The 71,522-nt window shown below is 42.3% G+C and overlaps 6 protein-coding genes across 8 annotated transcripts in view; 3 read left to right on the top strand and 3 right to left on the bottom strand.

Moving 5' to 3' along the window:
* LOC106651179 overlaps window positions 1-3,049 on the bottom strand; it is a 49,388-nt gene extending 46,339 nt beyond the window's left edge. Inside the window, exon 1 of the mRNA XM_023459051.1 lies at window positions 2,516-3,049. The gene's annotated coding sequence lies outside the window, so the exon portion shown is untranslated. The remainder of the gene's footprint in view (window positions 1-2,515) is intronic.
* Window positions 3,050-16,883: 13,834 nt separating this feature from the next.
* LOC106651611 (cyclin-G-associated kinase) lies at window positions 16,884-24,757 on the bottom strand. The gene is made up of 11 exons (XM_014370202.2): window positions 24,184-24,757; window positions 22,498-22,559; window positions 21,839-22,421; window positions 21,380-21,760; window positions 20,856-21,289; window positions 20,494-20,784; window positions 19,967-20,413; window positions 19,391-19,892; window positions 19,110-19,313; window positions 18,625-19,040; window positions 16,884-18,547 (listed from the first exon to the last, which is right to left on the bottom strand). The coding sequence occupies exons 1-11, from the start codon at window positions 24,368-24,370 to the stop codon at window positions 18,440-18,442; spliced, it is 3,615 nt and encodes a 1,204-aa protein (XP_014225688.1). The 5' UTR covers window positions 24,371-24,757; the 3' UTR covers window positions 16,884-18,439.
* A 566-nt stretch (window positions 24,758-25,323) lies between these two features.
* On the top strand, window positions 25,324-28,768 carry LOC106651367 (mediator of RNA polymerase II transcription subunit 16). Of its 2 annotated transcripts, none has more exons than XM_014369824.2 (2): window positions 25,324-25,470; window positions 25,556-28,768. In XM_014369824.2, exon 2 carries the CDS (start codon window positions 25,710-25,712, stop codon window positions 28,221-28,223), a length of 2,514 nt encoding a protein of 837 aa, XP_014225310.1. In that variant the 5' UTR covers window positions 25,324-25,470; window positions 25,556-25,709; the 3' UTR covers window positions 28,224-28,768. The 2 variants fall into 2 exon arrangements, with proteins under 2 accessions (XP_014225310.1, XP_014225319.1); XM_014369833.2 differs by having other exon boundaries at window positions 25,540-28,768.
* A 1,322-nt stretch (window positions 28,769-30,090) lies between these two features.
* Window positions 30,091-33,354, top strand: LOC106651449 (ubiquitin-like modifier-activating enzyme ATG7). Its single transcript, XM_014369949.2, has 8 exons — window positions 30,091-30,618; window positions 30,700-31,159; window positions 31,231-31,541; window positions 31,628-31,928; window positions 32,005-32,364; window positions 32,441-32,556; window positions 32,628-32,922; window positions 33,000-33,354. The coding sequence occupies exons 1-8, from the start codon at window positions 30,419-30,421 to the stop codon at window positions 33,033-33,035; spliced, it is 2,079 nt and encodes a 692-aa protein (XP_014225435.1). The 5' UTR covers window positions 30,091-30,418; the 3' UTR covers window positions 33,036-33,354.
* A 365-nt stretch (window positions 33,355-33,719) lies between these two features.
* LOC106651352 (transcription cofactor vestigial-like protein 4) lies at window positions 33,720-60,964 on the top strand. Of its 2 annotated transcripts, none has more exons than XM_014369813.2 (5): window positions 33,720-33,901; window positions 47,525-48,026; window positions 59,153-59,374; window positions 59,463-59,675; window positions 59,794-60,964. In XM_014369813.2, exons 2-5 carry the CDS (start codon window positions 47,969-47,971, stop codon window positions 59,871-59,873), a joined length of 573 nt encoding a protein of 190 aa, XP_014225299.1. In that variant the 5' UTR covers window positions 33,720-33,901; window positions 47,525-47,968; the 3' UTR covers window positions 59,874-60,964. The 2 variants fall into 2 exon arrangements, with proteins under 2 accessions (XP_014225299.1, XP_014225289.1); XM_014369803.2 differs by lacking the exon at window positions 33,720-33,901 and adding an exon at window positions 34,158-34,817.
* LOC111693674 (zinc finger protein OZF-like) lies at window positions 40,913-42,861 on the bottom strand. Its single transcript, XM_023459048.1, has 3 exons — window positions 42,706-42,861; window positions 42,537-42,648; window positions 40,913-42,453 (listed from the first exon to the last, which is right to left on the bottom strand). Exons 1-3 carry the CDS (start codon window positions 42,729-42,731, stop codon window positions 41,356-41,358), a joined length of 1,236 nt encoding a protein of 411 aa, XP_023314816.1. The 5' UTR covers window positions 42,732-42,861; the 3' UTR covers window positions 40,913-41,355.
* Window positions 60,965-71,522: the final 10,558 nt, after the last annotated feature.

Below are 71,522 nucleotides of genomic sequence, written 5' to 3'. Positions count from 1 at the left end.
TCTCAAAGAGTGCGAGGCGAGATAATGGCGTTATATCGATATACGTATAGGGGGTAAGAAATGATCGATCGAGCTAAAATAAACTTGCGTTCATTTTACACTATCCCTTGTAAAAATACACTCTCTCTCACACTCTGAGTTACGCGGCAACGGCAACGGCCCTTGTATCAACAACAATTCACCCTCTCTCTATCTCTCTCTTCTTAGTTTATCTCCTTTCTCTCTGCCGAGCGCGCGAGCATTTTCTATAAAAACAGCCATTACACCGAGTGAGAGGAGGATTTTCCCTCGCACCGTTGAAAATGTGATGAGAAAAAAGAGGAAGCGGAGCAGGGAGGAGGGGAATGCACACGAGGAGCAGCAGCACGCGGTGTGTGCGGTGCGGCGTTAATGCAAATAAGGAAGGCTTCTACAGCCGACGGCCACTTCAAATTACTCGCGGGAAAGAGATAAAAAACACACACATGCATGCATAAACCCGCACACACGTAGTAGCACAACAAAACGAATGAAGAGGAGTATCAGTCGGTGTCTCTCGCTCTCTTTATCTGACGTTCACTCTCGTCGCGGGGCTTCTCGCTCTCTCTCTTCTCGCGTGTGCTACACCGCTGCGCTGCTCGCCACTTGACCTCTTTTTCAGGGGGGAGTAAGAGAGAGAGAGAGAAAAAAACGTCGAGGAGCAAGCGAGATAGTCACAGCAGCAGCAGTTGTAGTAGTAGTAACAGTGCACGGGGTTGTTTTTGCATGGACAGTCGTTTTTTTTTACGCCGTGGCGCATGTATACACGAAAAGAAGTAGAAGTAACAAAAAAATCTGTCGCTTGTTTTTTTCTCCTTTATTTTTTCTTTACTCAAGACCCGAGATGATTGGAGGGAAGAAGTAGCAGCAGTAGCAGATGGGGGGAGAAGCGAGGTAAACATGCTCAAGATTTTATGGACGAAAAATCAAGTGGAAAGCGAGAGTCTCAACTACTCTCTCTCTCTCTTTGATCAAAGATTGTGTGTCTATGTTCGGAGGGGCACGAGGAGGAAGAAGAGAAGGTATGCTACATACAGGCACGAGATACGAGAGGACGTTTCGAGAGTGAGATTTTTGCTCTCTCTCTTCATCGAGCCGTGAGAGAAAGACCAGTGGCAGTATAGCAGCAGTAGAAGCAGCAGTGCTGGTATATAAGGTCGAACGGAAAAAGGAACGTGGCAGGCTAAGGCAGGCTCTGGCAGAGGCAGCAGCAGCATATAACGACGACGACGAGAGAAGGAAGGAGATCGATCTTCTCTCTTTTTCGAGCTGCAGCGGAGCTTCGAGCTTCGCTGATCATACTGCTTTTTTTCGCGTTTGGCCGCGTACGGATAAAGAGTATTAAGAAAAGGAAAAGAGAAAGGGGGGCGCGGGAGGAGGGGAATATATATATAAGGGAATGGATGGAAAAGTAAGAGAAAAAAAAGGAAAAAAAATAAGCTTGGATATCGACAAGGAGCGAGCGAGAGAGAGATGAAAAAATGTATATATGTATGAGTAAAGAAAGACATCTTGGGCATTGCCGCCGTCGTCGTCGTCATAACTTTCATGTGTCACGGTATTTTTTTTTACTCCATCTCTATATGTGCTTTCTCGTGCGAGCGCGTGCGACAATAGCCCCTACTCTCTCGCTCAATGCACTATGTGCACCCGCAATTGTCGGTCGGAGAGTAGCTGCTTTTTTTTACCCTCTCTTTTTTTTGTTGAAATTGTCCGTGTGTGTGTGTACGTAATATAAAAATAAAAAAATATATAAAAGAAGAAGAAGAAGAGGAGGAGGAAGAGGAGGAAGAAGAAGAATAAGAAAAGAAGCAGGAAATGGGCTACTTTTATATCTCTTTTGATACATGGGAGGGAGGGATAACGTAATGAACCTGACATTCGCTGCTGCAACGCGCGCGCTGGGCACTTAGATATATAATCCGTGTGTGCTATACGCGACGAGGGCACACAGTCGGTATATATAGTGCGCACAGCAGCCCTCTTATTATATACCTATGCATGGGCGCCACGATTCGCCGAGATGACTAACCGCTCCCACGAGACTCATCTCGAGTTCGAGAGCGAGCGACCGACGCATACACACACGTACACACACACACACATGAGTGCTCCGTTAATACACATACCTATGTATATAGGGGTGTAACGCGCGCTAAATATAAAACAAACAGAAACGACGTCGTCGCGAGCGCGTATATGTATGTACGACTATCGACGGTTGGGAGGGTGTGCATGAGGCTGGCTAGCCGTGTGCGCGGCTCTCTATATATAGTGCATCGCAGCAGCTACTATCTCTATATGGTACACGTAATATAACGGCCAATTTCCGCGCTGATCGTGGACGATTGGGTAACGATTGATCGCGGTATTTTTCCGCGGAACTGCAACGATTCACAAATTCGAACATTTGAAAACGTCTCTTTTGAAAAGCGCTCGAGCGCGTTCGATTATCGTCTCGTCGAATCTCGTTATTGTATAACGCAACTCTGCTTACCTGTGCAATGTCAATGCTACGATATCGTCATTAATGTAAAATCGGCCAATCGCAGTGTTGGTATAAAAGGCGCGACCAGCACGAGCTGCTGCTCCGAACCGTTGGAGCTTTATCGAGGGCCTCTTGACACTCGACGACGGCGATCTCACGTAATCAGCTGCGACGAGACACGACGATGATGACGATGACGATGACGAGCAACGGGCACGACGACGATGACGATCGCTGATCAACCTCATGTCAGTGCAGTTGCAGGCACTGGATTATAATTATCGAGCACACATATTAATTACGATTTGATAATAATTACGCACGCACTATTTTTTCAAATTTTATTCGATAAAGAACACGTTATACGGAGTGTTACACTGACACACTTGTACACTACTCACGCACTTGCACTTACACTTTTGAAAATCATCGAATCGTCGATGACAACAACAACAAAATTAATGTCAACCGTCGTTCGGTCGAGTCGAGTATTAAGTAGAGAGCTCGAGCAGCTGCAGTGCTACAATAATCTCGTGCTCATGTACATCGTCGTCGACGTCGACTACTGACTGACGGAGAGGGGTTAAAAAACAAGTAGAGGCGGTCGGTGTGCGCTCGGACTCGACGCTATACTAAAGAGCCGTCTGCTACTACTACTGCTGCTGAGTGCTGCTGCTCTGTGCACTGCTCCTCTCTCTCTCTGCTGCTGCTGCACAGCAGCCATTTTCGGTCCTAACGCAGCCGCTCCCTTTAGCGCAAGCTCTCTCACTCTAACTCGCGCGCATACACATGCATATATATGGCATGTGAAAACGCGGGCCGAGCGCGCGCTTATATGCAGTGCAACCCACCACCGCCACCAGCAATACTACCACTAAGATTTTGCACATACACAGATACTCCCTCCGTTAGTCCGTTCGAACTTGGGAAGCTGAGGCGCGGAGTGTGCAGCAGCCAGCAGTAGCAGCAGCCAGCATATCTGCACGCAGTGCTGCGCGAGAGGGAGGGTGGGAGGGGAGAAGGAGAGAGAGAGAGAGAGAGGGTAGTTTTACACTAGCGCGCGCGCACGTCGTCGCGCGATCTCTCGCATTCGAATATCCAGTTTGAAAAGGCGCGGATGCAAGAGAGAGAGAGAGAGAGAGAGAGAGCTTTCGCGTGCTATATAGCTGTACACTTGGTCGCGCACACTGACACATATCTGTACATGGCTGTATCAGACACGGCATATATCTATAGGCAGCTGAGTGGTAGAGGCTTTTGTCGACGGCGCTTCGCGAGGATTATCGTATTACGGTTTTCGCGCGCTCGTCCGCCAGCTCGTCCGCTTTAAGCCCAACGACAACGATGACGACGACGACGACGACGACTTTGATGTTTTGTTTATGACCCTCGAACGCGATTTTGTGTACACACACTCACACCCACTGCCGCGCCTGCTACATTTCGCGCACACACACGTTGACGTTGTGTTGTTTTTGTTCACACGTTCGCACATGAGTGAATCGAGGGATTGTCGATCCGCGAGCCATCGAATTATGTTACACACACGGTGCAATTTTGAGAATCTCGCATGCATGTGCTCACTGCTCACGCCGCTGCGCAGAGTTGCAGATGGAGCGATTTCGATTGATACGATTAATTAATACTCGGCGCGCTGCAACAGCAGCAGCACATACCGCGGATATTGCAGATGGCTTATGGATTTATTCGTATGCAACGGCTGCATGCACGTGTTTTATACAGAGGTGCGAGTTCAGGCATTATTTCGCTTTTTTTTTCGTTTGCTACCGCGTTGAAACGTTTATGAGCGAAGGCGGAGAGGCGACGTATCTCTATGTGCATTGTTTGCGGCGCGTGACTGGGTATCGGTTTTCTATGCCATTTCGCGCGCTTTTAGCCGCTTTGCAGTTGGCACTCGGGCTCAGACTGATGTACCTTTTTTTTTGTTGTTTCGTTTCTTCGAGTGAAAAAGTTGCTTGCTCTACTCTACTCGAACGCGAGAGATAATTTTTTTTCGAATAAATTCCTTACGCACGTTGAGTACGGGGCGTTAACCTTTGAAAAACGATCGAGCGCGTTAATCGCTGAATTGTGTGGATCGAGTCTTTTCGATGAGCGGCTGCTACGGATGCCAAAACTGCCAAGAGTCCGTTGGCTCGCATCTGGAAAAAAAGTTCCCGCGGTTATACTTCTTGCGCTCACACCTCACAGACTTTTTGTCTGTCTCTCTCTCAATACCATGTCTGTATGTACGTGTTCCTTGCGCGTCGCTGCTGCTCAGTCAAATGAAAATCGACACATACGTACAGCTCGCGCACATGTTTACACGGTTATATAGATCAACGATCGCTGTGTTCAAATCAGTACACGTTACGACGCCCGAGCTTAAACATCAAAGAAGTATCGCATCGACTACAGAAATAAGTGATTCTTCATTCTCGTAAGGTAATAGAGAACAGTGTTATTTTCTAAGTGATTGTGTTGTGTTTGAGTGTGTCGAACAATAGACATGTCGTCCGACAACGAATCTCGCGAGACTGTCAATGGCGGAGGTGCCATACATGACGGAATTGACGAATTTCAACGATACTTAAACGAACTTAACAGAGTTTGCGTTGAAAAATTGAAGAGTATTCGTGATAATTTCAATTGGGAGGAGAACGATCCCGTTAAATTAGTCGGTGAAATTCATCCGTTGATCAGAGAGTGGCACGGCCCGTATCCTAACCTCCGTGAGATATTTCGGCCGAAAGAAGTTGATTTGCTTCTCACGGAGTCCATAGTTTACACGCTGATAGAAATGGATGATAATCCTGGAGAAGCATTCTTGGATTTCTTAGTTGACACCGGCTACAAGGACAATCCCGAGGTGGACGGCGAGGTGGATGACGACGGCAAGCCACTGCTGCGCCGCACAACGCCGATACATCTCGCGGCTTACGAGGAAGACCAGCCCTGGCTGTTACAGCTGTTCAAAATTTACGACAGGTTCGACTTGAACTTCGTCGATCGTTCTGGATACACGCATTTCCACGCGGCCTGCGAGTTCGGCTGTACCGAGTCCGTTCGACGATTTCTCGAGCTCGGACTGAACCCAAACATCGTTGCGCAAGGATGGGTCGATCCGCCACTGCATTTGGCTCTGACCTGGGGTGACAAGGACATAGTGCGATTGCTGTTGGAACACGGGGCAGATCCGAATGTCGTCAACGACGAGGACGGATTTACTCCTCTGCACATTGTTTCCTTTAGAAACGAGTGTAAAATAGATGCCGACGACGACATGGCGGAGCTATTTTTCGCTCTCGATAACAAGAAACATCAGCCGGTGCAAATCGATGCCCGAGACAAATCGGGCAACACACCGCTACACTTGGCACTGGACTACTGCTTGAAGTTCACAGCCGAAATACTGCTGAGAAGAGGCGCGGATGTTAATTTAGTCAATGCCGAGGGATTGACCCCGCTGCATATCATATGCAGAAAAGATTACGATGCAGAATTGGTGAAAATCTTCTTCGAGATCACCGACGATATCCAGCTGAAGCAGCAGCTCAATGCCGTGGACAAGAAAGGTCGGACACCGCTGCAATTGGCTGTAGCGAATCTTTTGCCGGACGTGGTCGAGTTTCTGTTGGATCACGGCGCTGATCTGTCTGGATTCGTTTTTCCCTCCGAGAGCGACTTGAACGAGGAATTCGAATTACAGGATTATAACATTATCAGCGATTCCAAATTGAGATTGGCGTCCGGCATGCTGGCCTGCGTCGAACTTCTCGAGAAAAGAGGCTACCAACTGGACCGAAGCGACGCCTTGGCAATCATGAACCTATTCGCTGAGCAGAAAGTGTTCGAGAAGCCAAGGGAGCTCGACCAATCTTGGTACGACGATGAATCGTTCGCGAGAGAGACGAAAGAGATCGAGGTACGTCCGGGTCTGTCGCTCTACGACTTCGTTCGCTCACCACCTGAAGAGGCGACAAAATTACTCACTTATATGGAATACTTCAGGTTTTCCCGTAGCAAATACTCTAAGTACCATCGCCCGGGGGCTAGAGAAGCTTGTACAGAGACCCTTTGCCAGATTCTGTCGAGAGGATTTTTTAAGCGATGGTCAATGGATCCTGTGATGGAACTGATACGCTACCAATTGCCGATTCTCTGCTGTCACATGATCATCCAGCAGCTATCGAGCAAAGATTTACTCAACATTTGTTTGGCACTGAGGGCCGAAGCTCGTGATGTCGATAAACATATTTGAAGTTGTTTTTAAATGTTTTATGTTATTAAATGTTTCAGTCCTTCCAATTCATAATAATAAATAAATTTGCAAATGAATGAATTCATTGATTTGCTCGAATGTAATTTCTTTCGTTTTTTTCTTTACGCAAGTTGCATGTGAGGCGTTATCCCGTTATAAACCATCGAATGCTATAATCGTACAATTTTACAGTAAGTATTTTTTTGACGCGCTGCTGTGGGTGCAAAGACTGTCAAGAGTCCATTCAGTTTAGTCGCTTCTGCTACGACGAGAAGTTCCCACGGCTATTTCTCAGCGCTCGCTGACCTTTGCACGTGTGTTAACGTCTTTGTAGCTCTTTCTCTCTTCCTCGCGCTCATTTGTCATCCATCGCCTGTCGCTGCAAGCTCGGTCAAAAAACGACAATCGACACATGCATAGCTCGCGCGGATGTGTGCAGTAAACAGTTTACGCCCTCGCTGGTTCAGTACACGTTACGACGCCTCAGCGTGAACATCGAAAAAGTGTCTCATAGACTGCAGCTAGTCACTTTAAATTCTTGAATAAATAAAAATATTTTTTATATTAACAAGTGACTTTGTGTTGTGTGTTTGAGTTCGTCGAACAATAGATATGTCGTCAAGCGACGATTCTCGTGAAATAGTCAATGATGACGAAATGGACGAAATTGAACGGATCTTGAGCGAATGTGCCAGAGTAAACGTTGAAAAATTGAAGAGTATTCGTGAAAATTTACATTGGGAGGAGAATGAGTCCGGTGATTTAGTCGGTCAAATTCAACCCTTACTTATGGACTGGCTTGGCGCGTATCCTAACCTCCGTGAAATATTTCTGCCGAAAGAAATTGATTTGCTTCTCAAGGATTCCATTAAGTGCAGAACAAAAAGAACAGGCGTAGATGACAATGCAGGCGATGTGTTCTTGGAGTTCTTAATTGGCACCGGCTACAAGGACGAGCCCGAAGTCGACGGCGAGGTGGATGACGACGGCAAGCCACTGCTGCGCCGTATGACACCAGTGCATCTCGCAGCTCACAAGGAAGACTACTACGGCCTGCAGGAGCTGTTCAAAATTTACGACAGGTTCGACTTGAACTTCGCCGATCAGTTCGGATACACGCATTTCCACGCGGCCTGCGAGTACGGTTTCGACGACATTGTCAAACGATTCCTCGAGCTCGGCGAGGATCCCGAGCTTCTCGTGCCAAAAACAGGCGATTCGTCGCTACACATGACCGTGACCAATAAAAACTATACGGTGGCACGATTGTTGCTGGAAAGCGGCGCCAACCCAAATCTGGCCAATTTGAACGGATGGACTCCTTTGCACTACATATGCAAAATGAACGAAGATCAATGTAACGAAGATGACGACTATGCGGAATCATTCCTTACAATCAACGATGACATCCAGAAGACGGTGCAAATCGATGCCCAAGACAAGTGGGGCAACACGCCTTTACATATGGCACTGGACTACGGCTTGGTGTACACATCCGAAATACTGCTGAGAAGAGGCGCAGATATTAATTTAGTCAATGCAGAAGGATTAACTCCTCTGCATATGATTTGCAAGAGAGATAACAACATTGAACTGCTGGAGATGTTCTTCAACATCAATGAAGAAAAAAATCAGGTTGCACAGATTGATGCCCGGGACAAGAAGGGCCGGACGCCGCTGCAATATGTCGTGGCGAATTATAGTCCGCGTATGGTCGAATTTCTATTCGATCATGGCTCTGATCTATCAAACTTCGTTTTTCCTTCTGAAAGTGACTTCGACGAGGAATATGATATACGGATTCATAGCTGCAGCAGTCGTATTAAATTGAGATTAGCATCTGGCTCGCTGGCCTGCGTCGAATGTCTCGAGAAAAGAGGCTACAAACTGGATCGAAGCGACGCCCTGACAATCATGAACGTTCTCGTTAAGAAACAAGTTTTCGAGATGCCATTGGATCTCGACCAATCTTGGTACGAAGATGAATCGTTCACGAAAGAGACCAAGGTACGTCCGGGTCTGTCGCTCTACGATTTCATCCGTTCACCGCCCGAAGAGGCGACAAAATTACTTACGTACATGGAATACCTCAATTTTGCCCGATGGTGTTTTACCCCGATCTATCCAATTGAGCCTTTTAATGCTTGTATTGCGCATCTGTGTGAGATGTCATCGAGACGATTTTTCCGACGCTGGGCTCTGGATCCTTTGATGAAACTGACGCACTACCGACTGCCGATTCTCTGCTGTGAAATGGTTATCAAGCAGCTGATGAACGAAGATTTACGGCGTGTATGCTTGGCGGCCACAGGACAAACTTCGTGATGTCGATGAATATTTTTACAGTCTTTAAATTTCTGATGTTATTAATCGTTGCATATTTTCTGCTTTATTGTAATGAATAAATACATTTTCAAATAAATCAATTAATTAATTAGTTTGGATATAATTTTTTGTTGTTTTTACTTCTACATGCATGTTGTGTATGAGGCCCGGGATGAACAATCAAGCGCGATAGTGAAAAGAATATTTTTGATTGGCTGCTATAAGTACCAAAGTGTCTGTCGGCTGAGTTGACTCGCTTCTTTCGCTGCAAAAAGTTCCCGCGGCTACTTCTTAGCGCTCGCTGACTTTTGCATGTACCACAACGTCCGTTTGATTATGTGTAACGTCTTGGTGACTCTTCCTCTCTTTCTCGCGCTCATTCGTTTTCCTCGGGCTGTGCGTGTTTATTGAGTGTCGCAGCGCTCGCTCTGTCACAAAACGACAATCGACATGTTGTGATTTGTGGGCTATATCGCGTCAACTGTCCTTCCCTCTTTTTGTTTTGATTTTTCATATTTTATTCTGCTTCCCTAAGGCAAATATGAAAAAATGATTGAAACATGATTTTTTATGTCAAATTTTATGAGGAATTCAAATTGGATGTCAAAAATCACATTCATAAACTCCAAATACCTTAATTTCTAAATTTCAGCCTCAGTGGCAAAAATAAACATGTTCGTATTATACGGTACATAGTTCGGATACACCAAAATACAGCTTCTGATAAATATTGGTAGTTAGCAGACAAACAGACTTCATTATTGAACATTATATGAGTCAAGAATAAAAGAAATCTCATGTTTTATTGACACATATGAAGGTCAATAATGAAGTCTGTTTGTCTGCCAACTACCAAAATTTATCAGAAGTTGTATTTTGGTGTATCGATGAATATATTATAATACGAACATGTTTATTTTTGCCACTTAGGCTGAAATTTAGAAATTAAGGTATTTGGAGCTTATGAATATGATTTTTGACATCCAATTTGAATTCCTCCTCAAATTTTACATAAAAAATCATGTTTCAATCATTTTTTCATATTCATTCTTGGAAAGCACAATAAAATATGAAAAATCAAATTACAACTTTGATCCAAGGGGGGGGGGGGACAGTTGACGCGATATAGCCCATGTACGTAGCTCGCGCAGATGTGTACAGTAAACAGTTACTGGTTTAGTACACGTTACGACGCCTCAGCGTGAACATCCAATATATGTGTCGCATCGACCGCAGCTAGTCATTGTAGATTCTGGTCGAAGAAATAAAAAAGTGACTTTGTGTTGTGTGTTTAAGTGCGTCCAACAATAAACATGTCCAACAACGAATCTCGTGAGAATGTTAATCGCAGAGTTTGCGTGGAAAAATTGAAAAGTATTCGTGAAAATTTCAATTGGAAGAAGAGGAATAGTCCCCGTAAATTATTCAATCTAATTAGTCCGTTGATCAGACAATGGCATGGCCCATATCCCAACCTACGTGAGATATTTCGGCCTAAAGAAATTGATTTGCTTCTCAAGTATGCCTACTTCGAATGTGAAATGGATGATGATCCTCTAGTATTCTTGGAGTTCTTAATTAACGCCGGCTACAAGGACGAGCCCGAAGTGGACGGCCAGGTGGATGACGACGGCAAGCCACTGCTGCGCCGCACAACGCTGATACATCACGAGGAAGACCAGACCTGGCTGCTCCAGCTGTTCAAAATTTACGACAGGTTCGACTTGAACTTCGTCGATGAGTCTGGATACACACATTTCCACGTGGCCTGCGAGTTCGGCTGCAACGATGCCGTTCGACGATTTCTCGAGCTCGGCGAGGATCCCAATCTTCTCGTGCCAAATACAGGCGATTCGCCGTTACACATGACTGTGACCAATCATCACGAGACGGCGGCACGGTTGTTGCTGGAAGGCGGCGCCAACCCGAATCTGGCCAATTTGAACGGATGGACTCCTTTGCACTACATATGCAAAATGAACGGAGAAGGAGGTCACCAAGATGACGACTATGCGGAATTATTCCTTAAAATCAATGATGACATCCAACAGACGGTACAAATCGATGCCCAAGACAAGAAGGGTAATACGCCTCTACATATGGCACTGGACTACGGCTTGGTGATCACATCCAAAATACTGCTGAGAAGAGGTGCAGATCCAAATATAGTCAATGCAGAGGGATTGACTCCGCTACACTTGATTTGCAAGAGAGATTACAACGATGACTTGATGAAGATGTTCCTCAACATCAACAAAGAAAAAAATCAGGTTGTACAGATTGATGCCCGGGACAAGAAGGGCCGTACACCGCTGCAATATGCCGTGGCGAATTTTGGTCCGCGTATGGTCGAATTACTGCTTGATCATGGCGCTGACCTGTCCGGGTTTGTTTTTCCTTCTAAGAGTGACTTCGAGGAGAAATATGATTTGCGTATCGGTAACTACGACAGCATCATTCAATTGAGATTAACATCTGGCTTGCTGGCCTGCGTCGAACTTCTCGAGAAAAAAGGATATCAACTGGACCGGAACGACGCCCTGACAATCATGAACCTATTCGCTGAGCAGAATGTGTTCGAGAAGTCAACGGAGCTCGATCAATCTTGGTACGACGATGAATCGTTCGCGAGAGAGACGAAAGAGACCGAAGTACGTCCGGGTCTGTCGCTCTACGATTTCATCCGTTCACCGCCCGAAGAGGCGACAGAATTACTTACGTACATGGAATACTTCGATTTTGCACAAATTATTCTTCCCCAGTATTATCGTATTCCGCATTTTGAGGCTAGTATTGCGCATCTGTGTGAGATGTCATCGAGACGATTTTTCCGACGCTGGGCTCTGGATCCTTTGATGGAACTGACGCACTACCGTCTGTCGATTCTCCGCTGTGAAACGATTATCAAGCCGCTGATGAACGAAGATTTATATCTTATTTGTTTGTCGGCTGCAGGACAAACTTCGTGATGTCGATGAATATTTTTACAGTCTTTAAATTTCTGATGTTATTTATCGTTGAATATTTTCTGCTTTATTGTAATGAATAAATAAATTTTCAAATAAATGAATTCATTGATTTGCGTGGATTTAATTTTTTTGTATTTACTTCTTTATGTACGTTGGGTATAAGGCGCGGAATGAACGATCGAACGCGACAGGGCAGAGAAATTTTTTGACTACAAGTACCAAAGAGTCCGTTGGCTGAGTTGACTCGCTTCTTTCGCTGCAAGAAGTTTCCGCAGCATATACTTCTCAGGTCCTCGCATGAAGCTTTGTAACGTCTTTGTATCTCTGTCTCTCCCACATAACATAGGTAGGTACCCTTGCTGTACTTCGCTCGGGCTGTTCTTTGTGTGTCGCCCCGCGGTCAAACGACAATCGATATACTTGTAGCTCGCGCACATGTTTACACTGTAATGTTATAGATCGCCGTGTTCAGTACACGTTACGACGCTTCAGCGTGAACATCAAAGAAGTATCGCATCGACGTGCAGCAAGTGATTCTTGATTTTCGAAAAAGTAAAAAACAGCTTATTTTATTAGTGCTTTTGTGTTGTGTGTTTGAGTTCGTTGAACAATAGACATGTCGTCAAGCGACGATTCTCGTGAAATTGTCAATGATGACGAAATTGACGAAATTGAACGGTGCTTGAACGAATTTGCTAGAGTTAACGTTGAAAAATTGAAGAATATTCGTGAAAATTTCAATTGGGAGGAGAATGAGTCCGGTGATTTAGTCGGTCAAATTCAACCCTTACTTATGGACTGGCTTGGCGCGTATCCTAACCTCCGTGAAATATTTCTGCCGAAAGAAATTGATTTGCTTCTCAAGGATTCCATTAAGTGCAGAACAAAAAGAACAGGCGTAGATGACAATGCAGGCGATGTGTTCTTGGAGTTCGTAGTTAACACCGGCTACAAGGACGAGCCCGAAATTGACGAAGACGGCAAGCCATTGTTTCGTCGATCCACTGCAGTGCATCGCGTGTCCGAAGAGGAGGACCAATTGTCTACGATGGGAGATCTACGTGAGCTTTTTAAAATTTACGACCGATTCGACGTGAATTACACCAACGAATGCGGATTGACGCATTTCCACGTGGCCTGTGAGTTCGGTTTCGACGACGTTGTGAAAAAATTTCTCGAGCTCGGTCAGGACCCCAACTGTCTATCTCAAGAATCGGTCAATGTCGATCCACCGCTAAATATGGCTCTGACCAATCATCATGACACGGTGGCACGATTGTTGCTGGAAGGCGACGCCAACCCTAATTTGGCCAATTTGAACGGAAGGACTCCTTTGCACATTATTTGCAAAAGAAGCGAAAATCTTGGTGACTACGACGGTGACTACGCGGAAATATTCTTTAAAATAAACGAAGACATCGAGAAGACGGTGCAAATCGATGCCCAAGACAAGTGGGGCAACACACCTCTACATATGGCACTAGACTACGGCTTGGAGAGCACAGCCTGTATACTGCTGAGAAGAGGCGCGGATGTAAATTTAGTCAATGCAGAGGGATTGACTCCTCTGCACCAGATTTGCAGATTTGATGACAGCAGTGACCTATTGGAGATGTTCTTCAACATCAACGAAGAAAAAAATCAGGTTGTACAGATTGATGCCCAAGACAAGAAGGGTAATACACCTTTACATTTGGCTCTGGAATACAGCTTGATGGTCACAGCCGAAATACTGCTGAGAAGAGGTGCAGGTCCAAATATAAACAATGCAGAAGGTTTGACTCCACTACACGTGATTTGCAAGAGAGATTACGACGATGACTTGGTAGAGGTATTCTTCAAGATCAACGATGAGCTTCAGCAGACTGTGCAGGTTGAGGCCAAAGACGAGAAGGCACGGACACCGCTGCAATATGCCATGGCGAATATTTTGCCGAATGTGATCGAGTTTCTATTGGATCACGGCGCTGATCTGTCTGGATTCGTTTTTCCTTCCGAGAATGACTTCTATGAGGCATGTGATGCGCGATATTGGGAAATTTGGGGTGACTTGAAACTAGCATCTGGTGCACTGGCCTGTGTCGAACGTCTTGAGGAAAAAGGTTACGAAATGGATCGCAGCGACGCCTTGACAATCATGAACGTTCTCGTTATAAAAAAAGTTTTCGAGATGCCATTGGATCTCGATGAATCCTGGTATGATGACGAAAGATTTTCTAGACAAGCGGCAAAGATAGAGATACGTATAAATCTGACGCTCTACGATTTCATCCGATTACGACCCGAAAGGAAGGAAAAGCTACTCACATTTATGGAATACTTCGAGTTAGCACGTGTGAATTACGCTCGAAGAATTCCTGAAAAACCCAGGGAGGCTTGTACTGCGCACCTTTGCGAGATTCTTTCGAAACGATTTTTCCGACGCTGGGCTCTGGATCCTTTGATGGAACTGATTCGCCACCGATTGCCAATTCTCTGCTGTGAAATGATCATCAAGAAGCTAAAGAACGAGGACTTACGTAATGTTTGCTTGGCAACTGCAAACCAAAGCTCATGAAGATGACGATATTTGTAGTATTTTTTAATGCTTAGAGTTATTCGTTGTATATTGTCCATTTTAATTCAAATATATGGTCGATTAAAAAAAAAGAAGTAGAATTCATTGGCTTTCGTAGATTAAAATTTTTTCGTATTTCAATTTAATTTCAATTTTCTTTAAATTTCATAATAATTCGTTGTTATTTTTATCCCTTCTCGTCGTTTCATATACAAAGTTTAAATACGCACGTACACTCCGCACCGTCGAAGAGGAAGAAAAAAATTTCAAAAACACACAAGTATGTACGTAAGCAAAACTGACGTCACGTCGTAGATTATAAACTTTCGATGCCTCAACGAATATTTTATACCCATACAAATAGCATGATAATAATAAAAGGCGCCGCGCGCGAGATCCACCGCTCACCCCACAACTAAACAGTTGTGTGCGTTAAACACAAAAACAAAAACACTCCGCGGATTAAATTCGCACCTTTGCTCGCGCGCCCCCCACGGTATTCCGTATATATGTACGTACGTCCTATATGATAATGCACTACTACTGCACTCAACGAAATGGTAGTAGGTACATAGTGGCAAAGCTCCAGCATATAAATGTGCGTGCGTGGGTGGGTGGGTGTGTGTGCGAGTGCAAAAGGGCGCGCACACACACACACACGCATAAGTTGAGAAAATTCGAAATTCGCCGAGCGAAATTTCTCCTGTGTGCTTTGTGCGTCTCGCCGCTCGTATTAAAGTTATTGTTGTTGTTGTGTCTGCAGTATTGTCGAATGGAAAGTTCATTCGCGCGTATGTAATTCAATAATACCGACATACTTTCTTTTCGCTTCCAACTTGGAGACGAGTTGCTTGTTCCTTTTTTCGATTCACTTATCGTCGATCGCCTTCCAAAAAAAAATACCGCAATGCACAACTCTGCGATCATTATACCCTCATTTTTTCGCGCGCTGGCATCATTAATACCCTTCCGCGTTCTTTTACGTCTCTCTGTGTGTATACATATAATATTTTTTATTTTCTTCTCTCTCTCTCTCATTTTTTTTGTTTTTCCACAACGAGCTCGTTTGTCGCTGCGCTTCGCGCCCACCCCGCGCGCGCGCTCGCGTATGCAGTGTGTACACATTGTATAAAAACCACGGTGGCGGTTTTGAGCTCGTTACACGCATACACCACCAACACACATACACCCCCTTGTCCTCTTTTGTTTCATTCATTTTTTTTTCTCCTTTCTTCTTTCTTTATATTTTTTATTTGACACCCGCAGAGTCGGCATTGTGGAAAGTTGCGTTAAAAGAAGCTTTTTACCACCGTATATATATATGGAGCTAAAAAGGAGCGAGCTCTGCAGGTGAATGCGAGGGAGTAGTAGCAGCAGCAGCGGTGGCGGCTCGTTTCATTTTTTTTTTCCGCGATAACTGCGGAAACAGACGGATGCGACTGCTCTGCGTCGCGACACCGAATACACTCGTGAAATGTTCAAATGTGTATGGTGTTAAAGTCCGCGACGTTGATTTTTTTTATTTTGTTTTTGTTTTAATTTTTTGTCTTCTTTTTTGGATTTTTTATCTAGCGTTAACTTTTAATTTGGCAAAATGAGTTAGGACGGAGACGCGACAGTGCAAGATTATCCGATTACAGCGTCGTTCAATTGTATCTCGTTCGTCCCGCTTTTTTTCTACATAGACGTATAAAAGAGTATTTCATTAAAATTTCAACTCGCGAAAAGTAAGTTTTCAAAAATTTAGGAGAGAGAGAGATTTAATTTTGATTGTCAGGCTTAAAAAACATGAATTTAATATGAGGCATGGAGCTGCTCTGGCCTCGTTTGACTCGTGCAAACAGCTGCAGCTGCACACGCACATACACACACTCAGTCGCATACACAGACTCCACCCGCTTAATATAATTCACTTCTCGACCAAGTTACCTCGTCAGTGGCGTACGTGTGCAATTATTATTGCTCTTGCATAGAGCGAGAGAGAGAGAGAGTTACGCGCGACCGAAAACTGGGTTTTCTGGCTACAAAATTTATTTCCGAAGTGGAAATTTTTTTTTATGCCCTTTTTTTGCTAGTCAATTTTCTCTTTACGAAGTTCACCTGTAGGTCGGAGAGAAAAAAAAAGGATGCAAATTTATGCCGATGCATTCGTACGTGTACACCTGTCGTAGTCGTAGATTAAAGGAAAATGTCTGGCACTTCTTGAGAACTAGTAAGGATGCAAGGCCTCTCTCGTGATTGAGTAATAAAATTTGAAAAACATGATCATTTATGAATTTTCTTTTATTTGTAAATAAAACGAGTAAAAGAAATCATTCTCCTGCGTTTAAACTAAGATTGAAAGCATAATAAAACGTTCGTTTTGGTACAATTAATCTAACGGGGGTAAAACATTATTGACAGCTCAATACACAAAATTGATATTTGAATAAATCACGGCAAAAGATAACGTGCGCCATGTATCATCGGATTCCTTTTTCTTTAATATATATTTTGTAACTTTTCGCACAGAAAATAGTTTTATCTTTCTTTATATGTCTATTCATATATCTCTTTTTTAGGACAATATCTTACTTTAATTTACATTGTTTTTTTTATGTACATACAATATACTCATTCTTTTATACAATTATTTTTCATTGTGAAGTGCATGTTATAAGCTCATTTCGACTGCAGAGAACAAGGATCAGAATAAAGTTTCATTTAAAAATCTTACATATCATTAGCATATTGAATTGTACATTCAAATGTATGAAGCATGCAATTATTAGTTTCTATCGCATCAACAAGTGTATAATTAATCATTCAAGTACTTTTTTTCGCGTAGTTAAAAATAGTTAATTTTTCAAAGATTGAATTGTTAACAAAATTGTTATACTATAAACAAACATATCAATTGACACACTAAGATTAAAATTTTTAAAGGTATTTAGTGCTTTTATAACAATTGCAATTGCCCATGTTAATTTCCTTCGACTCACAAGTTTCGAGTATAAAAAAATATCCGACCACAAATATACATTACATATAAATAAAATATCTTTAAAAACACTAATCTTTGCTTCCTGAATGTTTTTAAATGCAACGATCTATTTAATTACCAATTAATGGAAAAAGTAAAATCATGCAGCTCAATTATATCAATATTTTGAAACTACTTCGTAACCGGTAATTAATAAGTCTTGACTATGGTTTGGAGAATAAAAGTATTCTTAAAATTATAAAAAAAATTCAATTGTTTATATAAATCTCATTTTGTTTTAAGCAGTCTTCATTAACAAAATCATTTTTCAAACTCGCTTCGCACTTCATGTTGTGAATAAAATGTATTTACGCTGATAGCGTGTTACATTGCGATCACAATCAACATAAGGCTTCACTTGTCACGACTACAGCAAAAAATATAAAATTGTTCATTAATATATAACATATGTTCATCAACGCTCAATTATTTTCATTTCTTGTATCGTTTTTTCTTAAAATTTCAAAAACAATTATTTAGGAGATTTTAGAGCCGATAAAATAGATTACTTATTGCAAAGCTGGTAAGAGCGATTTAAAGAATACGTTTATTTTCAATGATTCCAAAACGTATCGACTGGATTTTTTTCACCTATGTGTATATTAATTGTAATAAGGAATGCGATAAAAGATGAGCTTGACTTCATCTTGATTTTTTGTTATCATTCAACGTACACCTCACACATAGCAACGAAATTAATCTCGCTCCAACGAACAACATTTCACGTTGGTCTATATATATAATATATATTTAAATATATTAATCGTGATACTCTAAAACAAGTAACGATTGATGATAATTAGCTAAAAAGTTTCTGTTGTGATGCGTCGTTCTCAAAGGTGCTCCAGGCATTATTTAACTCCATAAACATTAGTTTTGCTAAATTTTCATTCTCCGTGCCAACTTGCTGAAATTTCGAAAAAATATTCGATGGTAAGAAATGAATGACAAATAAACCGAAATAAATATGTAAATGATACATACTTTATCTGGGTGTACAGCTAAACATGCTTTTCGGTAGGCTTTTTTCACGTCGGCCGGCGATACCAACATGTGCATCTCGCATTTTTGCCACTTGCAGCCGTCCCAACAGATCGAGTGCATCGAACAAAGTAATGCTCGAAGATTCCCTTTCTTGCCCTCGGTCCACTCGGCAACTTTGAGCGTTTCGGGATCCATAGTTTTAGCTGCCTCGACTTTGCGCATCTCGTTCATCGTTTTCGGTCCGTTGTTTTCGGCCTTCTTCGATGTGAAAAAATTGTAGCCTTGACTGCCTAGTAAATCTTCAAAAGCGTCACCGCTTTTCGGTGGTTTTTCGGATGACACGTTAGTTTGCGGCATCTCATACATGGGTGTGTGAGCCTGTTGCATTCGCGGGGTAGTCGCATGGATTGGGGTCCCTGAAAAATGACACGTTAGTATCGATCGATTTTTCACGTACAAATCACATTTTCATTGTCCTATTTTACCTCCGGTTGCTGGACTTTGAGATTGAGGCGTATTCGTTGTACCGTTCCAGCTGGAGGCCAAACCCGCTCCCATGGTACCGGCTAGATCTGCGAATGGATCGGGCTTTGGAGGTGGATTTTTGAAATTTGGTACGCTAGTATTACGTGGAAAGACATTTTCAGTGTTCAAAGTATTAGCTGCTGCCTTTGGTTCACCCCAATTGCCTGTAAAAAGATCGATCTTGTAGAAAGAAATAACGTTGTAGAAATCAAACAAAAAATTCATTAAACACCTAGATTACCTAATTTGCTGCTACCAGCGAATGGATCGAAAATATCTTTGGACTGCGAAGTATTCGTCGAACCAAAATTATTTTTGCTCTGACCAAACAACAGATCTCCATTCGTTTGACCGAACATCAAATCTGCCGCCGACTTGGCTTGATTTGCAGTCGGAGTATTCGGAGGCGGAGGCGCTTGAACGAACGAGCCGAAACCGCCCAATAAATCATCATTGACGGCGGCGGCGGGTTTGTTGTCGATCAGCGGAGCGGCTGATGGCGTCGCATCTTGGGCAAATATGTCGAATTCCGGCTTGATGTACGTTGGCGTCGGAGCCGGCGCTGGCGTTGCATCGGAGGACGGACCACCGCCTAAATTGAGAAGATCAGCTTCGACTTGCGGCGGAGGAAAGTCCGCAACCAAGGATGGCTTACGCGGCAATTGCGGTGGACGAGGTGGTGGCGTTGGTGACGAAGACGGCCGAACTAGCGGGGCGGCTTCCGGAGTTGGTTCCTTCGATTGCTATTGAAAACGTAATCATTTGATAAAATATTTGTAAGGAGTCGCGATTACAGTGACAAAATATATTCACGAACCCGCAAATGGTTGATTGATCCTTCGATTCTAAAGTTTTCCAAAGTCTCTTCCATCTCTAACGTGCTACCGAACAGTGGATCGGGAATTATGTGCTCGGTGGTGGCGTCCTCGGCCTCCCAGGGTGCCGGCACCCTGGCGAATTTAGCCGAATCTTCGCCGATCATCGCGTTGACCACGATGCGAAAGTGGCCGCCTATCTCGGGCGTGTCGTCCAAGTCCTTCTTCTCGAATATCAGGGTCGAGTCCTTGAGCGGCACGTAGCCCGTGTGGAAGTGAAAGGATGCCATTTTGATGCCGATCACGCGGCCCAGTTGCTGCCTCGCGTGATAGAGCACCATGCTGATGTCACCTCGTACCGCAGCGTCGCCTAGGATCAGGCACACTTTTCCCTCGTTCATACCGAACAGCTTCATCTCTTCGTACTCGTTGCGTTTGGTTGAAAAAACCTATGGAATCGAAAAATTTTATCATTTACTTGTGAAATTAGCTCCGGGAGTCTTGCGAGAATAAAATTTCATGAGCTTACCATTGCTCCATTACTGTAAATCTCAACGTATGGACGACAGCCATCCCTGGCTCTAGTGAAAAGAGGGACAGGTTGGACGAGCAATGATCTCAGTATTAGTGGCTTCATATGCGGTAACTTGTGGTTAGCCAACTGCGCCATGTACTCGATCATCTTAATTTCAGAAGGTTGAATTTGCGGCGGCTGGCAGCGACGCGTCGCAAAGAGATTCAGAGCTTCGTCGACGGTGTGCACGACTCCCGAGTAAAGCAGAAGCGAGCAAGCTACGACGGCGCTAGCTCTTAAGCCATCCTGAAAATTTTAAATGCAGAGTTTTATGACTTTGCCCATAATTTCTAATGTATTCAACATTTTTGACTTACATTGCAATAAAGGACGACGGTGTGGTGTACATCAACATCTAAAAACCTATGAATATCTTGACAAATTTGATAAATAGCGGAGAGCAGAGGTGCATTGGCCTCGCCCGACGTAAACGCGAACGAGCAATCTATGTGCTTGCCAATGAGCCTGGCCACGTTAGGTCGTCCCTTGGATAAATTATAAAATTGTATTTTCGTAGGCGGTGGATGACGAGCTTGCAAAAACGCACGGACGTCTTCCACGTGATTCGCACGGTAAGCCGACTCGATACCGTCGGCTGGATAAGGCATAACGAGGATGCGAGACGTGATGTAACTCGCGTCGAGTTCCGTGCGATTTATGCTTTGCTGCACGGTCTGCATGACTTTCGACGAGGTATCCTTGAGGTTTCGGAAAATACTGCCAGCCCCGCCTTTGATCGAACTGAACAAGCCTGTTTTAAATATATTTCTAATTATTTTTCCGTTTTTATTATTTACCCGGTATACGAAACAACTTAATTGAAAAAAATTACTATTTTTACCTGAGCCTGAAGATTGTTGGGGTTGTCCATACTGTCCTGGAGGCCCTGGCCTTGGAGGTCCTGGTCTTGGTGGTGGTTGCATAGAGTTATTACTTCCTGGTGGTGCTGGTCTAGGTGGTGGAACTGCAGCAGCATTGTGAGGTCCGGGTCTTGGTGGAATTACGGGTTGAGCAGGCTTAATTGGCTCAATGTTTGCAGCCTCACGTGGATCAAAACCATTCGATTCTGCTATTGCTGCTAAACGTTCTAAAATTGCTGAAGTAGTTAAGCGCTGCATGGGAGAAGTTTCTAAACATCCCTTGATCAAATCATTGAAACAAGCTAATGTTGGATTGTTTGGGATTGGAGTATATTTGCCATTGACTATAGCTAACTTGTTACCTAAAATTATAAAAAGGTCATAGCTAAGTAATATATTCTATCACTTATATCTCAATTTAAAATAAAACTTTATCATACCCTCTGGAAAAGGATGTCTTAAAGTTACTAGTGTATATATTACGCAGCCAAGAGCCCAACAATCCACTGGTGGACCAATTGGCTCATTACTCCATGTATCCATCATTTCTGGAGCTCTGTACATAGGTGTTGTATATTTGGCCAAGTGATCTTCAAGTTGTGCATGTTTTTGAGCGTTCCAGGAAGTATCTGGTAATATTTGTTGGAGGGTTGTACTTCCAAAATCACAAAGCTTAACCAAACCATCTTGTCCAATAAGAAAATTTTCTAACTTAATATCTCTATGTATAAAAGGCTGAGGTTGACTGTGCATATGGTGAACAGCTTTGGTGGCTTGATAAGCTATTCTACATATTTGAGCAACACTAAGCGAATTTACTGATACATTTCTCAAAATATCCGCTACAGTCCCTCCAGGGCATAATTCTGTCACTAATAAATATTCATCTCCTCTGGATCCACTTTTATTAACTTGCTGTACGCACAAAAATTGTATGATGTTTGGATGGTTCGTCAAAGCTTTCAAAGTTTCTATTTCTTGATGTATTGTTTTTTTGGCTTCTTCATCAACTGCTATCATCCGCTACAATGTACAAAATAGTATTATTAACATCATATCATTCCTATATATTTTACCATTGTGAAAAATGCAATCTTACTTTGAGAGCGTATTCTTTTCCAGTGGAAACATCTACCACAGCAAAAACTAAGGCCCATCCTCCTGTAAATTAAAAAATTATACAATGTAAAATATGAAACAGCTTTCTAAGAAAACACTCATCAGTGTTGCAAAAATGTTTGCTTTCTCAATTATGTAATAATATGCCGCACGCGGCGGCAGCTTTTGTTCTAAAACGAGCCAATCCTCGGTACAGAGCGGTCTTTTAAAAATCGAATTTCTCAATATTTAGTTTCTAGAAGCGAAAGAATGGCATGTGTGTATCTAACAGCCTTAGACGTCTGATATCATTAATAATTTAACCTTCGGAGAAATGAGCGAAAAAACCCGTCGATCAATCGACGTCGTGTAATGTACAACGTGCATTCAGCGACGACGACGACGACGCGCACGATCGATATAGGTATAAGTATAAAATCTGCCGATGCAGCGAGATGATAATTAATCCGATGAACATAATAATGTAAACTGTGTGTAATTGTGTGTGTGCGCTATATACATAGATATAAATGCAAACGGAGATGCATATATTTGTTGTATAAAGAAATGCAAGCCAATGTTTACATCACCGTTCTCCGTGCAGCAGCTTTCGCGCAGCCACGAGCAAAATCAATAAATTCGCGCGTAAGCACGTGCGTCCTATTCCTTCTGTATATAAAGTGTAATAACAGACCTTCGGAACGATAAAATTAACTTAGCTCCGAAAAGAAAAAACCGTGGCCGTATAAAAAGAGACGAGGAAAGATCTTTAACTCAATCGTTGCACCGAAGATGCACGCGCAGCAACAATTGATGCAAACAATGAGAGAGCTACACGACGGAGAGACAAGGAGCTGAACAACAATAATAGCTGCCTGCAACTACGATCGCAATGGTCTCAATCAACATCTAGATCATCGGAGTCGAACTGTCATTACGCTCAATAAAAAGCACATAGACATAAATGTCCTCATCATCATCTTGTCTCTCTCGAGCATCCTCCTCCTACACACAGAGACACGTATACGTATACAAAGGTAACGAGATATTATACATTGTGTCCAATATATTGTACTACGCTATACGGACGTGTTTATCGTTAATGCGCCAAAAAAACTTGACATATATTCGGTGAAAATAAACCTATATATCGATCCTAACTTCGAAGAAACTCATCATCGTTTCTCTGTATGTATATTCCTAAGTCGACGCTCGAGTGCCTGCTGTTTCTGCCTCTAAGCACCTCCGCGCTCGATCGCTCGAGCGTTTTTTTTGTATAATATACAGCAGCGTGGTGTGCGAGAGGCATGCATGCAGCACGCGCGCAGGTACAACCTATAGGCATACATAGGCTTTGTATATCATATAGATTTGAGAATAGAGAATCATAGAAAGAGAGTGTACAAAAAAAAAGTGAGGAGAAAAAAAGCAGGAGAAAGGGGCGGTACGAAGGTCACCATACTTTAATAGCAGGTGGGAGGCTGTGCGCGTTTGTGTATACGATATATAAAATATAACCGACTCCGAAGCACACAGCGTCGTCGTCGCGCTTGTTATACGCGCGACACGATGATAATGGGTTTTTCACAGCTCTATCTATCTATCTCTACTGCTACGCACGGTAGGAGGATCCGCAACGGTGCGTATGTGTGGGGAATAAAAACGGGATAAGCAATCGTCGTCGTACCTTCGGCGATCAATCGAGTGACTCTCAATTTGACGCCGTTGACGTCGAGATTCTGTCCGACCAATTCGCTGCCCGCCGACGATGTGGCCGTCGCCGTGTAGGCCGTCGTCGATGACGCATCGCCGCCGTTGGAGCCAGCCGGGCCACCGTTCAGGTAGCCAAAGGCTGATCTCAGATAATCTGACATCTCGCGTTACGTTGCTCTCACGCGTAACGACACATAAACACGCACACTTCACTGCACTGACAACGCGCACTGCAACGATTATTTCCGATAGCGACGATGCTTCTCTTGCTGCCACAATTCTTCGATAGTCGTGTACATGTGCACGGCTGCTTGCTGCAGGTTGTTGGTATGGTGCGAAGCAGGCCTCGTACGGCCGCACACTGCTCTTTCTTGTATGCGCTTTGAGTAGGCGACGACGACTATGATGATGATGCTCGACGTGCAATGCGATGCAAGTCGTGCGTGCTGCTCCGTGTGCGAACTCTGCTACGAAAATCAGGCTGCTATAAAGAGCATTGTAAAATAGCCAGGCTGCTATAGTACAACTACACGGTATATAAACTCCGTTTGCTGCTTGCTGCTGGCTGCTGCTGATATTGCTGTGCTGGCAGCGCCAAAAGTTTTTGCGCGAGCAATCGCGCGCAGATATTTGCAAAGAGTGAAAGAGTGAAAGAGAGAGAAAGAGAACTGAGCGCGAATTTTTGAAAGCTCAATTTCAAAATCAAACTTTATGTTACGCTACTAGATTCGATTTTGTTTAAATAACTTGTCGAAAGGAGCCTGCGTCATTAACACTCCGGAGTTGAAGATATTAATTGCAAAAAATTAATTGCAATTTTAAATCAAAAATACAATTTCATCGAGAATTCAGATGTTTCTGCAATCGGAGTTTTCGACTCGTAAAAAGACATTTAAAAAACTTCAAAAAGTTCAATTTTATAAAATAAAGTAATCTCGTCGATGCTCTTTAAATATGCACGTGTGGATTTAGCTTTGACTCGACATTGTTTTGGAGAAATTTACTTTCTATTTACGAATCCGACAGTCATACGGTAATGAATCTCCATCTAATAACATAGCGCTGCAATCGTCACAATGACGTTTCGAAGTCGTCTCGCCGTACGTGCATGGACTCCCATAACATAACACGCAGTCGGTGTTGGAGACGCGAGTGCCAAGTAATACAGCAACGAGGCTGCCGCTCGACACTTGGTATTCGATTGAGATAATCTACTCGTAAGTCCGTGAAAACCGAACGATGAAGCACGATAATCACTAAGGTATTTTTCTATATTTTTTATTCTATCGATAATAATAGTGGGATATGAAGACGTAACTATTTCTAAAAGTATTGAAACTTTTTAGGTTAGGTCACTGGTCTCCGGCTCTGTTTACAAGTGATTCGTCGTGACTGTCAAGCGCTGCGGTGGATCGGTTTTTAAATATCCGACTCCACGATTACAAGCCACCGAAACAAAACATTGAAAGTTAGTTACGTAGGATAGACCCGAGCGCAATCATGCAGCAGCCTCAGCAGCAGCCACCGCAACAGCAGCAACAGCAGACGCAGCAGCCGGCCAACTGCCTGCAGATGTTCTCCATGGAGTCCATGTACACGATCAAGGACCGTTCCCAGACCAAGTCTAACCTTCTCGACGACGGCGGCCACTCGGGCAGCGGCGGTATCTCGAACGACGACGACGGCGCCCTGTGCTCGCTGTCCTGCCGCAACCAGCTGGCGTTCACGCGCATCGTCGATATCGACAATGTCGGCGTCAAGAGCTGGGGCTATCACGTCTACGTGTGCGACATCAACTCGCCCTGGAACGCCCACAAGGTGCTCACCAACAAGAGCAAGATCTCGGCCCTCAAGTGGGATCTGACCGGCGAGAAGCTCGCCGTGAGCGATTACGACGGCCACGTGCAGCTCTGGACCTTCAAGGATTATCTGCGCAACGAGTGGATGCTCGTCGGCTCGCATCACTTCGCCGGCGAGCACATCATGGGCATGGTCTGGTTTCACAATGGCAAAAAGACCCAGCTGGTCAGCGAGAAAAAGGACAGTCCGCAGTACAGCGAAAAGTTCACCAATTCCCCTTACGCCCCATCGGTGAAGCAGTTTGGCGGCAGAGCTGCCCAGGGTGTTTTTGTGGTGTCGAACACGGGCATGCTCGGTGCAGTGCTGATAAATCAAGACGCGCCTCACGCTACTATTTGTGCTAGCGAGAGCATTGGAATTACTCGTCAAAGAATAACAGCTGTTGATATAAGCTACGCTAGGAATGGTCAGTTTCTAATAGCCATCAGCGGAGGTAGTGTTGCTCTGCCTATTAGATGTTACAGTGTATCTGTTAGAAAGATTGACGAACGATGTAGCATAACGTCGCAAGCTTTACCAAGTTTCTTTGTACAAGACAACGAAGCTCAGGGAAGTACACCAGTGATTACAAATTTAAAGTTTGTGTCGTCTGAAAAAGTTGATACATTAATTGTGGCAGCCAATAATATGGGCTGTGGATGGATTGAACTGTGGGAATTAAGTGAAAAAACACATACAGTGCACAAAAACTTTCAGGCCAAGACTTCTGATATTTTCAAAACAGTATTTTGGCAGCATCAAGCTACACATAGATGTAATCATGCAATTACAGCAATCACAACGACTAAATTACCTATTATACCATCTACAAGTTATATTTTAGTAGCTTTATCTGATTTGTCTATCCAGTGCTTTAGCAGTGACGGTTTGAAAGGCATTGCAGCTACATCTTTAAATAATCATAACTACTATAACGATCCTCTGCCAAAACGTCAGAAAAGTTCTTCTTCTATAGCTTGCATTGACATGTCTTGGCTAGGATGTGCATTTGCAATTATCAATACCAGTGGAACAATTCATTTGTATAAGTTATTCCCTGAAATAACACAGATGACATTGAATCATGCTTGTACTCTATTGGAGTATTCCATGATTACAGGTATTGATTGGCTAGATCTTATATTATGCATAAAAACAGGTATTGAAAGTTTAGCTGACCGTTTTGAAGCTTCTTTTAATCGACAACCAATTCAAGTGCAGCAGTATTATTATCTTCAGTTCTTGTGTATTAAAAGTTCTCTTTACAGAATGCTAACAAATGGTCAAGGTAAAGCAGCAGATCTTTCTGCTTTAAATATGGTACATTCAGTGGCAACCGCTTTTAAATCATTGTTGAGGCCTTCAGATAGTTTTCATGACAAATTTCCATCGGAGCGTTTAACTTCTGTATTAACAGAAAATATCATAAGTGATGTTGATAAAGTATTGCTGCACATAGAACCCAAAGAATTTACAGTCGAACCTACAACCTTACAATCATTGCAGCAACTTATGCAGTGGGTTGCAGATCTAGCATTGAATTTATTAGTACGCATTCCAGAGCAAAGAATGCAACTAAAATCGAGTGGTTATGAATTATTGAAAGATCATAAAGCTTTGAATATACTTCGTGAGTTATTAGTTATCATTAGAATATGGGGGCTGCTAAGGAAATCTTGTCTTCCCACGTATTCTAGAAGTGCTGATAACATAGATGTTTTAGGATTATTGTTCCAACATTTGTCAAAACTAGTGCAACTAGGAAATGAAAACCAATCAATTGATGATCAATTGATTGACGATTGTTGTCTTTTGCCTAATCAAATAATGATTCCTATGGTGTGTCCAGTGTACAGTATGACAGCAGTTGCTACGCCACACTTTTTCTTCCAGAATTTGCCACTTCAACTAGAATTTGGTGTAAAACCAGACTTGAATTTTGTACCAGAACTAAATCACATAGAAGGTTGTATGAGATACAATCAAGTTGTTGACGTTGTGAAACATATTTATTTAGGAAAAAAACCTTCTACGGTCAAACAATGTACAAGGTGCAGAGGTAAATCTCAAGCTAAAATTACAACGCGAACTGCTGCAATAAAAGCTTGGGAGCAAAGATGGTTAAGAAAGTGCCCGTGTGGTGGTAGCTGGGAAATTTACACAGAAAATCAATAATTTACTATTTTTTCATTTTTTTCTTTTCAACATGAAGTCTACCCACTTGTAAATAAATTATCATTAAGATATAATTGTTAAGGTTTTACAGATTAAAATTGTACAAATGTGAATTGTGCATGTATTAGCTACTTGTATTATATTGTATACACTCACTCAAGTGAGATAGCGAATAAAAATGAAATCAATTTATTATCATAAATTTGAGTAAGAACATTATTTACAGTACCGATGCATCTTTCATCGATCGAACTTGGCAAAGTTTCGAAATTTTGCGCCATCCAATTCTGCCACCCTATCCGTGCAGAAACTCGCCGCTTACGCAGTCGTGAGTCTACCCGACCTCCTGAATGGTGGCAGCTCGCGCAAATATTGCCTACATTATCGCGAAATCTGATATGGAAAAGAGACAAGTTCGCAGTTACTTGCATGTCGTCTGCCTGACCACCACAGTGGCTTGTTATTGTTATATTTCACGACTATTTCAGTATTTTCAGATCTTTTGTAACGTGCCGTGATATCGAGTTATTAGAAGAGCAAGCAGCGGTATACATTTTTTGCACAGTCTAGAACGCAATCCAAGTCTCATCGCTACAATTTTAAATCCATGTATTTTTCTTGTAGTTTTCCGAGCACCATAAACAATAACAGCTGCAAACCCACATAAAGTATAGAAGAACATGACTCAACTACCGATGGGCATTTTCCTCGGCTGCGGAGGAATCTGTCACAGATCATTGTTATTTCTGTTGCAATTCGCGTGGAATTCCAAATTCAGGCTTCCAGCTATAATCGTGGTAGGTCTAGTAGCTATGGACATAAGAATGCAACTTCAAATTGAGCTGGAATATACTCCCTAGGTTAGAAGTCATTGTAATTTTAGTCCTTGTAAATTTAACTGACTGACAGATAATAACCGACACAAGTGCAATATAATTAGAATCTCAAAAGAAATTTTGAATTGAATTTCTGAACTTTGGGTGTTTAACGAGGTAGGAGTATTTGCCTTTCTTGAAAAAGCATATACTTTTGATGTGAAAATCATGAAAATTTCAACGCATGAATTATCTGTCTAAGAGAATGATGAAAGATCATTGGTATTTTGAACTAATTACCTAGGTATTATGACAAGCGTATTATGTCAATTGAGTGTTAAAATTCCATGCAAAAGACTGTGAGATTGTAAATTTAAAAGACTATTAACTGAAACACTTCAGAGAAACATTATATCATTATTCTTGATTGAATGTTGTAATGAATTTTTTCGTAATTCTTAATCAAAATTATTGTATAAACGTCATATCCAAGTGTTTCAAATGTATAATTATATTTGTTGTGGCAGACATATATTAGTATAAAATTAATATTGCTTAATGTTAAAGACATATTTTTATAAAACAAGAGGTACGATAATATATAACTACTACTGTGATTTATAATTTCTTGTTAATCATAAGACATAATGCTATATATATAATAGATATTATTAAGATATTATATTTCACTATATGTGTAACTATGGTTGATGATATGAAAATCTTATGATATATTATTTATATAACTGAGTAGTATTAACATAGCATCATATTATGTCTTAAATGTATTAATTTACATTTTAAATAAAACATTTTATACAACAATACAAAATCAATTTTTTCGATTTACTTTTCATCTCTTCCCGCACACGACTCGTATAACATACGAAACTTAACGACGAACGCATCGATGAATTATCATCAATGAATCATGGGGAAAACGAATTCAAAAATAAAGCCATGTTCATTGTCATATCTTATTTTTAGACATACGTTTTGTCTAGCCGAAAGTGTTTTTTGGTTTAGGGATATTCCGCTGGATTCGATTTCTCCGATTTTTTCATTCGCTGCAAGTGACTATATTCATGCGTGTTTGGAATTGTGCACTGTGCAGTGACGTCTAACTCCTACTGTCACTTGCTACTGCTATCTGCTTCGTGTTATGTTTACTTTGGAAAACACATAAACGTTGAAATTGTTGCTCCAATTCGTTGTATTGTGGAAATAATTAAAAATAAGTGTTGCAGTTTACTTATTTGCTGAAATAACTGCTGAAAGATCGCATGATAAGAGCTAAAAGTGTAAAATAGGTTATATTTATCAGTTTTTTAAACACAACAAAGATTCCAAGGGGTCGAAAATTCTAAAAATTCATTTATAATGTCGGAAGATGATCAAACTGTCAAGTTTGCCAAGCTTAGATGTGCTCCAGAGCCTAGTTTTTGGGCTAAATTTGCCGAACTTAAAATTGATAAATTTAAATTAGATGAAAATATTAAAATTCCTTTGTGGGGAAGCTATAATTTAGAAGAAACTGGACATGATCAACCATTGTTTTTGGATTACACGTCATTCAATGAGTAATTATTCACAAAAAATTTATTTTGTAGATTTACATTGGGTTTCAATTTTGTTACATCAATCACCATTTTTCATTTTAGCGATCTAGAAACTACAACTCATAAATCCTCTATATCATGTCGTGGTTACATGATAAATACCAATACTCTGGAGAGTTACAAGAGTATTGATATGAAGAATTTCTTGAAAACTAATAGTGAAGACTTACTCAACTCAATGAAAGATGGAAATGCTGTGGATGATCCATCAAAACTTATGATATTTTTGCTGCTATGTTTTTCTGACTTGAAGAAGTATAAGTTTTACTATTGGGCAGCACATCCTGCTCCCTTTGACTTACCTGAAATGCATTATGCTGAACCACATGTGACTTTATTGACAAAGTTTCCACAAAGTCAACTGGATAATTTCAAAGATGGCCTTAGGAATTTAAGTGCTGATTCAAAAGGTTTTTTTTCTGTGATAATTGAAGATTCAAATATTTTAAAAGTAAAGAAATTATCCGATGCAATTGCACTTGCTTCTAAAAAAGATGAAAAAGTAATATCAGTATTTCACTTATGATAATTTTTAATTATAAATAATTTATTTATTATAAATTTTCCTTTTAGATTACAGAGAATATTTATTATGCATTTTATGATCCATGTTCATCTGCTGCTCCAGGATGGCCTTTAAGAAATTTATTATCTTTATTATTTATACAATGTCCATATTTAAACTACCAGAAAGGAGTCAAATTTATCTCAGTAAGAGGCTTTAGTGGTAAAGATTCTGTAATTTTTACAATAAAAACCAAAGATCCAGTGGAACAATGTGCATCAAAAATATTAGATGGAAATTTAGTCGGTTGGGAAACAAATGTTAGAGGAAAAATGGGCCCAAACATAGCTGATTTATCGGAGTCCATGAATCCTTCGAAGTAATTTTAAATTTAGATTTGAATTTTTAGTTTTACGTAATATAATTATCATTTCTATATTCAAAAATTAATTTGATTCTTTTCAGATTATTTGACAGAGCAGTTAGCTTGAATTTAAAACTCATGAAATGGAGATTAGTACCTGATTTAGATTTAGATTGTATTAGTAATTTAAGGTGTCTATTATTAGGAGCAGGAACATTAGGATGCAGCGTATCCAGAATATTACTTGGATGGGGAGTTCAGAATATTACATTCGTAGATAACTCAGTAGTATCACTAAGTAACACAGTAAGGCAGAGTCTTTATACTTATGAAGATGCCATGAATAGGCTACCCAAAGTCGAGGCTGCCACAAATGCCCTACTCAGAATTAATCCAAATTTGGTAGGAGTACAAATCAATAAATAAGAATTCTCGTGAAAAATGCAAATTTTAAAACATCAATCATCACTCTTTGCAGAAAGTAGAGGGTGTGAATTTGCAAATACCCATGCCGGGTCACGTAGTCGGGGCCAGTCTCCTCGAGCCGACCAAGCAAGCCATCGCCAAGCTTGAGGAATTGTACACGAGGCACGACGTCGTCTTCCTGCTGCTGGATTCGCGCGAGGCTCGATGGCTACCCACCGTCATGTGTGCTTCCTACGGCTTGGTGGCCATCAATGCCGCTCTGGGCTTCGACTCGTACACCGTGCAGAGACACGGCACCAGACACGAAGCCACTTCGGGCGAACGCAACGAATCTCCTGGCGTAGGCGTCAAAGCACCCGAGGGCAAAGATTTGGGTTGTTACTTTTGCAACGACGTCACGCAACCTGGCAATGTGAGCTTTCGATAATCAAAAAATGTTTTCCATCCAAAAAATGATTTTAATAATAATTGTAATATTGCGTCCGCAGTCACAAGCCGATAGAACTTTGGATCAGCAGTGCACAGTCAGTCGGCCAGGACTGTCCAATGTGGCCGGTGGCTTAGCAGTAGAGCTCATGATCGCCCTCATGCAACACAAGGACAGGTAATGAAGCACGAGCTTTCATTGTATCGAATAAAAAGAAAAATCCATTTGACGTTAAATTAACTTCGCAGAGCCGAAGCTCGTCCTCTACTCGGCGAAGCAGCCAGAGCTTACAACAGCTCGCCGGATCCCGAGTCTCTGGGCCTGCTTGGCGGCGTGCCACACACGATACGCGGCTCTCTGTCGACTTACGAGACGATGCTCACGGTGACTCATCGTTTCGCCTCATGCACCGCCTGTTCGGCGCCGGTGCTGGCCGAGTACAAGGCGCGCAAGGGCGACTTCGTGCTCGACGCCTGCAACCAGCCGAATTATCTGGAAAAGCTCAGCGGTCTGAACGAGCTGTTTAGGCCGGATCTGGACGAGGTACGAGCCATTGGTTTTTGTCTCGGGAATCGTATTCTCTTTCGATTAATTCTCATTAAATTTTGGTTTGTTTTCAGTTATGCTGTGCTCTCGACAGCGACGACGAGGACTGAGGAGATCAACTGCTGAATTCTAAGAAAGTGCATTTTGATGAACTGTAATAATCGTGGTGGTTTGGATTGTTTTCAATCAGTATTTTTATTAATTTCGATAATTTAATTTTGTTATGCGACACATATAGAATTGTACCCAACGTTGATTAATTCATCAGGATTTTAGTCGTTTTATAGATCATTTTTATTTTATCGGACCAAACGGTGTAAAAGCTCTGCGAAGCTTCTCTGAAGTCAAGCTGTAGCGTCGCTTCGTAATAATGTATTTGGAATATATTCCACGAAGAATGAATAAACAAAGTCTTATTAAAACGTTAAATGCCAAGAGAGAATCTGTAAGTAAATTTTTTCATTGAATTTCTATTTCGTTGTTACGATTCGTACACACGAATTGCATTTATGGTACACCTATCACGATAGTCAGTATCGTATGCGCAGTCGAGCGAGCAGCGACAGTCGAGGAGGGTCAGAGATTCAGAGGAACGAAACGTACACATATACATATAAATAATGCATTGCAATTTTGCCAGCAGATAGCGCGCGTCAACTCCTTTCCACCGCTGCACGAGCGAGCGAGCGAATAAACTATATATCTGCCGCGAATGTGTATAAAATATATACCTATGTAGACACACTCACGTACTGCATACCATTGCTCTATCTGTCCGCCGTTGCTGTCTTTTTCTCGCTTTCGCGTCGCGTACATCATGCAGTAGTATAACGTAAAGCTGCTTCTCCACCGAAGTAAAGCTCTCTACCATTTTTCACCGAAGTTGAGTTTACTTTATCTAATTGACAACTTTCGAGGAGAGGTAAAGAAAAATTTAAAAAAGGAAACTTTTTCGTGCTTTTCACCTATCAACGAGGTAAGCAATTAAACAAAACTTTTGCATGCAATAATCGTTGCCGGAGACACACAGAGTGTATATAAGTAGCGGCAGTCGCACGCGCGTGCTTGCATTCGCGTGTGTTGGTGTCTCCGTGTATATACATCGGAAAATCCATAAGAACGCGCGCGGGCCGCGGCGCGCAGTATCATCGGTGGAATTCGCGTATATATAGCGCATGAGGCCGCGAGCCGCTGCAGAGAGTACACGAGCAGCTGCGCGCGCTTCGCGGTGGTGGTAAGTCGCGTTGCTCTATAGTAGTAGTAGTGGTGGTGGTGGTGGTGCCTGGTGGTGTGGTGGTGGTGGAGCGAGGCGCACGAATACTCACATGCCGCATGCGGCATAGCAGCAGCATACGATGAGAAGGGAGAGAATAGCAGCAGTGGCTCGACTCTCTCATACACTACTATACGCTGCTGTGTGCTTGTGCGCCTAAAGATTTTTGTATATGTGTGTTTCGATGCGAATACATACTGTCAGTGCGTAGCCGCACATCGTACACGACAGTTCGCGCGATCATCGGAGCCGGCGAAATTTTTTTGTTCATAATAAAACGAATGTAACAGCGTTACGACGACAATTATAAATTTTTGTTGTAATATAAAAGATTGTGCGGAATCGACGTCGATAGTCATCGCGAGATTATTTCGCTCTAAGAGTGCTGTCGCGCGATTGCTCCGTTCTTTATTTTCTCGCAATAGTACGTGACGTTATTTTGTTTATCTTTTTCTATTACCGCATCGAGTAATAAAAGAAAAGTGTGTGGAGTTTTTGAGATAGTGTTGTTCTACGACATCGCGATCGCTACGACTTTTCGTCCACCGAATTCCCGAGAGATAGAGAGCAAGCGAGAGAATTTTTCCATCGATCGGAAAAATTTCCACACAGAAGACAGGTACTTAAAAATGCTTTGTTATTTTTTTTCTCACATTTGGCATGTATAACGACAAGTTCTCGATCGACGATCATTATCCAATAACAATAACCGTGTGTCCCAATCCCCCGCGTCGCATCATCGCGTCAATTATTTATCCGCGCCACGAATAGTTTGTTGGCTTTTATAATAGAGCCAACGGAATAGTTGAGAGTTGAATTCCTCCGAACGTGGAATGCGATTTTACGTTACGTATATCTATATCTATACACTCAGTCACTCGCTGTTGGTGTGTATATACACGGTACAGTTTGTGTGAGTGAGCGAGTATATGTATACACAGCGGAGCAGAAACTCCTCCGCTTACTCTTGGTGTAGATAGAGTATATGCCTGGCTGCTGCTGCTCAGTGCCTCGGCCGGAGTTAGGCGTGCATGAGGCTGCTGCGAGCTGCGCGCCACCCCCTTTTTTCACGCGAAACTCCGTACGTGTATATATACTGTATATGCATGCACGTATACGTATGTATGTGTTGTATAGCGGCAGCAGCAGCAGCAGCTCACCGCATTCCGACGAGGAGTAGCGCAACCGTCGTTGGACGTCTTCGTCGTCGTCTGCCCCACGTCGTTGAGTATCGATTCCTATAATAATACTCTCGTGTATTCGTGTTTGCGTGCATGTGTGAGTATGCGAATTTATGCAAGCATATATGTTCTAAATATATGGACTATATCACGTTAACTATGATGCAATTAAAAAAATGTTAAAAGCAAGTATGTACTCTTGAAGAATGCATCACAAAATGAATGACAAAAAAATTTGGGCCCTCCAGATGTATTTTTCATGTATCCAGTTTCAATTCGCAATTTCTAAATCTTACTGTGCACTCGCACGCGGTCACACCCTAAAAAAAAAAGACCTAAGGGGGTGCAAGGCTAGACGTAGAAACTTCTATGGGGATGTTCCTAGACGTGCTCCGTAAAAGTACGGTGTATACTTCGTGCGCACCATTTTCGGAGTCGCGCTTCGCGCGGTGCAGCCCATATAGATACACACATTGTGTGCGTATATTACGTAGTAGCAGTATACGAATGTGCCTCAGGGGTGGAATTTTTGCGCGCACGATTGGGGGGGAAAGACCGTTTCGATTTGGGGTGGTGATATAATAAACCATACTGCTACTGACACTGCTGCTGTTACATTCGTATATAAGAGAACGAAGGGATTACAATACTTTATGCACGTGCGTATGCGTATCGATGAATAATACAATTCTTTTTTATCGTTCTCAAAATTCATACATATCTTCGCAGTGGATCTCGTGCCTCGTTGTCTTTTTTTGTTGTTGCTGGTCTTCATTAAACTCGGTTGCTGCATCGTACGCAACGATCGCGTTATCTCGATGTTAAAATGCGCCTCATCATATACGTATATTGTACACTGCACGGAATATATATAGTCTCTCAGTCAAGCTCGTCGTCGTCGCTGCTGCTCGCTCTTGAGAGCTTTATGTCATGTGCAGTGTGCACACTGCGAAGAGAGCTTGGCGCATTATCTGCTGCGCGATCGAGTCTTTCTCTCAAAAAAACTTGTGCGACGCCGCGCGCATGTGTGTGTAAAGAGAGAGAGAGAATATAGTTCGCCGCGAGATCGGTCCCGCGACGCAGTATAACGTAAATATAGAAGCTTGTGTGTGTGTGTGAGGAATTTTTGCGTTCCTTTATACATACGCGATACTGCATGTATATTATAAAATAAAATATCCAGAGCTGCTCGTCGCTCGAGTCTATTGTAGCGTCTTTATACGCATTCCTATCTCTCGACGTGTATTCGGCGCTCGCGTACAATAATTATTGAGATTTTCCATTCGCGATTTCGTGAATGTAAAATGTATCTCATATACCTCCTCCTCCATCTCCTCCTACTTCTTATGTATAGCTGCCGCGCCAGCCGAGTGTATAACGCAGCGTGTTTTTAATACGATTATTAAAGCCGAAGTATCATTATTGTGTCGTTATTGTGGCACGCGAAAAATGTGCCGCGCGCGCCAACGACGACGGCTGTGCTCTCGCGCTCCTTTTATATATTATTATATACGCCCAACACAACACAACACAACACACAAGCACAACGACTCACAGTCGAAGAATGTTATTTTTCGGCGGCGCGCACACGAGGCTTTCCTTTTCCTTTCTTTCTTCCGTCTCTCTCTCTCGCGCGCGCGCGCGCGCGCTTATACATGCTCGATGGCTCTCCTTTTAAAACTCCGTATACAGTACATACGTATTTGCAAACCCCCGCAATCTGCTACTGCATACCTACCGAGTCGTCAAGCCGATCTCCTTTCCCACACGCGCGCGAGCTTACGGTTGTCGTTCTTCATCTCTCGCTGCATATTTTTATACACACATACGCGTGTAAACACAAAAATGGGGATTAGGAAAAAATGCGGCGCGTGGGTGGATGTGTGCGTGTTTGTGTGTGTTTGCGAGCGCAGGCGGTCTTTATATGTATTAAGCACCTTTTTTCGACGTTCCGCCTGTGCCACTGACAGCAGCAGATGCTCGGCTCGCTCTTTCTCTTCTCTTTCGTTTCATTTTTTTTTTTTTTTTCATTCGACTGCCTTATTAGAATTTTACCAGAGAGATGGAATGCAGCAGCCACTTCGTCGACGATCTCGAGCATCGGACAAATTTCGTTCGTATACGCTCGCGATGTATCGAGACTTTTTCAAGGATAAGATACGTCAATTGCGCAATGCGCCGACGTCGTTTGCTGCGGCCGCAAGTGCGCCAATACAAACGATATCGAAATTTATATTCGACTCGACTACAATTTTCGTATGTATGTGTGCGCCCCGCATTCAGATGCCGAGAAATCCACGCCATATTTCGGAAATCGTCGCTCTCGTTGTTGTTGTCTTTTTTCTCCCTCGATTTCGCTGCGTAATGTAATTTGAGGAAATTCGATATCGAAAGAAATAGAAAGGCCGGTACATGAGCTTTTTTTTATATATTAATGCGTGTATCGGAATGCCGATGATAATAGCCCGTGTGCGCGAGCACGAGTCAAATATTTACTCGCTTATAATGAAGGAATTCTTTGGATTTTTCTACTATATATAATCTTTTTCTCGCTCTCTTCTCTTTTACCTCGAAGAATTCAGATAAACACGAGTTGAAAAATATAAAAAGAAAGAAAAAGAAGTAGTAACATGAAGAAAGATTTTTGCATATAGACAATACACGTGGTTTTACAATAGATACATCGTTGTTTATTATTTAAAAAAAAACACATTACAAACTTTTCTTTTAATAACCCGCACGGATTCCGGGAAGCCTCGCGTGTGTCTGTGTTATTGTTTTGCAGAAATGCGCAGATTCGATTTTGGATTTTATATTTTATATATGCGTTAAAAAACTGACAGCTGTTGTTGCTGCTGCTGCTGGGGCGCGTTTATTTAGTTTCTCTGCGCGCGCAATGATCGCTTCTATTGCGTCGGTCTAGAGATTTTTTTTTCTTTCTCTTTCTCTCAATCCATTAAAAGAATGTTATACACGAACAACACGGGCGTAAATCAATCTCCCATAAAAACAGATAGAAATACATAATTTTAAGTTTTGTTTCAAAAAGCTCCCGACCCGTCGAAAGTGTACGCGTATTATTACACAATTCGTAACATAATTTTGTTCTTGCTCGTAATTTACTCTCGGCGCACGCGGCCATAAGTACTTACGCGCGCGTTATATTACACGCTGTGCACACACTCGGATACATGCGGAGGAACGTAATCGTTTAAATGTCTCATCGACGTAGTTGTATCATTTTGTTTGCTTACATATTTGCGAGAAACGGAATGCCGCACACCGTCGCGTTAGTTATATACATATATACGTAGTACACTATCCTATATACATATCTGTACGCAGCGCAGCACAGCACAGCGTGCGAAGCGTTTAAACAACCGCCGACCTCGTGTTATTGACCCATATTATATCGAAAGAAAAAGTAGACGAAGAAGAAATAAATATTAAACGTTGAGTCCTAAAAAAATATTCCAAAATGATTTACTGCTGCTCTAATCGGTGCGTCCTAAAATTTTCGTATGAAACCCATTGCGTCTGGTGCGATACGTTAACCGAACGGGGATCATCATCGTCTCATTATCAGTCAGTCTGTGACTGACTCTCGCGGTCGATTAAGTATTACAAGCTGTCTCGACATTTTTCTGCTCTCTGTGTTCTCCGCGAGATTATTATTCATTCAATATTCTCGCGAACACGGGTAAACATTGTTCGTAAATTATCCGATCGTTCGATCGTTATTATTTTTTCTTTTTAATAAATATATATGCGCATTACGCGTTAAAGCTCATTTACGTTTCAGCTAATTTATGTGATTCACGTGAAAAAATTCCAGCTGCTCGCGCGAAAAATACCATATTTTTTTTTCGATATTCAGCAGATATATGTGTCTCGCGTTTGACGTAAGGCTCGAATTTTTTTAATGCGTACACATACGCACACGTGCACATAGACAGACAGACCGGCCAAGAGGCGTACGATAAAAGCTCTCTGCGCGAATCACGAGCGAAAATCAACAAGTCGTAAAAATGTCCATCGTCCGACTCGATTTCGTTCCAAATCCACATCTCTCTCTCTGTTTACGTGTAAATCCGTGCGCCTGTGTGTTTACCCCTTTTCGAAATGCCCGATCGATTATTCCACTTTTTGTGTATAATATAAATCAGGGAAAAATTTCATCGTGACTCGTTTTTTTTTCTTCTCCCGCTCCTCTCGTTTTGCATATTGTTAACGCACATTCATCTATATGAGCAGTTCTTTAAATGAAACGCATTTTTGGAGTTAGAATCGCGGCAAATTTTTTTTTCAACCTACGCGGATACGAACCCCCGGGAAATGTTTTTGGGAGTCCTAGGAACATGTAACCACGTAGGAACCATTGAAATTTCAATAGTGCTTACTTTTATAGCTACTTTTGTGATTTAGGGCCGAAAAATCATGTTTTCTCGTAAATACGGCTAATTACTCAATTTCTAAGTCGCTGAAAAAGTATCAAAACTCATCTAAAAAAATAACTGACTGCTGTGTTCAATAGGAAATTTTCTCAGCTTTCCAATGGTGGTGTCAGATTTTCCGATAAGTCGCACATTCACCGAGAAAATCGCCATCAAACATGCCAAGCTAAATATTTCGAAAAACTCGTTACGGAAAAAGTGATCGTTGAGGTTTACTTTTGATTTTTCCTTGTGAAAATGAAATATATTGGAAAATCTGACTGCACCAAGAGAAAGCTGAGGAAATTTTCTATCGAAAACATATCTTCATTTATTTTTTCAGTGGAATTACGAGCTAGTTTTGATATTAGCGAGCCGAAAACCTCGCAACCGCGCTGAATCAGCTCGGAAACAGAAAACAGCGAAAAAAGTAAAAGAAATTCCCATGTATAACATTGTAATTCGACTCAAAAAATAAATGAAGATATTCTTTCGATAGGAAATTTCCTCAGCTTTCTCATGGTGCAGTCAGATTTTCCGAAAAATCTCATTTCCAACAGAAAAAATCAAAAATAGGCATCAAAGATCACTTTTTCCGTACCTAGTTTTTCGAGATATTTAGCTTGGCATGTTTGATGGCGATTTTCTCGGTGAATGTGCGACTTATCGGAAAATCTGACACCACCATGGGAAAGCTGAGAAAATTTCCTATTGAACACAGCAGTCAGTTATTTTTTTTAGATGAGTTTTGATACTTTTTCAGCGACTTAGAAATTGAGTAATTTGCCGTATTTACGAGAAAACATGATTTTTCGGCCCTAAATCACAAAAGTAGCTATAAAAGTAAGCACTATTGAAATTTCAATGGTTCCTACGTGGTTACATGTTCCTAGGACCCCCAAAAACATTTCCCGGGGGTCCGTATCCGCGTAGGTTGAAAAAAAAATTTGCCGCGATTCTACCTCCAAAAATGCGTTTTATTTAAAGAATTGCTCATATATCTACCCCGGCGCTCGTGCGTAAATATTATATTTGAATTCGTGTTTGAAAGGTGATTAAAGGGTTTTCACAGTCATGACCAAATTAATAACAGTTTGAAAAGCTTTATTCTTCATGAGAAAGGTTGTCTAAAATAACGTAGTGTTATAACCCGTTTGATTACAAAATTCTTCATTGCGTTCAAATGTTTTCAATAAATTCCATAATTCTAAGGTTGGCTTTGATTATGTACTTTCATAGTGTGCCTTTTGAGTATATTCTTTTATTCAAATGATTTGTGACACAAGTTGAATTCAAAGGGTTTGTTCCGTTTATGAACTGCTTTTATGTTCGATTTGAGTAAATTCAGGTATCCAAATGATTTGTGACAATATCATGTACCAAACTGATGTGAAATTCGAGTGTACTTTTTTGTCCAATAACTTGTGGCAAATATCATATTCAAAGGGTTTGTTATGATTATGTACTACATTTATGTGATATTTAAGAGTCTCTGATATCCAAATGATTTGTGGCGAATATCACACTCGAAAATTTGCTCCGACTATGTACCACACTTACTAATGTGTCGCTTGAGGTTACTTTTTCGTCCAAATGATTTTTGACAAAAAGTACACTCGAAAAGTTTGCTCCGAGTATGTACCACACTTACGTGCTGCTTGAGGTCACTTTTTCGTCCAAATGATTTTTGACAAATATCACATTCGAAGGGTTTGCTCCGAACATGTACTTCATTTTTGTGACGATTGAGGGCAGTTTTTCGTCCAAATGATTTTTGACAAATATCACACTCAAAGGGTTTACTTTGATCATGTACCACACTTATGTGTCGCTTGAGGTCACCTTTTTGTCCATATGACTTGTGACATTGACCACATTCAAAGGGTTTGCTCCGACCATGAACTGTATTCATGTGACTTTTAAGATTACCCTTGTATCCAAATGATTTGTAACAAATTTCACACTCGTGTGATTTGTTACCATTATGTACTGAATCAATGTGAATATCGACGTAAGTCTTGGATGAAAATGATTTTTGACAAATATCACACTCGAAAAGTTTGCTGTGATTATGTACTAAATGTATGTGTCTATTGAAGTTACTCTTTTCTCCAAACGATTTGTGACAAATCTCACACTCAAAAGGTTTGCTCCGATTATGTACTGTACTTATGTGACGTTTGAGCGTTACCTTGCGACCATATGATTGGTGGCAAATGTCACATTCAAAGGGCTTGATACCATTATGTACTGAATTTATGTGAACATTGAGATGACCTTTTTGTCTAAATGGTCTTTGACAAATTTCACACTGGAAGGGTCTCTTATTATGTCCTTGCTTCATGTGCTGTTTAAGATTACTCGGGTATACAAATGATTTGTGACGAATTTCACATTCAGATGGTCCAACGCCTTTGTATGTCGCTTTTATTTGTCTTGTCAAACTCGCTTTTTCTCGCGTGTTAAACCGACGGTTATTATCGTAATTGAATCCTTTTTTAATTAAAATAATTAGCCTTTCTTGGTTCAAGTCATTTGTTGGAATTTCTATTTTTGCAGTAGGTTGGCAGATGGTCGTCAATGAGGGCTTACGTTCAAGTTTTACATTTTGGCACTCGAAATCGATCAGAATATTCTTCTCCTGTAACGGCGTAGAGTCATTAAAATTTTGTTATAGTTTTTTGCTGATAGAAATCCGAACATAATTCGAAAAATAGAGCTCACCGACGATTCATTCAACGACGATTCATCAGATTTTTCGGTTTTCACTGAGACCCGCGGATCGACACACTCGTTGACTACATCTTCACAATTGTCATGCGGCTCCTCTTTAACACTATAGAAAAGCGATTGTTTAAAAATATATCGAGGGCATGCATAAAATATTGTATACCTAATTGAATATTTTCTGCTTTCCATCGCTCGTCTTGTTACAATAATTTACCGGGAAATTATTCAAAGTTAGGTGCCTCGAGTAGCCAACACCGTACCTGATTTTCACCAATAGACTTGTACGGATATTATTTGTAAACACGTGCTTACGGCGGAAATTGATGAATAGCGACTGAGCTTATAGAGTTTTGAACAACGATGAGTAGGCACTGACATGTCATTAATATTATACCGAGATCGTAAGGAAAATATCATTCATTCAGGCGCACAATTATCTTACACGTACGTACGATATGTGCGGAGAAACAATCACACAATAAGTATCTTCCGGTTAAATAGCCACGAAAATCCGAGAGCATTTAAAAAACATCGATTATTAACTCATGTGCCGTTTTCGCGATAATTTCCATACGCATCAGAAATTGTCGTATCCGTTTCAGACACTATGTTCATGACAAATAATGAACCAATTGTAATTCCGGCAAAGTATTATCTTTCCTAGGGACATAGATAAATTTTTTATACGCAGAGATCTCGTGGCTGACATGAAAACGACTATTTTAAACATAACAACAAAACGGTACTTGAGTCAATTATCGATTTTGAAAAGAAATTTTTCGGTAAATCGAAAATTCTGAGAGTGAACGTATTCGCCGAGATGTCTTGGCTGACTTATGATCAACAAAAAATCGAAAAAAAAAAACGTGTTTTGATGGTAAAAAATGTTGGGAGGCTCTGTTTATTTATCCAATACACCAAATAGGCTAAAAATTTTGCATGGGTTCATGATTTTCGATACTCTATCGAATGATACCTATCTGGTAGCTCTCCGAATACCAGAAGTACCCTGACTCGAACTAGCTTTTTTCATTTCTTTCGTGCAGATGTATAGAATAGGTGCTCTGCCCCTAGCCAAAATTCTCAGCTTAATATTATCTTAATTTCAACGGAATGATCATATTTTAATCATTACTTAACCACCTATATTTTTTTGACTAACATAATTTTATAAAAATAAAGTAATAAAAAATTTATTGTAAACATTTTTTTTGACTAAATTTTTTTTTTAATTACTTTTTATAATTTTTTTTTATACTTTGCCGCCTAGGGGCTACCGCACCTCTTGATAAAACAAATTTACCCACACCGCCGGCACACGTGACGCGTTACTCACGCAAATCGTTGAGCTATTATCCATCGTTCGTTGTGTTATTTTTTTTTTCTTCACTTTTTAATGGAAAGAATTCCTCGCGGCTCTCGTGGCGCGCGCGCGCGGCGTTCCTGTATGCTTTCTCACGCGCGCGAGCGAGCGAACGATCGCAATGTGTGTAGTATATATATTTATGAACGCTTTTCCACTTTCATCATCGAAAAATGTGGCGGCAACGACGACGGCAGCGGCGGCAACGTTTCGAATATTTGCACGTGCATATTTTTTTCCTTCTCTCTCGCTCGCTGCGCTCTCATACATGTTAATATCGTGCGTATCGAGTCTGTGTGAGTGTATATACTGCCATGCGTGATGATAAGCGCAGAGAGCACGTGCACACGCGTGCGTATGTGCAGCGGTGGCGGCGGCCTGTGCCAATGTTTTCGCGTAGCTCTTTTCTTTTCTCCTCACTTTTTTTTTCTTCTGTTTTCCAAGCGTTGCTCTAGCGATGACTTTCTCTGCGCGGTGGCATTTTTTACTTTCACTATGTATACATACGTGTGTGTTGTATATATGGCGGTACGCGCGATATATATCACAATCATCGTGTGGCTTTGTGCTGCATAGACAGACACACACAGCATATAGGTAGACTTATTAAAGGCGCGTATATAGATTTATTCTGTAAAATAGCTTGTTTCGCCGCCCGTGACGACGACGGGATATTCGAGAGAGTTTGTATTTATGTACTACGGTGACAAACTCGATTGCAGTTATCTCTAAAATCAATAAACAGCTGTATAATAACAGCTGCAAGATGCCAAACTTGTTTACAATCATTTATGAAGTACAAAAAAATTAAAATACAAGTAAATTAATAAAATCAATCTTTTTATTTATTTTGATTCAAATTCACATTTTTAAAGAAAGAGAAAAATTATAAAGTATTACTACTCCTATACTAACATATTTGTCTTGTATCTATAATAGTTAATAAATAAAAGAATCATATTATGAGCTTAGGCCTTTAAACGCCAAGCAAATGTTAAATAAATCTTTGCTCAATAGCTGCTCGATGATCATATCACAGCAGAGACCAAGTTTCGACCATTCGACCAAGAGTGTACGATTCTTGTCCAAAGCTTTTACGTGTTACCAACCGTGTCCTGAGCGTTGATCTGCAGCGACTTAAGTTTTTCGTCAGATTGTCATTATTGATTCATTACCGAATGTATCTATGTATCACCTACCGAAAGAATATGACATTTGGTTAAACGTGGGATGATCGCGATCCGGTCACGCGCGACGAAGACGCTCTTGTATCTTATATACGCTCAATGACGAAATAGATCGGACTCTTTTACTCTCTCAAGATTGCCGTCTCACAAAATACTTACATGCCTATTTACTATATATCATTATTGTACACGCGAAAAGCTATGTAGCCTGTAACGTTATGTATACGCAAAACAACTTCGCGGTCGCCTTATTATTCGCCCTAGACAAGCGATTTCAATGGGCATCGAGGACCATCACAGCTCGCGGTCTAGATCGCCGATCGTTTACGTTATTATTCTGGATATAAGCCTATATACCATGCTCCAATATCAACAGCAGCTGCTGCTGCTCTGCAAAGTCAGCGCTATTACATGTATACGAGCGCTCATCAATGTGCAGCGAGCGTCCGGATGATTTCGTCGAAATTCATAACGAGATATGAAGAAAAAGTACGTTCGATGCGGCCCGTATTATACACGACACACACACACACACACACACACACAATGTGTATCGAGGTATACGAGTGACTATGGAATTTCGTGTATATACCTTGTACGTATGCACGCGAGACGATGTGCCACCTGGCTTTACGCGATACCTGTATATAATGTACTAATTTCTTCCACCTGTTGGCGCGTGCGTATATATTTTATATACTTGTATAAAGGCCCGTACGCATCGAGCTCGCTCCTTTCTTCCGACGATCATCGAGAGCATGAAAAAAAAAATTTTTTTTACGTATACACAACTCGTAATAAATAACGTCTCGATACACATAACGACGGCTTGGGTATACGCTCGCAGTTACAAAGCCGCGCGTAGTTTGCGTCGGTAAATATTTCATACATCCATATCCATATATTCCATATAAAATAGCCGTAAGGAGCTCTTGGGTCTCGCGATCTTGCATCGAGAGCGCGCTCAGCTCGCTGCTCCTCGCGAATGTATACACGGCATACCTATATAGTAAGGCCTGCAGCGTGCGGCTGCATCGTTGCTGCTGCAGCTTGAGTGAGAGAGAGAGATGCGGAGCGAGGAGAAGGGAACTCTCGCGTTGGCTCGCGCGCGCGCGGGTGAGGGGTCCGCATTCCACAGACAATGTCACGTTTTTTAATCCCCATTTTATACACACATATATAATAATAATAATGGTGTATAGTCGTGTATACCTTTCTGTATAATATACTCGCAGCAGCCTCCGTGTGTATGTGTGTTGTTTGTATAGAGATAATCACGCGCGCTACACACACTTATATACGCTCGCGCCAAAGTGAGACGAGCAATAAATTTTTACATCAAATATTTTCCTCTCTATCTCTCTCTCTCTCTCTCTGTCTCTCGGTGTACACGAAATATATCGTCAAATATGCGGCGCGTAAGTGCGCAGCGCGCGTGAATTTAAACGCTCTCTCTCGGCGTTGTATATATACTTTTGAGGTCATCATCATCTCTCTCCTTCTCTCACTGGCGCGCGTGTGCCAAGTGCATCGTAACGAAGCCGCGCGTCGAATTAAAAAAAAATCCTTACCTTACCCCGTATACGCACCGCGCATACACTTGCATGCGCAAGGAGAATGATGTATGATTCTCGCGAAACGACGACGACGACGATCTTGAACTATTGTAATTGTGTGCCGCTCAATGCGATCATATGCTGACATCATCGCGCGAGATCTTCCAAGTTCAGTCCGATATTTTAATCACTGCCAGTATACCGCGGCAGCAGCGTGTCATTGCTGTGTACGTACATGTCATTCAGGAAAAAAACATCTTTTTTTTTGCCTTTTCGCGCGAAACAATTAAGTATTCTATATATACTCGTGTTCTCTCTGTTTTTTTTTGCTTCTCTGGATCTAGTGGCCAACTTCGCGACTCGCTCGCGATATTTTATATGCATCGGAAGATCGTAAAATATTTTTCATAAAACAATGAGTCGTTTGGATAATGAGCTCTTAAATATTATAAAGCCCGCGAAGTGAAACTGCGCTAGCGCCGATTTTTATTATACACATGCTTCGAGCTATATGCATAGAATACATAAAGCTTCTTCCTCCGCGCTGTATCCAATATTTAATGCGTTTATATATAAAGGATATTCTCAAAGCTCCCTCGGCCTAGGCTCAATTAGAAAATAAATGTCCTTTTGTCTCTCACCCCTCCCCCGCATTTTATTATTATGCGTATTATAAGTCGAACGAACATTGTTGTCGTCGCCGTGCAGCACAGCGCCTATTATCATGATAATTTTGTCACGTTCCAATAATTATAATAAACGAACGGCCGACTATATATGAGGAGCGCGCACGCGACGCCAAGCGTATATATAATACACGGCGTGATACTCGATATAATTTATTCATATCTTTCTCTCTTTTCTTATCTTTTGCAGAAGCAGCAGCAGACAAGAGACACGTAGTACGAAATTCGAGGGATCCCTAAAATAAGGAGTTTTTCCTCTTCTCGGTTTCGGAAGTTCGCAGCTCGGTATCTCTATATACACTACACTCCAGCAGGACTTCCGGAGTGTATATAAAGCCAACGAATACGACGACGACGCACAAGAAGAAGAAGACGTCTGTTGTTGCCGCTGCCGAGTTCTATATATAATAATACTCTCTGCAAGCAGCAGGAAGTACATTTACACACGCTCGCGCAGATAATACGTATAAAAAAAAAGGAAGGAAAGAAAGGAAAGCTGCTCCTTGAATACGTACGCGAGTGTGCCAGATATATATACAGCAGTGTATTTGTGCTCGCGCGTGTTTTTTTTGTTGTGTGCGCGGAGTACGAGCGAGTCGTTACGATACATTCGTACGAGGCTTTTTTCGAGAGGATGTCCGCGGTTGAGAGCGCCCTCGACGTCCTCTCCAGGGCTGCCACCATGGTCCAAGGTAAGTTTATTTGATATTCAACCATCGTAACTATATACTACTCGCGCGGATAGCATAGAATTACGCGAAATCGGTTTTAATTACTCGATAAGACGATACGATCGTTACGTTTTTGCGTCGCAAAAATTATAAAATCTGAAAAATTAATTACACTCCGTGGACTCTCGGCGCGAAAAATTTGCACAAATATCGCGCACGTGCGCTCTCGACAATTATCTGTACGCAATACATCGGCAAAACGCACACAGCACACCAGATCACCACCGCACCGCACGCAGACGCAGCGTGCGTCGCTGCTTGCCGGAGCAAAGGCAATTAAGGTCAATAAATAATATATATCGTCGATGTGCTGATACGCGAACGTTATATTATATACACGAGATATTTATTTTGCACTATTAATATACGCCCAGAGCTACCGCACACAAACACCATGTGTGCGTACGCCGATCATGATCACGATGACGATCATCGTCGTCGTCGTCGTCGTTGTCGGATCGCCGCCGCTGTACACGTGCGCACGCGTTCATATACGCGGCACTGTGTGTAGTATTTTTTTTTTTACTTGCCTCTCGTTTCATTTTTTTTTTTTTTTGCGCATCGGTTTGTTATCTTTTCATTGACTCAAAGCCGCGCGCGGACGAGTTTACATAAACACACGCCAACCGAGAGAGAGAAAGAAGCAGCGAGCTTCTCGTATATACAATGTGTATTATTTTAATAGTCTGAAAAAGAGGTTTCAATTTATCGAACTCTCGTATAAACGCATACAGCAACGTTTGTGTTGTTGAACAAGCAAAACAATTTAAAAGCTGAAGAGAGAGGAAGAGAGAATCGGGGCCGTTTGAGGAAAAATGCAATCGAGTTTCTTTTTTTTGTCTCGCTTCTTGATTACTAATCGCGGCTATTTTTAAACGTGTGCGCGCCGGCGCTCGAAAGCTCGGTGTACATATACGCCGCTTTTGTGCGCGAACGAAAATCCATCCATCAGGCTTTGAAGAAAAAAAACAAAGCATTTATCCGCCAAATTAAATACACCTAGACTAGACACGGTTATTTACATTGAATTGTATTATGTACATTGTACGATAGAGTAGTTGAATGCAAAGAGAAAAAAAATTGTAATAAGCACACGCATCCGCGCGAGAGGAAGAAAAAAGACAAAAAAGGGAGCACACAGAAACTTTCTTCAACGACGTCGAGGACGACGACGATGGTTTGCTTGCTCGACAAAGCGCGAAAAATCATCGTTCCAAGACTCTCTCGCAGGCGGGTCGATAGTAGGCTCGCTGGCTGAATTCGCATATATGAGTTTGTATAGACACACACGGACACATGCACAACTTGCACGCATGAGAAGATGCAGTCGCTATATGTGTGTGTGTATGTAGCGCAAATTTCATATAATTAAGAGTACACACTGCCGAGCGTGTGCATACGATCTTTGGACGCTAAAATTGTTGTTTTTTTTCTCTCTCTCTATCTTTCTCCTTCGCGCACGCTAGTCTTTTTTTTCGCGGTCATCGCGTTGTTGTGCGCATTTTTTCGCGCGGCAGTCATCGTCGTCGTCATCGTCGTCGCGGTCTTGGCTTTTAAATATCCTCATCGACAAAAATCCGGTCTACTACCATAATATATAGCGCACGGTGCAGCGGAGCATATAAGCTCAAGTTCGACGCTGCGCCATTGAATCGCGCGCGCCCACATTCCAACGGATCGACGTTCTCGCATGCACACGCGACGCTCGTACACACACACACAGACACAAGCGAGACTCGACGCATACATTTACACGATTTTACGCCCGATTAGATACCTTCGTATCTTACCTTTATAGCACGCGTTTATGTGGCTCGGAGAGACGACGCGCACGAATGTCTCGTTTTGCGCGCCCGCGAAAATCGTAAATATAGATGACTTTAGATGAATGTGTCTTTTGCGCGCGAGAGTTCGAGAGAGAGAGTGTGTCTATTTCTATATCACATGTCTACGTGTGTGTATATAGATATGCTTTATATATCTGCGGACACACGCACATGTGCCGTGCGATATATAAATGTGCATCTTTCTCTCTCTCTTGCACGCAAAATTCCAAAGGCCGCAACCGCACACGCGCAAAAGTCTAGCCAAGCTCTCTTCGTGATGTTGTATATGCACGCGCCCAAGAGAAAGAGAGAGAGAAAACATTCCGATACAGATTATATTTATAAAATATGCGCTACCGCTCGCGACGACGATGACGATGACGACGATGCTCTTGTGCGCACGCGACATCAACGTGCGTGTATAGACGTTATATGGAGATAGAGAGTCGCTGCACAACGAGATATATGTTTTTTTCACCAGAAGCTTTATGGGGAGTTTCGACACTCGCTTCCAGGTATATGGAATATCGTATAGGTATAAGAGGCTGCCGGGCCGGATGAGATTCGTGTGTGGTGGCGGTGATGCAGTGGAGGTGGAGGTTATTACTCCTTCACCCACCCGTTCATCATTTTGGGAATACCGCGTTTTTGCCGCTGCTGCTGCATCGAGCCGTTATTTCGTTTTGTGTTGTTTTTTTTCTTATACTCTCTGACGTACGAGCGCGACTGGACCGCGACCAACGATGATTGAGAAAAATTTGCGCGCGCACAATAAGCGAGTCGGAATTTCGGTCTGATTGAATAACGCGCACAATAATAACGAGAGCATGCGGAAAATTTGAGATATTTCCTCGTACGACGGCAGAAGGCGTGCGTCGGATGATTTATCTCGCCTCTAGGAGATTAATAACTCGTCCAAACACAAAAATCGTGCTACCCAGTATAACACGTCTATTATCGAAACGAAAAAAAACAGAAAAAAATAGTCTATCTCTGCGCTCTTTTTTTTTTGACCAAGTCATGCTTGCGAAGCTCGGTCGCACACAGACACGGTACGCATAATGCAACGTGCTATATAAACGTCGAACGCGTCGCGCTTGTTTAGCACGTTATAAGGTACAACACACGTATTATTAACATAAAGTTCTCTGCTACTGCATCGCGCGGGCTGGCCTGGCCTGGCTCGTTCGCTTTTGCCGCTGCTGCTGCTCGTGCTCGCGTCAGCAGACAAGGTCAAGGCAGTTTCGCCAGCTTAGTAGGTATAGAGGTATATAGCAGTGCGTTTATAATGAGATCGCCGCGCGGCTCGCGAATCGCATCGGCGCGAATAATAATCATACGCATCGCACGTATTATTCCGAAATTATTTTGATCGTGCACTCGAAATGATGCGCGCGTCCGATCTCGTTGCGCAATCCATATTATGGTATAATACAACGACTGTCTAAACTCATCGCGAAAGAATGTCTTTACGCGCGATCCATTGTAAAATAAGCGCGTACATATACACAACACCACATCGAGAGACTTATATAGAGCCGCGAGATCGGAATTCCGATCGGCCGTTCGCGCGCGTTTTGGATCTCGAAGCGAGAGAGCTTCTAGCGAAGCTGCGATCTCTTGTACTACACACGCTCGCGGGCCGAGTCATTCTAAACGGCAGCAATTATGTACGTCAACGAAACAATGCTCCGCGCGTGAGAGCTGTTGGAGCGCAGAAACAATAATTGAAAAGTAATTATTACGATTGAAAAAAAAAAGAAAGAAACACATGACATTCCGATCGGGGTGGTGTGGGCAAGGTCGTTGTTGGAACACTGCAAAATTATCTCTTCTACTATGACGCTTTTTACCCGACTCGTGTCTCGAAAGACAAAAAGAAGAAAATATCTATTTGTCATTTTACTTCTTGCTCGCGCGCTCGTTCTTATTTCTTCTTCTTCGCGCGCTCCGAATCGTATAAGCTCTCATCGTCGCTGCAGCGGCAGCTCCGAATTGACGCACAGGCCGGCCAGCAGCAGCAGCCAGGCAATGGCACAAGGTATCGAGGTATGTCGAGGGTCAAACCTGTTCTGAATACCAGGCGCGCTTTTGTCGTACATATAGTCGCCCCGCGATCTCTTTTGCCTTCGCCAGCAGTTCGAGAGAGAGAGATGCCGGGGCTGTATAGCCGCAGAGCAGGCAGGCGTACTTTTGCAGCTATCTATATCCATCTCTCGTGCTGCGGGCCGGCATCTCCCGCGCGCGTGTTTATATACTTATATACGCACTCACGCACGACGCGCATTCTTCGAATGTTTTTTACTCCTCCCGCTGCTGCTGTTGCTGCTCACTTTTCTCTCTTTCTTTCTTTCGCCACTCTTTTTTTGGGTGACATTCTCTCGTTTTTCTTTTTTTTTTTAAATTTGTTTGTGTCGCACTTGGCAATTGGAGCGCGTGCGTGCGTAATCGATTCGTGCGATTTGATCGGTATAGCGAAACGACTCGAGTTTTATTGGATTATTTTTAAATTGCGCGCGTGAGTTCGACGTTGAATAAAATCGGAGCTTGAGTTGCGTCGGTAAATGAGTCCTGCAGTTACCATATAGAGAAAGAGGTTTTACCGACCTCGTACCGACAGTCGTTTCCCTCCCGAGGATCGTAACCTGTTTCATCGACGCTCAACAATTTATCCACGTGATTCAAACTTTTCGTATACATTCAAGTTTGGCTTATAAACGCTTGTCACAATTATGGATATTAATTTTATCTAACGATCGGATCTAACGATGCATTCGTATATCTCTCTCGCTCTCTCTCTCGATTGGGAACGAGAGAAAAAAGGGGGTGGGTGATAAAAATCGTCAATATGTAGATCAACTATTTATATAAACGCGGAGCAGCGTCGCCGATACGCCGAACACGTGTGCAAACGACTCCAAGTATTATTTTTAATCTATAATATAATAAAACGTCAACAAATGTCAACGCGCGCGCGCGTTCCGCGAAGGTGACAATTGCGCTCAATTTTCCTTGTATAAATAATTCGCGCGTATTGTTTTCTTAATTTTATTATTTTTTATTATTGGCCCGAGAACAATACTATATTATTATTCCTATTAGCGTGCGTGAATCGATTCGCGCGCGGAAGTCCTCGTGCGACTCTAGGAAAAAGTGGAGCCGAGTCGCGCAACTACATTGGCCCAATCGATTTTTCGCTGAAAACAAATTATATAGGCTTTCAGTGGAATTTCAGAAGTTTGGTAATATTGTTTCCGGTGCTTTAAAGAGCGGCGCGTATAAAGCTCAAACACAGAGAGAGAGAGACAGAGAACAACGGGTAATTCGATTTATGTACACTGCGCCGCGCCGACCTTTGATCGAATTATTTTTTTTACTCGCTTCACAGTTCCATTAATGCGCGCGCGCGCGATCGTTCGGCGGCATATCATCGTCGATGGAATGCGCGAAACCGAGTGACATTATCGTTCCGCCCGACGGCAACGACTATACGACGACGACGAAGATCGAGCGAAATTCCTGCGGGGAAATACCTCGGTACATTACCTGCGAATGTGGCATTCCATCGCGCACGCGATACACGCATACTTTTTAACACACACACCCGAGACGCTCTCGAACGCGCGAGCGAGCAATAATCATCATCGTATATATATTTATATCCGCGAGACTCTCGAGGTGAGATAAATAACAAGAAATAAATGAGGGAAGGAAAAAAAAGGAGAAGAAATTCACACGAGAGTAAAAACTCGAGTGTCTGTGTGTGTGTGTATGCGATGTATCCGTATTATGCCGCGGCTGGAAATGTATACGCACACACTACTTCTTCCGAGTGAGAGGATTTATAATGCGCGCACACACACACCGATGCGCGAAAAGATGGAAAGGATGGCGCTAGCGCCTCTCGTCTCAAAGACCGGAAAGAGAAGGAAAGGTATACGCGTACATATAGCGAGAGATCCATTCGTATAATAATGCGAAACGAGCGGAGATGAATCGTCTGTGTATAATTCTGAATGGTCATCCGAATAATTCTCGTCTCTCGGCTACGAAACCAATTATATGAGTTTACGGACATCAATACTGACCACAGAAAAAATGGGCTGAAATTATTCCCGTCATTAATAGCCGCGAGCGATGTGTTTATTTTATTTTAATTTTAATTGTTCGTCTCCGACCAAATTACCGAGTTTCTTCTTTTAATCGGCTAAGAGATATATACTACAACACTTTCGTTCGGCATCGCACCGCGCGCGAGAGTTAAAAATAGACGTTCGATAAATTCGATGGCACGCGAAATATTCGACAAAATATTTTATATGTACCGTGTGAGCGATGCACATTTACATTTTTTCGCGAAAAGTAAAAATCGTTGTATATCGAATGCGCGTGCATAACCGGTTTTTTTCGGACCGAAGTCGATGAAAAAAATAAATAAAATAAAACAAACAGGATAGATCGCGACAGACAAACATGTATGAAACACGCGTATGTAAAACAAAAATCGGTAATCGATCGATGATCGTTTTCTTTTTCTTGTATCAAAAATATAAGCAAAACAACACTTATATAAACGCGCGTCTAAATCGGTTAATGGCGTCCGCGTCCGCCGATGCCGCCGAAGTACGATAAGTTTCGAAAGATGAAGGCACGGTTATTGTGTTGCAGAGCTTACACGATATAGAGGCCTTATATCCCCGAATAATAAATCGTATCGACGTATTATATACATATTTATTTTAACGAAATCGGCCGCCGATCGAAGCGCAAACAAAAAACTCGACGATTACTCGGAAAGCCGCGCGACGATAATGTATAAAAAAAATACGTGTCAATTGTCAAGCGGGGAGTTCTTTAATTTGCCAATTACAAATAGTAGCTCTGTGTGCCGTCAGCAGAAAGAAAAGAAGAATAGATGTTTGCTCGCGCGCTCGCGTGCATTATAATAGGATACGTAGTATCGTGCTCGCGGAGTTGAAAAATCGGAGAAGACCCGAAGCACACATATACATATAAAACAAACTCAGGTGTGCGTGTATGTATGAGTGCGCTAATGTAGAGGGGAGATATAGCTTTGAACCAGCAACAGCAGCAGCAGCAACACATCGTCTCTTCTCTGAATGAATGAACCAACGCACAAACACACACACTCACAGGCATCATCATCATCATCATCGATGCTCGGTTACCCACACACATACACACGTACATAATGTATAATATACAAAAAGCCAACGCGCGTGCGAGAGCTGCCGCCACACAGCCGCGCGCGCGGATCGGAGAGTATAGAGAAGAGACAGGCCCTCTCTTTCACTCCCGCAGACTCGCTCGTGCTCGCGCCTCACTCCGAATCGAAACTTGGCGTTCGGCGAGCGATATATACCTATATATATAAAACGTATATAGACGCGCGCGCGTTATATAGAGCCCATAATATACACACGCGCGCTCGGCCGTGCAGCAGCGACTTCGTCGCAGTGTACCTCTCACTCTCTCTCCTCCAACACGCGTGCAAGTTTTGCGGTGCATTACATTACACTCGTACACGTACATGCAGATGCAGGAGTGAAACAAAATATTATTATCGTCGTCGAGAGTTCGAGAGAGAGACCATAAGTGCAAGTGTGTGTATGAAAAAAAAATCGTGTGCAGTTTAGTGTAAAAAAAACTTACCGATCGTTCGCCAAGCTCAACCATATCCAACACAACCCCTCGCACAACAACGATTTTGTCGCGAGCGATTTCTATATGTGTTTGTGCGGGCGCGAAATGGAGATAGGCAGGCGTGCTCAGATCTGGCAGCCCTGGCTGAACTTCGTCAACCATGGCAAGGCGCTCATAGGTAACGATCGATAATCTATATTCGAGAATATCTTATTATTAATGATAATATAACGTCATCCGTCTCTTTCTCTCTCCGTGTTTGTATATGTGTTTGCTGTTTACCAAAAAGAAGTGACAGGCTCGATTATAAAATTCGCGCATTAAACGACCAATGATGAAACGAACATCAAGTCTCGTAACACGGGCACGCGAGATATAAAGCACATAAACGCACACATATACTCGCACGCATCGGCATGGCGTATAACCAGTGGCAGTGTATATAAGCGTATTATAATAAGAGATCGGCGTGGCCCGAGACAACGCGCTGACTTTCGGATATGTGCTGTATATATGTATGGCTATGCTGTTGTTGTTGCTGCTGCTGCTGCCGTTGATGCTCTTACTATACACTCTGTCGCGTGGGTGTAACGCGATGAGGCCTCTTCTGATTAAAATCAAGATGAGTCAGAGACGAGAGCAAGAGAGGCCTGACTTTTTTATTGATATTTATCATTTTTGTAATTTTTTTATTTTATTTTTTGCGCAATCCATACATTATAATCTCGTGAGCGTGCGCGACGTGCTTTCTGAATAATTGTGTAAAATTTGCAAGCGATTAATTCTGCCTCGTGTCGCGATGATTCCGAATGAGAGGAAAAAAAACATAAAATAAATAAATAAATAAAAATTCGACGAATCGATCGCTAGACGATGACGAGGACCACACATGCTTTTTATATATTATCATTATTATTATTGTATATCGTTTCACGAATATTCGCGCGAGCGGCTTGCTCGAGTTTACTCAACGAAAGCGTCGATTTGTTTGCAAAACTTTACGTATACCGCGTCAAGTTCAAAAGCTTTTCTTTCCATTAGGAGGAGGAAGAAGCTTTTCAAACGACGATCGACGTTCGTTGCTTCTAGCACGTAAGCCTGCTTCTATATACTTCGATTGTTGTTGATTTTTTTTGTATTTTTTTTTTTCGTTGCTACACTTCATCACTTAAAATAATTCGGCTGTCGCTGGGGCTTATCATTATCCGATACTTCGATCGGTGCACGCGTCGATTGACATCTCGAGTGGGTCAATAAAGTGCCTATCCGCGCGATAATGTATCAAACCACATTTTCGGTTTACTGATTATATCCCCCCGCATCAATACCGATCTCTGCCAGCGAAATAAAATTAAAAAACGAGAGAAGATATTCAAGATCGAGATAAATCTCATCCCCGCGAGTTTATATTGTCTTTCGCTCGTTATAGATTACGTAAAAATTTAATCGTTATTTTCTTCATTTTATTATACAAATGCACACACACACATAGTTAATGCGGCTGGACGTCTCGAGGAATCGCTCCGCTCGAATCGCATATTTATGATATAAACACGTCCGATAACTTCTCCCGCGATTAATTGCAATACATATGAGTAATCCACCCGGAAAAAAGCTATATCTCTACCGCTTCGCCGCTCTCTAAGCGCGTTCAAACGCGACCATCTCTGCGCTCAGCAGCAGCAGCAGCATCACTCGGAGGGCGCGTCATCGTCGTCGTCGCCCTACCGTTAATAATCTTTCTCTCCTTTTTTTCCAAAAAATAAAATCGAGCATCCTCTCATTATAACCCCGCGAAGAGAAAGAGAGTTTATTATCCATTAATTCGCCGATATATGGTGTACGTATATACCTATATACACGCTATACACACTCACATCTTCAAAGGACTCGTGTGCGAGGCGCTCACACACAGAAACACACGCTTACTTTACACAAAGTTCGGTCCATCCATTCATCCTCTCTTTTTCTCTCTCTCTCTCTGGCTCTGCGGGCGCAGGGGAGGAGTTCCGCTCACCGAAAAACCAGTTTGCCTCTCACGGCTATTACGCACTTCCTGCCGCCCCGCGCGCAGTAGTGCGCTGTGCGGCGCGCGCGAATCCTGGGAACTGGACTGGTTTTCCATTACGTATACAGATACATAGATACACACATACACAATATATATATATAGCTTACCTATATATACAACGTCCAGCAGCAGGAGCAGAGCAGCCCTTTTTCTATGCGTTTATTCCCTTTACTTTTTTGCCGTGATTTTTTTGGTTTTTTTGAAGTTGCTCCTCTTTCTCTCTCTCAGCTCGACTCCGAGGCAAGGGTTTGAGATTAGCTTCGATATCGTCGTCTTTTTTATTATATTTTGTATATTATATTATGTGTACAAGCCACATCATGAGAAAGCTTTGTATAAATACCGTGGCCGAGCGGGGCAGTTTTATAATTAAAATATGATGCGAACGCGGGGCTCGCGCGCGCGCGCGATGATTAATTAGACCTGTATGACTATGTGTGTGTGTGCGTTCGCTCGCGCGAGTGAGTGTGTATATTACAACGACAAAAAAATAAAGTAATGCAACTCACTTTTTGCGTTTACTTTGTACAGTATTATCTGGCCGCGGCGAGCAGTGGAATGTAAGACGTGTTTCACATTTGCATTCTGCGCGCTATGGTCTATTTTCTTTTTTCTAAACTCTTTCGTATATATTTTATACACGTTATATAGCGCGAGCGTATACAAAGCGTCATCTCTCTAAATATTTTATGATGTGATATACATAATATCTTATCGAGTTTATATATAGGTAGTATATAAAGTAGCGGCGCGAGACGATGAAAGAATTTCTGGAATTCGTCGATTTGTTTTTCAAAATATATACGCAATATATAGTCTCGGGTGCGTAAGAGATTTATCACCTTTTTCTTCTTGAGCCGCGTAATACTATGAGTGTGTGTGTGTGTGTGTCTAACAACACCATCGCGCACCCAACGTGTCAATGGGGAGGAAATCGGATGAGTAGTAGTATATAGCTCGAACGTCGGCAAAAATCAAAAGAATCTTAGGAAGTCAAAAAATGTTTGATCTCTTTCTCGTGCTCGAATGAGTAAATGTGCGCGTAACACACGAGAGCACACATTACGAGAACCCATGGGAAGCTCGAGGTGTATTTGCATGCGTGTGCGATATTAGTATGGATATATAGCGTATAATGTGCTTATTATAGGAGCGCGCGCATATAATATTCGCACGTGTGCGATGTAGTGTAAGTGCAAAACTGGAAATTCGAGATTTCGAATCTTGATTTATTGCTGCATCGGAAAAGAAACAAAAAATTATACATTTTAACTTCTTCTTAAATAAACATTTACACGAATACGCATACGGGTAGAGCCGAGAGTCAAGGTGCTCGAATCGTATGATAGAGCGTCTTCTTCCTTTTTTTTCTTAATTTTATTTATCATTTCTCGCACGCGTATCTTTTGGCCGTTTTTAAACGATTCGCCTGTTCACACGCGCGGATGATTCTAGTAAATCTCTCTCTTTTTTATTCTTTTTTATTACGAACCAAACTGACGAAAAATTTTGTTTAATTTTTTCAGAGGAGCGGCCAAAGACGACGAATCTGCATCGCCGACCGAGTAGCACATGGCGCAAGGAGCGCCGACGCGACCCGATCCAGAGCGAGGCCCTGGACATGTCGGCGGCCCGGGTGGTGCACTGCAGCAGGCCGAGCGTGATCGTGCCGACGACGGCGCCGGCCGCGCCCCAACAGTCGCCCATCAAACAGTCGGCGGATTCGGCGGCCACCGAAGCCCTCGCAGGTAATGATTTTACTTTACAAATTGTATATCTTTAAATTAAACTATGCATCGAGTAACATTTTTTAAACGAATATTTTTGAATCCACAGGTGAAACGACGGAAGACACAGCGGTGACACCGACGGCGAGCGTGACGGCCTCGGCGGCGACGCGCGGCCAGCATCACACGGGCCTGAGGCAGTCCGGCGTGGCCAGCGACCCGGCCATCGACGAGCACTTCAAGCGCTCGCTCGGACTCAAAGATTACGCCGCGGTCTTCAACGCGAGCAACACCGGTGGCGACAAAGATACGGGCTTGAGCGGTGGGTATTTACAAAAAATAATATGACTCAGATTGATAAAAATGACACACACGCGCGTGTGAAAAAAAAAGTAACAACAACAACAAGAATACTAATGAGTCTATTTTCTTTTCCGCAGTGGACGATCATTTCGCGAAGGCCCTCGGCGAGACGTGGACGAAGCTTCAAGCGACCAGTCGAAGCAAGGACTCGACGTAACTTCTCTCTCATCGTGCGCAGAGTCATATTTTCTTCTTGAACCTATTTTTTTGCAATTCGTAATAAGATTTGTACACGACATACTCGCTGACGACAACGACTTAAAGCGTCGCTGCTGTTGTTTATTTATTTATTTTTTTTTGTAAATCTGGTTGAATCATTGAATTATGCGACAACCAGCGCAGAATCTCGTCAAAATTCGCTCGACGCTATAATTGAAACTTTGTACATAGGATGAGGCGATGCTATTCGATTAATATGCGTCACCGAATCAAGTAGGCTATACGACATAATAAGTAATTATACGTGTAGTAATAATTACGTATACTTAATTCATAAATTGTACACATAGAGGCAATAATATCTTGATTGATTTTTTTTCGGATACCTAAGAATATTGAAGTAATTTACCCACGACTCATTCGCACGTGACGATGATGATCGATAAAAGAAAGAAAAAAAATGTATAGGTAATATTGCCTGTTCTTTTTTTTTTTTACTCACGACGATATTGAAACGTGTACATGATATTTTTTGATATATGATATAAGATTTTATCATAATATTAATCGTGTATAATGATTTATATACACATCGTTTGTTAATATATTCCTCGCAAGCTCGCAATACAATGCATACACACTGTATACTACGATATAAGATGGTAAAAATGCTTTGGGAGATTCTTAAAAAAATATATAGACGTACGTAACAAATATATGTATAGGAAAGCTATATAAACAAATCGCATGGTTGCTTAAGGTACAAAACTTTAACGATGAAATTGTACATTACGAGTAATTTAAAATTAATAACCGAACTCAATCGAACGAGTTTCTTTTTGTATTATTTGGCCAAGTTTTTCGAATCATTCGAATAGGTGCCCGAGTTAATAAACTCTTAACATTTGATAATAAGATAATTTAATATACGAAATAAATATTACATACTTATAAATATAACGCTAATTAATGTGTACGTTATACGATTACAATTATGATGTGTATATTGTCCTTTAATGATAATTCTATTATTGGATAATGAAAAAAAGACAACCAAGTCTTAATAAAAACGAACGTTCCTGTATTATAGACGAATGCATTATTTTTCTCTATTATTCCTTTTCTTAACATAATGTACTGGTTCAAATTGTTATTTTTTGTCAAATTCAATACTAGCTGATTAGTACAAACGTAAATCTTTTTTATCGACCGAGTCAGAATCAAGAATCTTAAACAAATTTTCATTTCTTTGATTTTGTTTCAACAACATTTACCATAGGATCTTTATGCTACGCTTATTTTATGAACAATCGCACTTTTCATCTCTTGACAGCAGCTATTGCGTTGGCCCATAAGAAGAGTAGTACTGATTTCAAATGGTGCTAGGAGCTTGTATGCAATAATACCCCAGCACACATCGAAGCCAGTACCTCTGCTATCTTAACGTCTTCTTTCTTCTCTTTTTCTTCTTGCTTTTATCTGTCACCTGAAATAATTAATTCTTTTTTTTTAACTTTTAATCCGCCTGATATGCCTTGGAGCACCTCCAGTTACGGTGCTTGTATATGTGTATGGTGCTGTATTTTCTTTCATAACCAATGCCGGTAGTAGCAGCAGCAGCAGCAGCAGCTTTGAGATCGGTTTTCACGAGCGCGTTTCTTTGCGTCTTGTTTTTTTTCCTTCCCTTCCGTCTCGATGTTGTGTGTGTGTGGCTTGATAATAAAAAAAATAATAAGAATAACTTAAGATCGTGGCTTATCATTACATAAGACAGTTTCTCGGTGGATGATAAAACGTGTTGCAGGTATACCTATACCTGTTAACCAACTATAATATCGAATGACGGTACCTGCTCGTGAAAGAGAGCACAAAGCTCTCTAGTACACGAGATACCAGAAAATTAACAATTACAAGATTAGATTGAAAAATGAAAATTTTAATATGAGTTTGAAAATTTGAAAGATGTGCTATTTTCCTTTGTACATTTGCATAACTTAAGCAGACTTTTTACGCGAAAAGAGTTTTCACGAATGAAGGTACAGTGTATTATTTGTTTACAAATAGAAAAAGAATAGTAGCTTAGTTAAAAAATACTATACCAACAGAAATTAATTCTATTATAGAAATTCTAATTTACGCTTGAAAAAGTTGTACAGAGTCAAACTATGATGGTTTTTGTTATAAAATATGGAAATTTTTACAGTACATTGTTACGGTAAAAATTATTTTTTTAAATCCACACAACTTTTTCTTGCAGGCATAGCAAATTTTAATACAAAATTTCTCATAGTACATACAAATGTTTACATTAAAATGTGTGAGTATATCATTGCTATTAATATTGTTTATAATAATGCAACGTTCTTACGTCAGTTTGAATTACGTCTAATACACGATCGCCAACAACAGCCATCCATCGATGTAGAACATTTCAATCGAACCACAAAGGCCAGTCATGCGCGTCTCAACGCGGAGAACGAAAATTCGTATACACGATCGTGTGCGCAGAAAAACAACAACGACGACAGCATCAGCAGCAGCAACAACAATGAGATAGAGTTACGCGCTCGCGTATGCAAATGCACTTTTTTACGATAAAAAAATCGTCGCTTACAGCAGCAGCAGCACAGCTTTAGGGAAACGTATCACACCGACTTTTGGGCGCAGGAGAGAAGGCGCGCGCGAGCGATACAAAAGTTTGCAGCAGACTGACTGTGTGTGCATCATTATTACTATATATCGTGCGCACCCTTCCGCACGGCTCCTCGTACGTATACCAACTGTCTTTTCTCGTCCGCGTTAAATTCGAATCATTGCACACGAGCCGACGAGAGAGAGAGAGAGAGAGAGAGAGAAGCGGAGCAGAGCACACAACACGTAACAAAAAAAGGCCCAGGGTACCAAAAAAAAGGATGAAATAAAAAAAAACCGTACGATCGATCAACGCACGGAATCCCGAAAAGAGTTCAAAGTTTTTTTTAAGCTTCCTTGCGAAAGAGAGAGAGAGCGAATACATAATATATGAGTGAGAGAGAGAGAGAGAGAGAGAGAGAAAAAGGGGAAAAGATCGAATGACAGACGCTCGGCGCGATCGGTAAACAGTATATACGCGCACGAAGCTTTATAATACAACAAACGCACGATGCAGGTTCTAAAATTATTTATTATTCGTTTACTTATCTATTTTCACCTTTTCTTTTTAATCCTCGAGTTGCGGAGCAAAACTGCAGCGGCCCTACGTACGAGAAGACGCTTGTATATAATACATAACACACTTGCAACGACGAAATAATGAATACAATACGCGTGCATGCGTGTACGGTACGTATATAACAATATAATCCACCCGCACGCACTCGACACGCGACAATTAAACTCTGCTCTCTATAAGGATGCACGTGCCTGTCTCTCTCTTTCTCTCTCGATGTGTGTGCGTGAGTGAGCGTGGTGTATCGCCGCAGAAGGAAGACTGAGGCTCTCGACGACGTCGCTGGCTTCCTATATGTGCGAATTCTGGCCCCCTGGCAGACGACGACGATGACGGCGACGTAGGACAGCAGCAGTAGACCGTCCGACGAGAGAGAGAGAGATGCTCACAACGGCGTAAAACGTAACTCAATCTATCTCCTTGTTTTTTTTTTTTTTTTTGTTTTTTTATGGAGCAGCACACACACACACGCATACATACGCATTTATAGGGACGCACGCACAAATGCATGTACATAGGCCGTAAGAGGACAGGTAATCCCATACGTAAACTCGTAAGTTTATACCTGGGACACACACACCAGAAGTAGCCCCTCCTCGCTTCCTTCCTTTTTTACTTTTTTTTTGCACTCATCGCCGACGACGAGCGAGCAAGCGAGTAGAGCGTCCGCCGCCGCCGCTGTCCGTTGACACAATGGCTCACGCATACACGCACAGAGGACAGACACACACGCATACACGCGGCTACTATGGCCCTTGGTTCTCTCTACGCACTCGTTTGCTTTTTTGTTTCAAAAAATAAACGTGTGTGTGTGCGAGTCTCTTTGGGATACGCTGGCTGCACTTTTCTTTTTCGCCATTGAAAGATTGGATGACTTCTGGAAATGATATCGCGCGCGCGCTGCGTCTCTCTCGCGTCTTCGAGCGACGAAATATCATCATCGTTGTCATCACCGAACACCGAGGCTATGCTCTCGTATCTCCTTTTTTTCTCAATTTTTTGTTGCTATTCTTTGTCTATTCTTTGTTTCTCCTCATAATGCGTGTATACGTGCAATTTGGAGCACGACGAAGTGAGGCAAAATAGATACACGAGCCCGAGAAATCTCGTGGATATAGAATGTCCTCGTCTCCGCGTATTATAATAACACGAAGAAATTGGAATAAAGATCGTGTGCTGTGTGCAACAGCGGCGACGCACAGAACACAGCGTGCGCGTCAGGACGGAACATACGCTTTTCTGTACTACTTAAAATTATGTTCGCGACGCAGCAGCGCGGAGAAGCAGCAGCAACCGGAGACCTTCGCGAACTCGAGAGATTCGTAATTGTACGTCAAAAGGTTCGAATGCGAGTGGATTTAAGTGGAAACTGAGCATAATTACAGAATGAAGTCGTTATGTAGTAATTGAGTTAGAAATGTAAGCCCGATTTTCAATTAGAGTCGCGAATAATCGCGTAAAGAAAATTTCTTTTAATAAAAAATAATTGACATACATACCAGTTCGTAAAGCTCGAGGGGGACTACATAATGCTCGTGCCAATACCGATTATATCTTGATATCGCCCTTAATCACACAATTAAGCAGTAAAATAAAATATATGCAATCGCAGCGGAGTCTCGAGAGCGACTAACCGATATCTGCCCGGCTCCAGGTAATATCGAACGGTCGTAGTCGTCGCTCGTCGTCTCTCTCGAGATTTTCCATGATCGATTTCAATATCCGTTCGCGTTATAGCGGTGGCGAGCGCGACATATTACCGATCTCGAGGCGAGTCTGCAGCATATTATATGCGTACAGAGAGGCTCTGTCTGTCTCAGGCGTATCGCGTTTCGGAAATCTACTTTCAGAGTCCGATACGCGTGTGTGTGTGTGTGTGTGCATCTCGCGCCTCTCAATACTGACCGCAAATGTGCATATAATATAGATAGACGTGACGTACATAATACGAGGACGTTTCATAAGATATACATGTTTTATAGAGTCAGAGAAAATAAAATGCCATACTGCTGCTGCTGCTTATACTTTTGCTCGAATGAAATTTTTATTAATTTTTTGTTTGTCCCTCCGTTTCAAACTCGGTATAGAGTCGCGATGGTATATATAATGTATAAATACTGCAGACAATATACGCGGGGCTCTCGTTGTGTGTATGTGTGCGTGTGTGCGTCCATGTGCGCTCACAGCTCGTTTCGCTCGTTCGATCCGACAAAAACACAGAAAGATTACTGAAACTTTTTTGTCGCGTTTCAATTAACGGAAGCTCTATTATTATACGCTCTCGCGCACGCATACACACACAGGCGTATACAATACATCTCGAGCCTTTTTTTACCTCTTCACTCAGTCGCTCGCTCGCGCGCTCCTTACATCGAGCGCTCGGCTACAAAAAACCATCCACCAACCGAAATTCCTCATCCAAATCTATATATAAGAGAGAGAGAACGAGAGAAGTGAGTGCGAGAGCCAAAAGGGTCTTTTGCAACGAGTTTTTCACCAAAAAAAAGCGGAGAGCGATAAAAAAACACATATATAGTCGGCCAACAGCTCGAATAATGAGCGCGAGGCAATGTGTGTATGTGTGCGTGCACGAAAAAAAAAACGAAGGGGGGTGGGGAGCCCAGCACCACGACGACGACGACGAGTGCGCGTGCTGTAAGGATACAAACGAGTCCACACACATATAATACTAGCTGCTCTACGCGTGTGTGCATATTATACGTATATATAGGTATATTGCAGCGAATCTTATTCATTTCCTCGATGGGCACACCCCTTATAGTACATGGTACTTGGCAAACAGTAGTACGTAGTCAGAGAGAAAGAGAGAGAGGGGAGGTTCTCGTACAGTAGCTGCGGTGGCTTTGCGCGTTCGGCAGCAGCAGCAGCAGCAGCACAGCACGTGCCTATCGCCAATCGCACCGCCAACAACAGCCGCGCAGACACACACACACCAACTAACTAACAACCATCGTATGTATAAAAGTTTTTCCGGCTACCATATGCGCGCCGCTGCTACTACTACTATATGTATAATATGCACACACAGGACGACTCCTCGGGCGTCAGCGACGGAGCTCTCGAAAAAAAAACTCGCACAATGCACGCACGCACACACACACGGGGCTGCAGTTGTGGCTCTCGTCAACGACGATGACGACGACGACGACGAGGACTGTGTTTCGTGATATACATATGAATATTCACCCGCAGAGATGTATATTATAACGAGTCAAGATGATTCTACCGTTGCTGGTAATATGGTATTAAATAAAAAAATTTTCTTGAAAAAAAAAAGAAGAAACCAAAAAAAATTGAAGGACAATGCGGTAAGGAGAAACGAATCGAGAGACAGACCGAAGAGAGATTGAAGACGATTCGAAGTAAGGCTGGTAATTTGTAACACGTTATATATCCATATATATACCCTACGTAAGGTCTCTCTCTCTTTTCATCGGGAGTCCTCTCTAAAACCTCGAATTCCTCGAAGGAGCACGTATACATACAAGCAACAGTAGTAGCCTCTTGTATATAGAGAAGTTTGTGCCTGCTCTTCTTTCACTCTCTCTCTCTCTCTCTCTCTCTCGCAGCGCTGAGCACATGTATGTAGTATAACGTGCACACAACACATAACGATCTCAGAGAGACATACGCACACGTTCGCGTATACACATACAAACAACACGGAGTATACAGCCCGCAGCAGCCAGACAGACAATTATTATACACAAGTCAACCGCAGGATTGAATGTTCGCTCAGAAAAAGTATAATGACACACAATTCTGCAGTAGTCTCGGGGATACACGGAGAGAGAGAGAGAGAGAGAGACGACGGGGAAAGATATGAGAGAGGAAATATGCGGAAGATGTGTGCGAGTAAAGTTGCAGAAATGTTAATAAAAAAGTAAATAGTAATAGTAAAATTAATGGTATAGCCTAGAAACAGCACGAGGAAACGAGCGTAATTTTCTAACGATGGCATATACACTGTGTGTAAAAGTCAGTTTGATAAGCGTCGGGACGCGCGCTCGATTCAAAGCTGCTGCTGCTCGCGGGGCGCACACGACCACTATTTTACCACCACCACCAGCAGAGTCCTCGTTGTCGTTGGGCTGCTTACCCCCTTTTCTTTGATTGCATTCGCTCGTTTTCGATTGTACAATAAATAAACGTTGGACACTACCATAGAACGAAGCACAATTAAGAGCTCGACACTTTTTTTTATTTTAAACAACACTTGGAATACAAAAATCGCGCGTTTCCGGTCGAAATTCACTCGTACAGGTAGGGGCGTCGACGATCAAAGTTCATTTTATACCGATCTCCGGATTGAAATGGCCAATTCAACGGGGAATACGTATCTATACGTCAAAAATGATCGAGTATTTCGGTATACATATATCCCTCAAGTATTACGTATATAAATATATTATGAAGCGCGTCAAACGGTAGGTAATCGAGAACTGACCGAGTGTGTCCTGTGTAAACGGAGCACAACACAGTCCATAATAGCAAACGCGCGACGACGATAGGGGTTGTAGTAGCAGCAGCAGCAGCGATTCTCTATCTTTCGCCTTCTGTCTGGCACACTTGTGTTTGTGTGTGTATGTGCGCGTGCTCTGTGTTACCCCTCTTCGGAGCAAGTATACCACTATGCTGCACAGTGCCGAGGCGTTCTCCCTTTTTTACCAATATACACACGCTATACAGAGAACCGGCGAGCCTATGTGTATGTGTGTGTGTGTGCGCGAATAAGGACGAGGAGGGAGAGAAAAGGACGCCTAGCCCCCTTTTTTACGAAAAAGACAGAGAGAGACAGAAGTACGATTCTCTTCCCCTTCTACCTTTCTCTCCTTCTCTCTCTCTCTCTCTCCTTGTCTTTCCTTCGACATCGTCGCGCGCGCGGCAGTCGGGACTTTTGCGGCTGAGCGTATATATAATAACGCAGGATGCTTCCATATACCTACCCCATATACATACGGCTTTTTTGTGCGTTACATAACGTCGCAAGGGTGAATCATGCGTGTATATCGTATATTTTTTATCGATCTTTACTCTCTTTCAATTTTTTGCGTGTATCGAACACTCTGCCAACCATTACTGAATGTGTATCGATGAATCGAAGACGCTTAAAAAACGCAACTCGTGTGCGTTACATACGACAATGTACCTATACACACGAAATTGTTCTTCCTCTCCTTCTCTTTAACTTTCGAGTCTTCATCCCCACCGCCACCAGTGCGCTGAAAAGCAGCCCCTCTCGATATTATATACGTATATAACGCAGCGGTCGTGCCGATCGTGCACGTGCTCGCATGGTTTCTCCGTCGCCCACCACTCCATACAAATATAACACACACGCCTAAGGACGTAAATGCGTAAATCCTGCGGGTTTAATCGAGGTCTATGCTGGAGATTCTTCGTGGGAGAGCGCGATCGAGGAGTTTCTTATTCTTGATCTGTTAAATATTACTCGTCTGCGGCTACGAGGGTATCAAAAGTCTATTTCGAGCTTGACCCAGTAAAAAAAAATAAGAAAGATCTTACGTAGAGGACGAGAGAGAGAGAGACGGGTTATAAGCTCGTTAACGGGCATTTTTCGCTGGGGGTTATACAGCACGATTCGACTTGTGGAAATACGAGTCGCGCATCGTAACAACACCCGACCCATTGTGCTATCCTCTCTGTGTGCACCTTCTTCTTCTTTTTCTCTCTCTCTCTCTCTCTCTTATACTTACACCCCCTTTATTTCAACGTAGTCGTCGGTGTCTGCCACACGTATAATATAAAACGGTATATATACATATAAAACAGCAGTTGAAATTTACAGATATACGCACATGTAGAGAAAGAGGCGTGTGTGCGTGAGCCGTACATAGAGAGATTCGCAACCCCCTTCGTTGGACGTCCAACTGTATAGGCTACTACTACTATACACCTCGTACATAACGCGAGCCATCGTCTCTCTCTCTCTCTCTCATTTTACGTAGACGTAATACTCGTTTCTTCTTTAAGCTTCTTCGTTACCATACAGCACGTATATATTCTGCAACAACGTCGCGCAGCAGCACAAAGTGCGTGAGCGATTCTTTGAGCGCAAAATATTTTCGCATGCTGCAGCAGCTAAGCAACGTCTGTCTTGTGCTGCTGCTGCTGCTGCTTATGCCCCGTGTGTTTCACGGGCGCGCACAACAGGATTTTTTGTTTCGTTCCTTTTTTTTTTTGTTTTTACCAGGCCGAGTGGAACAAATTTTGAAGATGGCTTTTGTTCTATTGTTCCCCACCAATTCTCTCGTCTCTAGCCCATGGGCGCGCACAACAAGTGACGACGACGACGACGATCGGGTGGGGAGAGAATGAAACTGTCTCTCTCTCTCTCTTTCGTTCTCTCTTTCTCTTTGGCCGCCCCGTCGACAGATTTTTTACTACTTTTTGAAGTAAAAAATTCTCACTTGGTACGGCTTCGTGCAAGATTACGATCGTGCACAACGAAGCGACACACCGTCGACTATTATAAAAAGTATACAGTATACGAAATCGTCGGGCTGCTCCGAAATCACACGCGCACGTTTTCGCACCGATCGATTGTTATTAAAGCTCGAGAGAAAGAAAAAAGCCGATCGATCGTTTTATATGCAATAAACAATGTAATCGCACGCGATACAAACGTTGGACATTTTACGAATCGAGAACAAGCTCCGAATATAAATGATCGAAACTTCCGGGGGACAAGAGAGAGAGATAGTTAAAGGAGGTGTTTTGCAAGTCGAGTCGTTGTCGGCGGCGGCGGCGGCCGCAGCGCACGCGAAAGCGATTGTAAAAAGCTGTCTCGCGCTCGCCTCGATGAGGGTGAGTTTTTTGGCGAACGAGCGAGTGAGTGAGTGAGCGAGAGCATCCTTTGTCTCGAGCGTCTAGGCTCTCTCTCTCTCTCTCTCTCTCGTATACTTCTTTTCTACCCTTACGCGCGAGTACACGCGTGCGTGCATGTATACGTAACATATAGCTTCTTATTATTATTATATATATATATTTGGCTGTGGCGGCCGCGCCTCTATATACTCCCCTTTTGTCGCTGCTGCTGCTGCAGGGCTGAGTACTTATACTACATATACGCCTCTCTTTCTCGCCCAAGAGAGAGAGAGAGAGAGACTCGCTATCGTTTGTGTGCAGCTGACAGTGCGTGCATAAGTCACTTTTTTGCGTGTGCATTCACGCGCGCTCGCTCTCTCATCGGCTGCATGGCTTTCTGATTTTTTTCGTTTTCGTTCTCTCCGAGTATAAACTGTATTTACTTACAGGCAAGGTCGCTCGTTTTTAGCGAGTACAGATAATAACGACGCTAATGCGAGACAACGCACAGAACACGACCGACGCTGTTTCGGATCCGGTTGGAATTCAAAAAATATATAACACGGTTTATGCAAATCTTGGGCTGGTGCGAGCTCGTTGCATGCGTTATAGATGTCGTTGCACGCGCGTTTGTTGTCGGATCGTGTCGACGACGACGACGACGACGACGACTATCAATATTTTGGTTGCAGGCAGAGAATCGAGAAGCGAAAACATAACCGCTGCACGATGCCACGGCTTTATCGAGGCTCGAACGAGTGGATGTTGATTTTAAGGAATATATTCAAGAAAAATAATGATAATAAAATAAAAGATATATTTTTATCTCTCTAACCTTAAAAATGAAACGTTGTCACTCGATTTTCTGTTTCTCTTGCCGAATTCGTAATTGCATTTTTCCGGTGCCCCGCAACCCCTCTACATGTTTCCCGTTCAAACGAGACGTATCCGTAGTACACACCCGTTGCGTAACGTGCAATTAGAATACTTCATTCGTGCATCAATTATGCATGTGAAAACTTTGCGGGTAATTTGAACAAAAGATAAAGTATATGAAAATTTACAAATGAACGTCGCAAGCGCGTCGTGCCGAGCAACGATGAAACAAAATACGTCGAATATAACACACACACGAGCAGGTCGTTGGTAACACAATATTATTCAACGTTCACTCTATACGCGGACAATTGTAACAAAAATACGTTGCACGCGCCGCGTAATGCAGTTAGACAAAAAAAAATATATAAGGTGTGTTTCGAACTTTCGATGTGCACATTCCGCGAGACTTTTTTACAGCAGCAGCAGCAGCACTCAACGCACCACCGCACCACAACAACAGCAACAACACAATTTCGGAGTTTTCAAACGTTCGAAACGGATAATTGCGTACATACATCATTATGTCGCGCTGCACCGGCTCGCGTCCCGTCTAACGCTAATAAGCTCTCCCCGGTCACGCAAATGTATTTAATATTTTCTCGACTGCAACTCGTCGTCGTATACGTGGCAAATGGTGCGTAACGCCTGTAATAACCGCGTGCACACGGGAAAAATCAACAACGAGCTGAAAGAGAGAGAGAGAGAGAGAGA

The sequence above is a fragment of the Trichogramma pretiosum genome, unplaced genomic scaffold (assembly GCF_000599845.2).
Source record: "Trichogramma pretiosum strain Unisexual culture from Peru unplaced genomic scaffold, Tpre_2.0 scaffold53, whole genome shotgun sequence".
Lineage (NCBI taxonomy): Eukaryota > Metazoa > Arthropoda > Insecta > Hymenoptera > Trichogrammatidae > Trichogramma > Trichogramma pretiosum.
This window is presented reverse-complemented; position numbering and strand designations above follow the sequence as displayed.

Excerpts from the sequence above, each read along its gene's own strand:
- LOC106651449 (XM_014369949.2), top strand. The coding sequence starts at position 30,419 with ATGTCGGAAGATGATCAAACTGTCAAGTTTGCCAAGCTTAGATGTGCT. Across the intron at positions 31,929-32,004 it reads TCAGAATTAATCCAAATTTG|AAAGTAGAGGGTGTGAATTT; the intron begins GTAGGAGTACAA and ends CACTCTTTGCAG. Across the intron at positions 32,365-32,440 it reads ACGTCACGCAACCTGGCAAT|TCACAAGCCGATAGAACTTT; the intron begins GTGAGCTTTCGA and ends TTGCGTCCGCAG.
- LOC106651367 (XM_014369824.2), top strand. The coding sequence starts at position 25,710 with ATGCAGCAGCCTCAGCAGCAGCCACCGCAACAGCAGCAACAGCAGACG.
- LOC106651611 (XM_014370202.2), bottom strand. The coding sequence starts at position 24,370 with ATGTCAGATTATCTGAGATCAGCCTTTGGCTACCTGAACGGTGGCCCG. Across the intron at positions 22,560-24,183 it reads CACTCGATTGATCGCCGAAG|GAGGATGGGCCTTAGTTTTT; the intron begins GTACGACGACGA and ends TTTAATTTACAG. Across the intron at positions 19,893-19,966 it reads GATCAATCAACCATTTGCGG|CAATCGAAGGAACCAACTCC; the intron begins GTTCGTGAATAT and ends CGTTTTCAATAG.
- LOC111693674 (XM_023459048.1), bottom strand. The coding sequence starts at position 42,731 with ATGGAAAGCAGAAAATATTCAATTAG. Across the intron at positions 42,649-42,705 it reads AGCAGAAAATATTCAATTAG|TGTTAAAGAGGAGCCGCATG; the intron begins GTATACAATATT and ends GCTTTTCTATAG. Across the intron at positions 42,454-42,536 it reads CGTCGTTGAATGAATCGTCG|GAGAAGAATATTCTGATCGA; the intron begins GTGAGCTCTATT and ends ACGCCGTTACAG.
- LOC106651352 (XM_014369813.2), top strand. The coding sequence starts at position 47,969 with ATGTCCGCGGTTGAGAGCGCCCTCGACGTCCTCTCCAGGGCTGCCACC. Across the intron at positions 59,375-59,462 it reads GGCCACCGAAGCCCTCGCAG|GTGAAACGACGGAAGACACA; the intron begins GTAATGATTTTA and ends TTGAATCCACAG. Across the intron at positions 59,676-59,793 it reads CAAAGATACGGGCTTGAGCG|TGGACGATCATTTCGCGAAG; the intron begins GTGGGTATTTAC and ends TCTTTTCCGCAG.